Source organism: Peromyscus californicus, unplaced genomic scaffold (assembly GCF_007827085.1).
Source record: "Peromyscus californicus insignis strain IS unplaced genomic scaffold, ASM782708v3 Scaffold_19__1_contigs__length_69161282, whole genome shotgun sequence".
NCBI classification, from domain to species: Eukaryota; Metazoa; Chordata; class Mammalia; order Rodentia; family Cricetidae; genus Peromyscus; species Peromyscus californicus.
In genome coordinates this window covers 39266602-39338690 of record NW_026294491.1, presented here as the reverse complement: position 1 = coordinate 39338690, position 72089 = coordinate 39266602, and positions in this window count along the sequence as shown.

The window sequence follows — 72089 nt, the reverse complement described above, 5'->3', positions numbered from 1 at the left end:
GTAACAATATTCTCCAAGACAAAGCATTCCATCTTAGAGAGAAGCTTGTTAAGACACAGTAGCAAGAGGATACAGAACATTGCATCATTCAGGAAAGCTCATTAAATCAGGAAGTAAACAACTCAGTGTCTTCAGAAAGGCTCTGAAGCTGAACAGATTCACAAGGACCCTCCTTCTCAAGCTTACATAAGCAGTAAAGACTTCGGAGAGACAGTCTCAGACCGGCTGAGCTGCCTGCAGGCTGTGCAGTGTGCTCCAGGTTTTCAAGTTCCCTGAGCTGTCACCCGTGCTGGGGTGGGCTTTGCTGATGCAGCTGTGTTGGAGTCATTTCTGCTGCTATCAGTGTCACCTGACCCACATTCCTTTAAGCAACTCCAATCCACTCATTGGCTCACCACGGTATACTTTGGTCTGTGTTGGTTCTCTATCTGGGGTGAATGGAAATCTGTTCGCCTCTCCCTAGGAACAGTGTCACACAATAAAGTGCAAAGTCCTGATGTGGTGCCTGGGTTCATAGGACAAGAGACAGGAAGCATGTGTGTGTGTGTGTGTGTGTGTGTGTGTGTGTGTGTGTGCTTATGTATGTACGTGTGTGTGTGTGTGTGTGTGTGTGTGTGTGTGTGTGTGTGTTTTGAGTTCTCTTCCACTTTTTGTAGAACAAACAGGACTCAACCATCAGGGCTCTCCCCTGATAACCTTACCTAAGTCTAACACTTAGATTCTTGCCTTTGAACATCACAGTTGGATGGATGAAATTTTGTACTCCTGGTACCTGAAATGGACCGTGAATTGCCACATGCGAAGGCAGGTGGGTAGAAGATGTCTTGTTCCCTTGTTCCCTGTTATTTTAAATACACAAGAGGAAAAGATGCGCAGTTGGCTTATGAAAGGAGATTGTAGTAATAATACTCTGGAATATGGTTTATTAGAAGGGCCTGTAGGCTGTGATCAAGGCTTGAAGTGGGAGAGCATTAGGAGAGGTCCAACAATGCGTTTAAATTTCAAATGCATTGTTTTAAAATTTCCAAGTATCAGGTGGGGTTTAAACCTGGAAAAGAGAGGCAGAGGAGCTTCATCCAGAGTAAGAGTTGAGAGAGGGAGAGGGAACAGTTATGAGAGAACTTGGGAGCCCTAGAGGAACCTTCAGAGAAATTCCTCAAACAAGGGGGAGTATACAAGTAAAAGTTTATATGTTTTTAGAGGTGGTGAGAAACTTTACACCATGTGATTTAGTTCTGTATCACCTACATCACAGGAAGAATGGAGGAGTCAGGTACTCGGTGGGACCTAACGTAGGAGTTATAGAAACCTCAGCACAGAACGGCTTCAGAACTCCCTGTCCCAGACTGAATCCTTTGGGGAGCATGGCCCAGTTGCTTCCTGCTGTGGGATCTGCCCTATTAAGAGTGATAGGCTTCCTAAAGGAGCAGGCCTGTGTTCTGACAGTTATAAATGATGCAGCCTTGAACATCTGTGTACAAGCTTTTATACAAACCTAAGGTTTTACTAGGCGGCCTCGGGAGGGAAATTTTGTGGAAATAAAAGAATCTGGATTTGACTGAGAAACAGTCACACTGCGGTCCAAGGGGCAATGCTACTTTGTATCTCTCCCAGCAAGGTGTGCATTTCCGTTTCTCCACTGCCGTTGGCTTCCCGTTTCATTGTAGCATCCTAGAAGGTGTGAAGCGGCCTTTCACTGTGGTTTAGATTTCTGTTTCCTTAAGGATTAGTTGTGAAAAATATCTTTTCACGTACATATTGTCCGCTTGTAAATATTCTGCCCAGAGAGCCTAATTAGATTCCTGTTTGTTTTAAACTGTGCTATTTATCTGGGCTATTGTCTGCTACTGAGTATAAGGGATGGCTCCTAGAAACTCACAAACTAGACCACTCTGTGTGCGGAGGAAAGATTTATTGGGATCAAACTGCCGAGGACATGGTGGCGCAGCAGAGAAAAGAGCAAAATGGCAGAAAAGCAAGCAGATGTGATAGACAGGCAGCAGGGTGGGGGATCTGAGCTGCTGCAGGTTTTCCAGATTGATCCTCAATTAGGTGCCCTTGTCAGAGGCAGTTGACCTCTGGGGGAAGGTTAAGGGAGGTTCCTGGTGGACAGAAAGCCCTTTAAGAGATCTGCTTTTCTAGTAAACAAGAACGTTTAGGCTTGTTTACTGACAATAATCCTCCTGTTTATGTAGCCAGAGTCCTTCAGTTTAAACAATATCTGCAGCACTGCCATTTGGGGCAGGGGATTCTTTGGATCTGACAAAGCTGGAAAAGTCATTTTAAATATATATTCTGACCATGAGGCCTCTGTAAGATACCCTAGCTGCAGCTCTCTCCTCTTTTCCGGTTTGTTATTTCATTTTCTTGATGTAAAAATGAAAAATTTCAAAAAATAAGGAGAATAAAATAGAACTAAAATTAACACAGTTTTCTGGATGGTAGGTTAAAAACGCAAAGACTTAATCCTTTGGAAGTATAAGTGATTGGATTTCCTTTTATTATTAATATTTACATTTTTATTGTGATAGTTGAGATTTGGGGGAACTGATGTCTAAATCAAGGCAGGTGCATTATCTCTTCAGAGTTTCATAGTGTAGATCTTATGTATATGTCTACGATGCTGAGTTGACTTTTGAGTGTGGTGTGAGGTAGGGTTACTGTTAGAATTCCTAGCCACTCCCCCAGGTACATGACCTATCATGCGCTGTCCAGTAGCCAGGCAAGATGCTTAGTCATCCAAGGGCGTTACATCCTACGTAATCCGTGCACTACGTGATCACATAATCTGTGCACAGCTTGGTCACGGAATCTATGCACATGAATGGCGTAGCTACGCAAACCCATATGTGCATGTGGGGGGGGGGGCACCTATAAAAGCGAGTTCTGCCTATTCCTTCCCTCTCTTCCTGCAAGATCGTTCCATAGGCCTATGCACACCCCTTCTGTTCCCTTCCCTTAATAAACTCTTATAATGGGTTTTGTTGTGCCTCGTGGCTTCTCTCACATGGTAAACAGGGCCGCTTAACAACTAACATTTACTGCCTCACTCATCTGCGTGTCGAGAGCTAGTTAGCCCAGCATCAGTTGCTGAAAACGCCATCTTCTTTTCCTTGGTTTGTCTTGGCAACTCTTACTCAAAATGAGTTGACTGTAAGTGTGAAGATTTATTTCTTGACTTCCAGCTTGATTCCATTAATCTATATTTATCTTCTGTCACACTGTCTTGCTGCAGCTTGCTAGTACATTTTGAAGTAAAACTTAGCGCTAATGACATGGTTATTTCTGTTCAACAAGTCTTGGGCTGTTCTGATCCCTTTGTGCTTCCATGTGAATTTTAGGATCAGCTTCTTCATATTTGTACAGCAAGTGGCTGAGATTTTAATAGGTTTAAAATCTGTTGCAACAGAGTATTACAGTGATCATATGAAGCCCTTGGTAGCAGAAGTTTGAATTTTCTTTCTTATAAAGGCATACAACAAACCCTGTTTCAGTTTCTGTAGTTTCAGTTACTCATAAGTCAACTGTAGTCTGAAAAAGTAAGATAAATAAAAATCATATTTGGAGAGAGGGAGGCACATCACAAACTTTTATTATTTTAACATATCCTTGTATGCTGTAATTCTTTTATTTCATTAAGAGATAACTATTTTCAACATCTTACTGTGCCTAATTTATAAACCCAACCATTGTCCTATGTGTGTTGTGGTTTGAATGTAACATACCTCCGTAGGCTCCTATGTTTGAACACTCAGTTTCTAGCTGGTGCTGTTTGGAAGCCTGTGGAATCCTTAGGAGGTGGAGCTTTGCTGTATGCGTAAGCCTCAGTGGGGCCAGGCTTTGGGAGTTTATAGTCTGGACCCACTTCCTATTCTCTTGGTGTGTTTCCTGTGTGTGAATGAAATGAGATCTGCTTCCTGACTGCCTGACCAGCCTCACACTCCTGCTATCATGCCTTCCTTGCCGTGATGGACTCTACCTGTCTGGACTACAAATCAAATTAAACTCCTCTTCCCTAACTTGCTTTCTATCAGAATATTTTTCTTATAACAGCAGAAAGGAAGCTAGAGCAGTGTGGGTACATATGAGAAATGTGGGACATACAGGGCTTGGAATGGTGTTTGGAGGAGTCTACCACCCCCATAGGAAGATAGCTCTCTATCTTGATTTCTTTAAATAGTTTCTGCGTTAGTGCTCTTTCGCTTCCTTTGCAGTTTCTTCTTATGTATCCATGCTCTGCACGGCTGTTGGGAATGGAGTTTTGCTTTGATTTAATTTGTGGCATGTTTTTGAGTTTTTTTTTTTTTTTTTGGTTTTTCAAGACAGGGTTTCTCTGTGTAGCTTTGCGCCTTTCCTGGAACTCACTTGGTAGCCCAGGCTGGCCTCGAACTCACAGAGATCCGCCGGCCTCTGCCTCCCGAGTGCTGGGATTAAAGGCGTGCGCCACCACTGCCCGGCATGTTTTTGAGTTTTATAAGTCAGTCTTTAAGCTTACAATTGACCTCATTTATTAGTTTACTATTTCTCTTACAGGGATTTGTAAATATTGCATACACGGCATCCCATCCTCTATAAACTGAACAGTTTTACATCTTCCTTTCCAACCTTGGTCTCTTTTTCTTAAACTATTGTATTGACCAAAGACACCCCCTCCCAGTGTGATTTTTGAACAGAAGCCAAAGCAGGTGTCTTTGGGGTTTCTCTGACAATAAATTTTTTTGTTTTGTTTCGAGACAGGGTTTCTCTGTGTAGTTTTGTGCCTTTCCTGGAACTCACTTTGTAGACCAGGCTGGCCTCGAACTCACAGAGATCCACCTGCCTCTGCCTCCCGAGTGCTGGGATTAAAGGCGTGTGCCACCACGTGTGCTCGGCTTTTTAATTTTTTTTAAAAAATTAATTGGTGCATCTTGGTACTGTGGATTGAATCCAAGGCCTTGTGCATGCTAGGCAAACACTCTTCCACTGAGCTACATTCCCCAGCAGTCCCACCTCCACCCCTCAAAGTATGATACTGGCTATGGGCTCTTCTTATTAGAATAAGGATACTTCTTTGAATTTCTAGATTAGCTTTATCATGAAAGACTATAAGATGTTGTCACTGGACTTTTCCAAATCCATTGAGATAGTCATGCATTTTGTGTGTATGTATGTGTTATATTTGTTAACTAATTAGTAATTCATCATGACATTCCTAGGAAAGTTCCACTTGATGAGAGTAACAAAAATATGACTATGTTCCCTAGATGCTAGAATCTTTACAAAGAATTTTGTATTTACATTCTTAAAAGAAGCTGGTCTATTTGGTTAATTTTTTCTTTGCAAATTTATGGTATAATATCACAACCATGATATTTACCTTTATATAATCCACTTACCTTACAATACATGGGTGCATGAGTGTGTGTGTGTGTGTGTGTGTGTGTGTGTGTGTGTGTGTGTGCCATGTGTTTGAACTTACTAGTTTAAAGATATGTGTGCTGATTCTAGTTTTCAGCTATTAAAATAAGGCTGATAGGAATGCTTATGTACAGATTTTGGTGGAAACGTCAGATTCCCTTTTTCTAGGACAAACATTTGCTAGTTCAATGGTCTGATTATATGGTTACCTGTTAAGGCTCTTGCTTTGTTTTTAAGGCTATCATGCTACATTTTAAGAGGCAGATCAAGCCCTTAGTTATAACATTTGTCATCATTGTCTCTAGATCTGTAGCTTGCTTTGCCCTCTTTCTCTATATGGGCATTCCCATAGCAAAAAGAATGAATATTTAAGAAGTTCAAATTATCTACTATGTTCATATTTGTGTGTGTGTGTGTGTGTTTTTATGTGTGCGCATGCAGGTGTGTACATGTTATGGCATATGTGTGGAGGTCAACAACAATCTCTAGAGTCAGCCCTTGTCTTCCCTCTGTTTGAGATGAGGCCTCTTGTTCACTGCAGTGTACATCAGGCGAGCTGACTTCAGAGCTTTCAGGAATTCTCCTGTCTTGAGGTAGGTGCACTGGGATTGCAGATACATGGTATCTGTCTTTACTTGGGTTAGGGGATTTGAACTTAGGTCCTCCGTGTTCAGAAAGCATTTTGTATAAGACATTTTCATTTTGGCGTCAATTCTTGGAAATATTTTTCTCAGCTCATAAACATTCTATCCTTTACTCCCCTGAAAGGTTTCTTTTTGTTTGTGTTGTTGTTGTTGTTTTATGTTTACATTACATCTGTGGTCCTGTCTGAAACACTTTTTCTACTGATGTGAAGTTTATTTTGAATCTTTTTTTTTTCTGCCTTCCTGCCATGGATATCCAATCACCAACTTCTGTATTCTACTTGATGAAAGACTTACATTCCCCATTGAACTGGCTAAGTTGTCAAAGATAAGCTGAGTTCTTAGTGGGGCTGGTTGTTCTCTGGATAGTCTGTTCCGCCAGTGTGTGGGCTTATTTCCAGCAGGATTACACATTGCTGCTCACTGGGAACATATGGAGAGCCTTGATAGTGGTAGAATAACTCCCATCACTCATTCTTTTTGTCGAGCTTGGTTGGGAATTGGATGTTTGTAACACGTATCTTAGAAGGTCTTATTAATAAAAACAAACCTGGAGCCAGGTATTGGGGTGAATGCTGAAAGATCAGAGAAGCAGAACAAGCCACAGCTATCTCACTTTGCCAATTCCTCAGCTGAACTCGTTTCCTCAAACTGGAAGCCTCTGTGTCCTCATCTGAATGGGTCTCAGCTGAACTGCTGCTCAAAAGCCTAAAAGCTTAACCAGGCTCTAGTTCCTGGTCCTCACACCTTAAATATCTTTCTGCTTTCTGCCATCACTTCCTGGGATTAAAGGTATGAGTCACCATGCCTGGCTGTTTCCAGTGTGGCTTTGAACTCACAGAGATCCAGATGGATCTCTGCCCCTGGAATGCTAGGATTAAAGGTGTGTGCTACCACTGCCTAACCTCTATGTTTAATATTATGGCAGTTCTGTTCTCTGACCCCCAGATAAATTTATTGGGGTGCACAATATATCAACCACAGATATTCCTTTTCACTTAAAATTTGGATAAGGGCTGGAGAGATGGCTCAGCACTGAAGAGTATTGGCTGAGCAAGCTTGAGGACCGAAGTTCAGATCCCAGAATCCCCAAACACGCTGGGCATGGCTGGTGTACACATGTAACTCAAACACAGAAACCAGAGACAGGCAGGTCACTGGCCTCTGTTGGCTGCCACCCTAAGCCAAAGGAGTGTGAGTTTCAAGTTTAGCAAGAGATCCTGCCTCATAGGAATAAGATGGGTAATGATAGAGGAGGACTACCCATGTCAGCCTCTGGGCTCTGGGATTTCACACTTGTGTGCACTTGCAAACACATACACACACATGAATACATCATATGTACATATATCTCACATTCACACACTCACACATGCACTCAGCTATGCATACAAATAAAATAAAATAAATAAATCCAAACATTTGTATTAGCTCACCTGCTAAAATGCTATATGAATTGTTAGACTCTGTTGATCTTTCCCAGCTTCGGGAGAATTGATGTTCTTGCTATTTTGAGTAAGGATACAGGATCCACATCTGTGTAGACCTGCTTTAAGCCCTTTAACCAGGGTTTTGTAATTTCCAGTATATGCATACTGTACCTGTTGCTAGGCACGCACACAGGTAATTTTCATGCACTTCACCTCTTCGGATGGGGTTTACATGCTATTTTTCATGCTTCCCTTTCCTGTCTACAAATGCTAAGAAATGTAACTGATGATGCCTTGTGTGTATGTGCCGATCTTGGATCTTGTCATTTTGCTGAAATCACTTTCATCAATTTGTTGAGATTTTGACGTGAGCAGTCATGCCTTTGCAAGTAAAAAGCAGTTTTGTATCTTCCTTTCTGTAGTGTTTTTCTATTACTATTGTAGCTGTTTTGCCTTGCTGTGTGGCTAGAGCTCCAAGTACTACGTCGAATATTAAAAAAAAAAAAATGCTCAGAGTTAAAATTCTTGCTTTGTTTATCATCTTGGGGAACCAAGTCTTTCTCCATTAAGTGTGATGTTAGGCTTTTCTGTGTGCACAGAGGTGTGGTACACAGCGGGGGAGGGGCATGAGTGTGGGCGCACTCCTCTAGGTGGATGTCAGAGGTTAACTTGCACCTTGAGTTTTGAGACAAGCTCTTTCACAGACCCGAGGGCTTACCAATTAGGAGAGGCTGGCTGGGCAGCAGGCCTTAGGGATCTGCTGTTTCTGACTACTTAGCACTGGGATTACAAGTGTCTATTACCATACCTGGCTTTTCACATTAGTCCCGGGGATTGAACACAAGCCTTTGCTCTGGCATGGCAAGCACTTTGCCCCCTGAGTTATCTCCCTGGTACATAGCTGAATGTATTTTTCAGCTGCTGCTTATTGATGTGAGGGAAGTCCACATCATCCTGAGCTGGCCGAGAAGTTTCCTCATAACCCCATGAACATGTGTTCTCAGAATGCTGATATTATACTGTAGGCATATTGATTTCTTTCTCAAATATTGAGTCAGGCTAAGTTAATTAAGTCATTGTTGGTTTAAAAACAGCCATGACATACAAATTTTCATATGCAGCACAGGGCTTAGTTTGTTTTATTTTGTTAACAGCTTTCGAACCCAATATCTTGAAAGATGTTTGTCTGTAGTTTCTTGTGCTGAGTTGATGAGCTTTTACCAGGGCAATGCTGGGCTTCTGATCTGAGATGACATCCTATCTCTTATTCCTTAGAAGATATTGAGTAAAGCTGACGCCAAAACTTGAGATGTGTGGTAGAGTCTTCCCAGTAGAGCAATTTGAGCCTGGAAATTGTTTTGGGGGGAGTTTTTAAATGGTAATTTGAATTTCTCTGATGCTTGATTGCTATTTTGATCGCCTAATCCATCTTGATTGAATTGTAATCATTAGTGGCTCCTTGGCAACCAGCCCACTTTTTCTGAATTGTTGAATTTATGGGGGTTGGACTTACTCTTTCTTAACAGCCGTAATATTTGGTGTGAGACCCTCTCCTCCAACCTTTATGCGGGAGATTTTATCCTCTTTTTACAAGGTTTACATCAATTTTTCATCTTACAAATTTGTGTGTGTGCGCGCGCCTGCATGCAGGTTCACCTGTACACTAACTCCATCCATCCACCCCCTTAGAGATAGGGTCTCTTAGTGGAGTGGAAGCCACCAGTTAGGTTAGAAGTTTGGAAAGAAAACCTACGCTACACTTTTAGCAGTACCAATTGACTTATTAATTAGAAATTCAGTGATGATAGGAGAGGTTGGGATGTTGCAGGTCCAGAGTTTAATTATAATTATAGCCAATTTATTGGGCTATTTTTAGCCTTCATCACAGCCTTTTTTTTTTCCCCACTTCTGTGTCTGACTCAACATCCTGTGGCTCTCAGGCCAACAGCTTCCACCAACCCAAAGGCTATCATTAGCATCGTAATTTTCTTTGTTTTGGTACTATAAAATGTCATTGAACCACTGCCACATTGGAACATAGAATTTAGGGAAAGCCGAGTCTGTGTTCCCAGGCTATGGATGCTCATAACTGGCTCCAGGAGCAGAGAAGTCGAGGCAGCAGGAGCTGGAAGCAGCTGGTCAGCTCTGTCAGCAGTCAGAAGAGAGTGGCCAACGCAGGCATTCCAGTGCCCAGCTTCATTTCTCCACTTTGTTCAGCCCAGGATCTCATGCCTGGGGAATGGCTGCTTCCTTAACTTTTCCTGGGGAGAGGCAAACAAAAGCATATTCATCCCAGGTGGGCACCAGTGAGAGACCAAAGCGTGAGTTCACCAAAGTCCAAGTTTGTGAAGCCAGTGACTTGCTTCCGACTACAGGCAAGGTGTTATTTAAAGGAGTGTGGGGTGGCCCCCAAACAGCTATAACACCACACAGTTCCACTCCGTCATAGATGGGGATGACATGGAACCTGTGTCATGTGTGATGGTTAACATTACATTTAAGGTTTTAATTTCTACGCTTAGATATATAAAATAAAAATGCCTCTAGCCTCTAACCTGGAAGCCTCTAGGCTGTGGAAGCTGTACCCTTGAGAATGAGACCCCCGTCACTTGCCCAAGAGCAGGTGACTTCCCAGAATGCTGGGGGATAGTCTTGTAATTTTCTAGTCTTGTATAAACTTCAGGTGAAACTGTCATTCATGCAAGATAACTAGTCAAAATGCTAACTGTGTGTTTCCGCCTCTGTAAACAAGCTTGTGTGCCCCCGATTCCACATAGGCAGGAAATACATAACCTCATTATTATACACAGGCAGGAAGTATGTAGACTCATAGTTTTTGCCTTTATAAATCCCTGACTAACGTGGCTCAGGGATACATGTTGTGGAATATCACTATAAATTAGCTTTGCTAATTTTACTGGGAAGGTAGCAGTGGGAGGGGCCACGGGGTGGACCCACCTGGAGGTTAGCATGGGAACTTACATCTGTCATGGGCTGTTTGTTGTAATCAGGAACCAGATGACCCTGACGAGGTAGTTGACCATTGGGGGAAATGGTGGTTTTCCTGATAAACAGAAACCACCTTACAAGATTGCTGGGGAATGTTGAATTTCGGTTTCTGTTTACCAGAGAGCGATCCTTCCATTTACCAGGTCAGAGTCCTGCCTGGGTTAAGCCCAGGACAATGTCAGCAGCACTATCATTTTGGGGATCTGCTTTGGACCTAAGTCTTCACCAGCTCCATCTGGTACTCCCAGTACTCAGTGAGAATTGAGGGTGGGGAATGGGCATCACCCACTGATAGGTGCCATGTGGTCATTGCAGATGTTCTGCACGTAGGGCTGTACAGTACAAGATGTTTTGATAGTCACTGGCTTTCAAAGAGAGAGAAGCAGTAGGAACTGGTACCTGGGCGCCAGGACACTCTATCAACTTAGCTGGGAGTTAGTGGGTACAGTTTTTAAGGTAGATACCACAGCCTCCCATTTCTTTGGATTTCTATGGATTTTGTCAATTAAATACCACATAATTAGGGATCCTGCTCTACCATTCTCTACCATATTCCCTTGGGTTAGTCTTTCACTAACTCTGGAGCCAGGATGGTGGCCAGCAAGCCACAGAGAACCTCTTGTTCCCCCTATCCACAGAACAGGAATTACAGGCAGAGTCAGTCATCACACCTGGGATGTTATATCCATGCTGAAGATAAATGCTCAAATCCTCTCACTTACCCAGCAAGCGATCTTCCTCTCTGAACTGTCTCCCCATCCAGCCAAAGGGTTCTGAGTACCGTCTAACCTTCTAGCTTTAGAGAAAACCATACTTTAGGTCTGTACAGTGTCCCTGTGACCCTTGAATTTCTTTTTCCGGAGTCAATCTTTCTTCCCTCTGAAGCACCATTTATTTCCAGCACCAATTTTTCTTTGATAATAATTATTGTGGACAAGCAGAAATGGTGATTTCAGGTGACTTTGATCTTGGGCAATGCTGTAATTGGTCTACATGATACAATCAATAGACTGAATCATCATTTTATATGATTAACTGATTCATTTTGTAGTCTCTTTAGTTTAATCACCATAAAGCTTTTGATGGAAAACACATTAACATTCTGGGAATGATAACATAAAAAGTCCTACTTGTCAGAAAAGCTGTTTTTTTTTTTTTAAAGAACAAAAGAAAGAAATGTATAATGGAAGCATGACAGATATATCAGGATGGCCGGTTGAAGACCCACTGAGATGCAAGGACTTACCTTTTCTCTCAGCCGGGTCTAGCCTTGTCTGAGATCCAGATAAAGTGCATTGCTGGGTAAAACTGAATTAGCCAAGAAAAACCTCGGCCTGCAACATAAATGAATATGTTCTAAAGAGACACCTTAGCTGTCAGAATATTAAAACATTAGACCCTAAGAAACTATAATTTTCCCTGGAGTCTATTGCTGGGAGAAGAGCTTGGGCCAGCCAGAAAGGAAATTTTTCTCTTTCAGGAAAGAAACTTACAACTTTAGAGAGACAATGATAGATCAGTGGTGGGTGGGACCACACCTTGACCTCTATTGCTCATATGTGCATATTCTTGTGCATATCATATATATATATAATTTATATATATAAATATATAGACCATATACATATACACACATATGTATATATGCGTATATATATGCACACATACATATATGTGGTCTCTCTATATAGACCATACACATATATAGATAGATAGACCATACACATCTCACACACACACACACACACACACACACACACACACACACACACACACACACATATACGTATATGTGTGTGTGTGTGTGTGTGTGTGTGTGTGTGTGTGTGTATGGTCTATATATATAGACCATAGCTTCAGGACAGCCAAGGCTACATACACAAAGAAACACTGTCTAGAAAAAACAAAATGACTCACCCAGTAGGCTAGAGTGTTGGCCACTGAACCCCAGAGATCTGGAATTACAGGGATGAACCACCATGTCTGGCTTTTTAGATTGGGCTCTAGGCATCAAACTCAGATTCTTGTGCTTGTCTGGCAAGTGTTTGTCTGGCAAGTATTGTACCCAATGAGCTACCTCCTCAACCCCATCCATCCCTCAGCTGTGACTGGCTCATCTTAAGGGAGTCACCTCCTGAACAAGCCCTATATGAGATTTTTCAGACCCTATCATAGTCTATACGTGGGGTGTTTTATACTAATCTAGGGGAACTGGACAGAGCATTTTTCAGCAGTCATATAGGCCATATTCCACACACGACGCCTTTGTTTCTCATATACATCCACTTGTACCTGGGAAGCATGGAGTGTGTTAAGAAGTGAAGGTACAGGAGTGCTTGGAATCGAGTTCCATGTCTGAAACCCCAGACGAAGTTACCTGTCATCTGCTCTTGCCAGTGCTGGAGTGAAGCCAGAGGAACAAGAACTCATCAAAGTCCAACCTCTCTACTTCTACCTGTGACCTGAGGGACCTTCTCTTTGTCTTTTGCTGTATATGATCTTCAGTGGGATCTGCTATAGCTGGGGGTACTGCCACAAAGCAAGTGGACAGGCAAGCATACTGATCAGCCAGCTGGATGGAGGTAGAGAGGCTTCGAAGTCTACAGCTAACGGACTGCAAGACAGGGCAAAATTACCTGGTGAGTAGCATTATCTGAACAAAAGACTGGCCCATGAATCATGTCACCCAGCTACAGCAGGCATCCTCAGGGTCATAATAAGAACAGAACACATCACCTAGAGGGCGGCAGACATCAGCTGAAGCCCAGAAAGAAACTGTGGCTCAGACCCCTTCCACACATTGCCGTAAAGCTGCAGAAACTCTCGCACCTCATAAGCTTGGACACCTTCTGGTGGAGTGGTGATCTCGGAGGAGAGGGGAAGCCCCAGGAACTCAACTTTGTATTGAAAGAAAACTTGAGCAGTCAGAGGTGTCTCACCAATGAATCCATTTGCACTCAGTTTTAAGTGATGATCTAGAAAGGAGTGCTTTCAGCATGAGGTAGAGGTTGGTAGCTTGAGCAGAGGAGGAAATGTTCACCTTCAGGGTAGCCATTCCAGTTCTTGTAAGAGCAATAATGTAAACTGGTCTCTTGAAACTTAACAAGCCTTGGTTAGACATGTGTAAGATAGAAAAGACCCTTGCAATGGGGCCATCTGTTTCTACATCAAGAAACTACCCAGACAGAGACCACAGACACAGTTTACTGCATGCAGTCAGCCTTTCTGCGTGGAAATGCTGATGACTGATCTCCCAAGAAAGAATGGCCCCGTGTACTGCCTTCTTCCCACCCAGTGGCATTTCTAGTTTATAGAAGGCATGGGAAGCAGAATTCAAACCTGAGATGAACTCATCTCTCTTAGGTACTATTCAATTGCTGTGAAGAGACACCATGGCCAAGGGGACGTATAACAGAAAAGCACTTACTTGGGGGCTTACTTACAGTTTCAGAGGGTGAGTTCATGACTATCATGGGAGGGAGCCTGGCTGCAGGCCGGTAGACTTGGAGCTGGAGCAGTAGCTGGGAGATTAAATTCTGATCCACAGGCAGGAGGCAGAGAGAAAGCCTGGGCCTTTGGAAACCTTAAACCCCATTTGAAACCCCAGTGACACACCTCCTCCAAGAAGGCCACACCTGCTGATCCTTCCTAAACAACCCACCAACTGGGAACAAAGCATTGAAATATGTGAGCCTATGGGGTCCAATCTCATCCCAACCACCACACCATCAGATAATGCTGTGTAGCAATTTTCTCCAAGATAAAACCATCCAACCTGGAGGATGTTCTAGGGAGAGGTGAAACATTCCACTCCATAGGGATACCATTAAGCTCAGGAAGTGAACAATAAAAAGGCATCAGGAAGTCCTCCAAACAGACCAGGTTCACTAGGCCATTTCCTCCCCAAGCTTATATAAGCAGTGAAGCAGCTGGGAGACACTCTCACAAAAAGGACACACCCTCTGATCTGTTGGGCTTCATGAAGGTTGTGAAGGGAGCTATAGCTTTCCAGCCCAGATCATCCATGCTGGAGTGGATTTTGATCACTCATGCTAGGGTTTTGGTTACCCATGCTGGGGTGGGTTTTGGTCACCCATGCTGGGGTGGGTTTTGGTCACCCATGCTGGCATGAGTTTTGGTCACCCATGCTGGCATGAGTTTTGATGATACAGCTCTCTTTGAGTCATTTCTGCTGCTGTAAGAGCTCCCAGACATACTTATATAAGTCACCCCAGTAAAACTCATGAGTCCTCCAAGTAGAACTTTGGAGGTATCCTTATTTTGGTCTGTTGCTGGTTCCCCATCTGGGGTGAACATGTCCCTAGGAAAACAGATTTGTTCGCATCTCCCTAGGAAGGATGTTGTACCATAGGCGAAATTGAGAGGTTCTAAAACACGAAGATCACGACATATCAATGACAATGTGGCTTTAGACATAGCAATCTAGCAAATAATGTTACCACAGTTAGGGTCACAGCCTGTGCCCTGGCAACTCTAAGCTAGGCTCTGTTACCTGTCCCCGTAAGCCAATTAAAAGGAACCAAATTAATAATTTTAAAAAAATGGGGATTCTTCAACATGATCACATTAGGACAAAGAGACCCGGTGACATTCCCACTGCCACCCAAGAACATCATCCAGGTCTTGGCATGAAGTCCAGGTTTAAGTAGAGAGGGCAAGAGGGTATGTACGGTTGAAAAGTTGAAAAGTTTCTGTACCCTGGATATTGGGCTTCTCCACTGATGCAGTAAATCAGATCAGGCCACATGAATAAATCCAGGTTTAATCTGAGCAAAGCATTTCCAGGTGATCTCAGGGGAGGAGAGGAAACCACAAGGCAGGTCTATGGGTTGGGTCTTAAGTACCCTGTAGGCGTGGTCTTTAGCAGCTCCAGGGGAGGAGCCGCGGTTTGGCAGGCTTTCTTTGGGCGGGTTCTGGAGAGGGCAGCTCCAGGGGAGGGGCTGCCGCTTGGTGGGCTTTCTTTGGGCGGGGTTTGGAATTGGGCCTCCGAGCTGGAGATCCCCAACAAAAGTGTGGAGCCATGTATCATTGTCTGGGCTCCACTCTCTCTTGCCAAGTGGTCCGACAAGCTGTCAAAACTCTATGAAATCTCTTTCTTGGTGACAGTGGGAAACTGGTTCCCCCTCCAGCTAGCACCAGGCTTTAACTTTTTCTTCCCCAGCATGAGAACCCTAGAGGAAGTTTTAATCTCTTGGGGGTGCCTTGTTTGGTGTTTTGATATAGTAGATGGGGTGCAAATGTCTTTGGAATATATTTTTATTGCTGATCGACAGGCAGGTACAGTAAGGCTTTCCCTTTCCTTCCTGTTCTGGTTCTCACAGAGGTCTTCATCTCGACTTCATTCATCACCAGTGGAACAGGCAGCTGGCCTTGGTCTCCTGTGCACAGGAGGTGACACTAAAGATTCCTAGTCAGGAGTGTGGCTTCACAGCTCTGGTGGGCCACCAGCATTAACACCTTCAGCCTCAGCTGCAAGGCCATCATTTCTCACTGCTCCAGGGAACATTGACTGAAATGTCACATCGGCCTGAAATAGTTTTAGGATTAGCAGTGAAGAGATGCAGATAACAACCCCACATGGTGTTAGATTTGAGCTAGGGGGTCATCAGACTGCATCCCCTGCGGTCTCATGGATAGCAGGAAGCACTCTTTGGATAACAAGTCTGAATCTGTAATGGGCTACCTGGGACTCTAGGAAAGAAATGTGAAAAGACCAGATTGTACTGCAGTCCTTTATATACCTGGCATCGTCAGGAGTTGATTCTAGGATCCCTGCTGCTACAGAAAGGCACACAGCCTATCTATGAATCTGTAAATACATTTATCAGGTGTCCTCATTCCAGAATGACACGGTCCAGGGAACTTAGAGTCCTCTTGCCTCAAAGGACGAAGGCATATCCCCAACAGGCAGATTGAATATACCTTCGATAAACCTGCCGCTGTCCACACCTCCTCTTCTAAATCACATGCTTGCGAGGTTTTTGGGTTTTGTTTTTCTTCATTTTGTTTTATTTTGTTTCTGCACTGTGCAAGAAGCTGGGATGTTAATTCTCTACCCAGGTCAGGAAACCCATTCTCTTGACCAAAATAAGTTTTCCCTTCATGGCCCTTCACTGCTCCTCTAACAAAATGAGACCGTCAGGTGGTTCCTAATCCAATATGATCCGTGTGCCTTAAGAAGGGAAATTTGGGGGTTTGCAGAAATGGCCTTCGTGGGTAAAATCACTTTCTGCTCAAGCATGAGGATTGGATTCCCAGAGCTCGTGCAAAAGCCAGATGCCCCTACTGGGGAGTGGAAATGGGTGACAAGAGACTCTCAGAAGGAAGCTAACTGGCCAGCTAGCCAGGCAGACACAGTGGGGAAGAGACCCTGTGCCAAACATAGCTGAAAGCAAGGACCGATGCCTGAAGGTGTCCTCTCACGTCCACGGGAATGCCATGTCACACAAGTACCTGTTGACAGTCACACACAAGTGCATGTGTGCAAGTATTGACCACACGTACACAAGAGGGGAAAAGCAGAAAAAAGGAGAGGGAATTTGGAAACTGTGACTCCAACAGAGAACTTGGGGGTCAACCATAGATCATCTACCAGCCCAGGGAGAGACCAGTGACCCCCATCTTCCCCTGTAGCCTGTAGACTCAGCCAGCTGTTCCCATCTTGGTTTTGAACTTTTAGCCTCAGGAATTACGACCGTTTCTTAAGCTTCTAGTCTGTGGTATTTCATCACAACATTCTAGCCAATTTAATAGACAAGAAAGTTAAAACAGTGAGAAATTTGATATAGATATAGAGCAATTGGGCGATGATTACATGTGGGATATCCATCGAATATCATTTGAGGCAAAGATTAAAGTGTTATTAGATGGCACAAAGGGATGCCATCTAATAACAGGGAAAAATAACCTAAATGAAAAATTGGACTTAAAGAGCAACAAAACAATCATAAATACAAAGCAGAGGAAAAAACTTGTGCTGAGTAGAGAGGCCTTGGGGAGAGAGCTCAGTTACACTTGTGGCCAAGTAATGAATTTCGTTTGTTTGTTTGGTTTTTTATTTTTTTTAAGGTTTTTTTGTTGTTGTTCGTTTGTTTTTGTTTTGTTTTGTTTTGTTTGAGACAGAGTTTCTCTGTGTAGCTTTGGAGCCTGTCCTGAAACTCACTTTGTAGACCAGGCTGCCCTTGAACTCACAGAGATTCACCTGCCCCTGCCTTCCGAGTGCTGGGATTAAAGGTGTGAGCCACCACCAAATGAATTTGAACCCACACCAGAATTCAGCTTTTTCCAACCAAGCTGCATGCTTCTGTAATTGAGGTTCTTAGTTCTCACGCAGCTCAGCCAGGTGGGTTTCTCAGATGCTGCTGGGAGAATGATAATCGGTAGAACTTTCCTAGAAAACGGCTTGGTTAAAAATGGCCAATATATCAGTTTCTAAGAATTTCAAAAAGAATATAATCCTGGTTTCATAGTAAGTACAAGGCAGGGTTCCTAGGAGGGAAACAAACAAGCAGCATCATGCTCATGGTGGGCTGGGGAGGTGGGCCAGACAGGAAGTGTCTGCTGCTCAGGACCAGACTCCCTGTAAAGGTCAGGCAGAAGGGGTACCTCTGAAGTACAGGTGCGGGGGAGGGGAAGTCAGCCAGCCCCCTGGGGCTCAGTATTCAGGCAGCATAGCCTTACCAAGTCAGTAAGACCTGACTGAGGCTGACCTCTGGCCTCCACACAAATGTGCAGGCACACCATGATGATTACCCCCTCCGAAAATAATGCTCCATGAGACAATCAAGTGATCTTGTATGAGTGTGCAGCATGTATATATGTGTGTGTGTTTATGCACACGTGTGTGGAAGCCAGAGGCGGATGGTAGGCGCGTTGATCTATGGTTCTCTGTCACATTAAACCTGTACTGAGGTTGGCAGGCAGTGTGTCCCAGCAAGCCTCCTGTCTCCATCCCCAACAGACCTGGGGTTCCCGGAGTGGCTTTGGCATCAAAGCCTTTAGGGTGGCTGCTGGAGATTTGAACTCAGATCCTTGTGCGTATGCAGCAAGCATTCTTACTCACTGAAAACCATTGATCGCCCCAGCTCCTCAAAGTGTTTTTGAAAGATGGTTTTTGGTTGTTTTTTTTTTTTTTTTACTGTGAGGATGTTCTGCCTGATCATAAAATTAAAACCATTAAATATAATTTTAACAATATAGACCCAGGCTTCATCCAAGCTATCTTTGGTTGTATGAATGTTTATGGATTTAAAAATTAATATTTTGCTTTACCACAAATAATTTAAAATTAAGATGCACATTACTTACACAAAATAAATAATTTAGTACTATTTTTAAAATAAGAACTGAAGAGAATTATCAAAGAGATGTAGCAGCGTGTGCATGTAGGGGGTAAACCGACTGCATGTCCAGAGACAGGGTCACCGAACTAGGTGATGTGGTGTTTTAATTTTTGAGGAAAGTCCACCAGGTGGTCCTTACTGTGTGCACTCTTTACATTCCCATACCATTACACAGAGATTCCGCCTTCTCCACCTCTTCCACAACACTCATTATCTTTTGTCTTTTTGATAGCAGTCACTGGAATGAGTATGAGGGAGTATTTCCCCCGTGGCTTTGACTTGAATTTCTCTCATTAGTAGTCAAATATTTTTCATAGGTCTGTTGGACATTTATGTCTTTTTAACTATTAAAATATTTTTACATTCATTCATTCTTTCGTTTGTTGACTTGGTATATGTACACATATGCCACCGTGTGTGTGTGGAAGTCAGAGGGTAGCTTGTCAGAGTTGGTTCCATCTTCTACCATGCTCTGGGGATTAAACTCAAGTTGTCCGACTTGATGGCACCCACCTTTACCCAGTGAACTATCTTGTCAGTCCCTTTAAGTTGTGGTTGGTTTTTTGAGAAACATCTGTTCAAGTTATTTTGCACATGTTCTGACTGGGTTGCATGTTTACCTTTTTTCTACATATGTTTTCTTGTTTGCCTTATTGTTATGTGTGCATGTTTGTGTAAACATATCCGTAAGTATCCTGTTATAGGCAGAACTTCTTAATGTAACGCCATGCAAACTTCAAACTTTGATACATGCAGCAACTCATCTTTAAGACATTCATACAGGTTTACCTTCGTACAATAAATTATTTCATTTATACAAAATGGTATTTCTACCATTAACAAACATTGATTTCAGTTTTCTTGCCAAAATACTGTATCAATGTTGTTTTTAATTTTTATCTTTTTGCTCAAAAATCAAGTGTCCTTCTGGCTCCAATTTTTATTTTTTAAAAGTTATTGATAAAGCTATGTTCTTTATAAGTGTATATTTGACATTTCTGGGCTTCGTGTTACTTCTGATACCTCTATTGACACCTCTTTCTTGTTTATGCAATCTTCCTTATACCATATCAACTCTGTTTTTCACTTGTATTGCTGACATTTCCTCTTTGGTTATATATAAATCACTTACATGGCATCTTTTATAATACTGATGATTTTCATATTTCCTAAAGCACAGTGTACTTAAATGACCAGCTTTATCTGTTTATTATTAATATTTTAACAGGTGTTTTTATTTTTGTTATTATTCAGGTTCTTGAGACAGAATCTCACTGTAGCCATGGCTGGCCTTGAACGCCTTATTCTCCTACCTCTGCCATCCAAATGTTGGGATTACCGGTGTTTATGAAGTCAAATAGAGCACAATTTTTATTTTGTGACTTCTGTCTTAAATCAGGCATGCTTCAAAATTTGAAATTATGAATACTTTCCATTTTATTTTAAATACATCTGTCTTAGTTAGGTTTCTATTGCTGTGATGAAACACTATGATCATAAGCAACTTGAGGAGGAAAGGGTTTATTTCTTCTTGTGGTCCATCATCCAAGGGAAGTCAGGGCAGGAACCCAGAGGCAGAACTCAAGAAGAGGCCATGGAGAAACCCTGCTTACTGACTTATTCCTCACGGTTTGCTCAACCTTTCTTATAGCACCCAGGACCGCCTGCCACCACCCACAGTGAACTGAGTCCTCCTACATCAATCAAGAAAATTTACCACAGGCCTCCCCACAGGCCAGTCTGATGGGGCATTTTCTCTATTGAGTTTCCCTCTTCCCAAATGACTCTAGCTTGTGTCAAGCTGATGTAAAACTAGCCAGCACAGCACTTTTTCCTTTTCTACTATAAGTGCCAGTAGTATTTTATAGACAGGAAAAATGCACATTCTAAACATCTGTATCCCTGGTCAGATGAACCAGAACTCAAGTCTCCACAGAGCATGAGGCTCATTCTCCTTTGGTTGGAGCTACTGGCTCAGCATCCCTTGGCTTGAAGGCTTTGTGATTCTATCCATAGTTCCAGTTAATGTTCTTGTTGATTATTGCCAAACAGAAAGATCTGTGTCACTATCACCATGTGGTAAATGACAAACTAGTCTCTAAGTTCTGTTTCAGCTCTGTGCCTACCTTCCTTCCAGTGGCATGGTCCGAGGCTCACTCTCAGGTCAAGGTTGTTAATCTTCAGCGATGGATGCTAACACCTGCGACCTTTTCCTCCATCTCATATGTGGCTCTGCAGGAGGATGGGGGTGAAGGGAAGCAAAAGCATTCTACTTAAACCTCTCTAAGGTGCCTTGTATCCAAGTTTACAGAGCCTACAAGCCAGAACCAGCCCAGAAAACTGAGTGAGCAGGGCACTGAGGCACACATCTAGGCACATTACTTCAGAATCCATGCTGTGATTTGAATATATCCACCCAAAGTGTGTATTGAAGCTTAATGTCCAGTGTAACAGTGGGGTTGCTAATGGAGTTAGGGCCAGATTCTGGGCTCCAAAAGCCAGCAACCCCCACAGTTCATCTTCAGTCCTGATAGGAGGTTTAAGCTTAAAACATTAATTTTTACTTTATTATTTCTTAGGTCTGTTGCAGGTTCAGAAATGTGATATTATGGATAATTTAGTGTATTTTATGTATATGAATGCTTTTCTGGCATGCATGTATGTAGGCACATTTCATGTATGCCTGGTGCCCTGAGGAGATCAGAAGAGGGCATTAGATCCCCTGGAACTGGAGCTAAAGGTGGCTGTGAGGCACCATGTGGGTGCTGGGAATCAAACCTGGGTTCTCTGCAAGGAGCAGCTTGTGCTCTTAACCTCTGAGCCAATATCCCAGATCTGAGGTTTGAGTTTAAATGGAAGGCAACAAGCCTTCTGTTAACTAAGCAGCCTTGATTATGGTGTGGTCCAAACTCTCTTACAAGGGGATTCGACAAGTTGTTAAAACTGTGTGAAATCTCTTCCTATGTGACAAGTTCCCTTTCTGGCTGGCACCAGGCTTTTCAATATGTGACTGCTGGAGAGATTCCAGTTTCTTGGGTTCTTTATTTCAATAATCAGATAGCCAGTGGGAGGGACACAGGTGTATCTTTAGAATACCTTCATTCCTACTGGGGAAAAGGAAATTATTTTCTCCAGTGTGTAACCACTGATAAATTTCCTATGCTTCCTTAAATACCTTCCCACCATGGTGATGGAAACAATCTAATTAAGCTCAGTAGTACATACAGACGCACACACACACACACACACACACACACATACAAACACTCTCACACACAAAGGGGAATTTTTGAGAAGACAAAGGAATCCAACATCAGTGGGGAGGGGATAAAAGGAGGTAATGGGGTGTATATGATCAAAAGTCACTGTATACACATGTAAAATTGTCAAAGAGTAAATCAACAAATAAAATGTTTTAAAGAATGTCTTTATTTCTGCCAACATTATTACAAGGTGGGACCTGATGGGGGTATCGAGTCATGAGGTTTTCATCTACTCTTCTGAACCCACAGATGTCAGTCATAAGAAGACTCAAGGCTATCAGTTTGGTCTTTTCTGCCACAGGCAGACATGCTCATTCTAAATTCCCCAGCACTCTGGTAAGCAGCACAAAAATGGTCTGAGGCACACAGTCAGTACGTTTTCCTATCAAAACGATCCAATCTTAAAACCAGGCATAGTGGTATGCACTTCCAACCCTAGCACTCTGGAGGCAGAGACAGGAGAATCCCTAGCGCATGTGCGACAGTGGGTCTAACTGAATCAGTGAGCTCTAGGTTCAGTAAAAGACCTTGACTCAGAAAATGAAGTGGAAAGTGATTGAGGCAGATGCCTAGCATCAGCCTCTGGTCCCCACATGCATGTGTACATACATGTACCTGCACTTGTGCTTGGACGGACAGACAGACAGACAAACACACACACACACACACACAAACACACACACACACAAAACTTCCTGATGCACTGCCCCTGCCTTCAGTGAAGCTATGCTGTATATTCCACTTTGTCTGGCCTTTGCAAACCATTTCTGCATGTCCAATTATGGATCATAAACTCTCCAGTTACAAGAGCTCGATGCCCCTCATAAGTTAGATCTCATTACGGAGCCTGCTTGTAAATGAGTCATCAGAAAAACACCCACTGAAAACATCATCCTCATTCCTCTAAATGGAGAGTCTATTCTCAGAGGGCCTCCTGCATCAAGGAGACACTCAGAAAGACAATGAGATTGGCGACAAAGGCGAGTAATTTACTTCCAGGAGCTTCTCATAGATGGTGGTGGTGGCATTAGAGCTTTGTTTACCCAAGCTATTTCTTTCAGCCTGAGGGGCAGGGATTTTATCATTTACCTAGTGAATGAGGCTGCCAGTGGTGGAACCAGAGGAAAATATGCAACCAGAAGTCGGTCAGATCATAAGCTCAACCTTGAATTTCCACTGCCAGTGTGGTGGGAACATAAGATCAGTCAACAGGACAGGGCGTGTTTCCAGAAATGTTGAAGTCTGGTCAATTGTGTTCAGCTCTCACCGCCTGGCTGTTTTTCATTGTTTCACACTGTTTTTGCAGTGATTTCAGGCTTCTGGAACAGTTACGAAGGGAAGCAGAATTCTCTCTTCCTCCACTGCCTTCCATTTCATTAGCATCTCCTTAACTATAGTTCACTGGCCAATACTAATAAATTAACTTTAGCGTGGCATTGTGTGCTAAACTACAGATGCTATCAGATTTTGCCATTGTGTGCTCTAGTGTTTATTCTTCTGGGTTTTTTGTTTGTTTAGTGTGTGTGTGTGTGTGTGTGTGTGTGTGTGTGTGTGTGTGTGTGTGCGCGCGTGTGCGTGCATGCCCACAGGTGCATTCACCCATGCAGAAGAACATGGAGAGCAGAGGTTGACATCAAGGCTTCTTCTATTTCTCTTCACTTTATTTTTTGAGACAGTCTCTCACTGAACACAGGCTTCTCAGTTTCAGCTAGAGTTACTGGCCAACGAGTTCCCAGGATCATTCTGATTTTGGACCCCCAGCCCCAGAGCTGGGGTTTAGAGGTGTGTACTGCCATGCCTAGCTTTTACGTGGCTGATGGTCAGAACACCACCTCATGTTTGCCAACTGACAAAGTCCTCTCCTGTCTCCCAAACGTCTGTTCTGTAATAGGAACCAATCCATGCCATGCTGCATTTAAACCTGGCTTTCTCTCCTCTCCCCAGCAGCTGTATCTGCCTCTGTTGGAAGCATGCTGGTCAGATATGTGTAGAGAATGTAGCTGGGCGTGGCCTGCCTGGGGCTTTCTCCTGATGGGGCTTTCTCATAGAATCCTGTTGGGTATCAACATGGCTTACTGCTGGGGATGTGAGTGCTAACGTGGTTTCACTGTGATTTCCTACTGTAAAGTTACCCTATTTATCTTTCCATGCTATTCCAATAGATCTCAACTGTTGATACAAAACAAAAACAAAAAAACAAAAACAAAACAAAACACGGTTCTAAACACAAAGAGAACTAACTTATTCTTCTGCAAAATATGAGTTACAGTGTCCTGGGACCGTGGGTTCATTTCCCCAAAAGACAAGCTCTACTATAGGAATGTTTATGTGAGGTTTCATTAGTTACAGAACAAAGAAAGTCATAGATTATTTATCAAATACATTGGTAGGGACTATACTGAAGGTGAGCTACAGCAAAGCAGACTGACAGACAGACAGACACACACACACACACACACACACACACACACACACACACACACCTTGCTATAGCTATCAGATACTATCTGACCCTGCTAGTGGTTTATTAAGAATGTGTTTTAAAGGTATGGTTTTAAAAGACTACAAACAGCTCAGGATAATTTGGCTGTGGTCTGTAACATTTGACTCTCCAGAATGATGTTTCCATCATTTGGCCTTACAGCATCTTAAAGTTATGGCTTCTCTTTTTTTTTGGAAACATCAGTTTACTCAACCAAGGGCAATTGTGTTTCCCAATTGTAAGTGCTGTGCAGGCTCCCACTCCTGCATTTAGTAGGGAGAACTCTGGAGCCAATGCATACATTTCACCACAGTCCGATCAGAAGACTTCTGCACCCAACATGGTAATTAATCACTTCTCAGGAGATAATTTCAGCCTGTGTAAATTCCTTGTGTCCCCAAAGAGTTCCACCCATTAATTTCAGCATCCTTCGATTGCCTCGAGCAATCACACCAGTGGTGTGTTAATGGTGATTTTCTAACTCATTCATTTCTTTTCATTTATTAAGTCTGTCTTACATTTTAAATTAGCTTTTCATGGAGCCCTAATTTGAACATAAGGAAGTGGATTTATTTTCTGTGTCAGTAGTAGAACTGGCCTGAAAAAATACATCATTCTGTCTGATTCATTTACACTCTCACTCATTCGTCCACTCATCTGTTTAGGCAGCAAATACTTGTGGATTTGCTTAATGAGTATACATTGTAGCTCTGGGCCCCAGATTCACAGTAGAGAACAAAACAAGCATGTTCTGTGGGCTACCGAGGGCATCTCTGGATTGGGAGAAGATAGACAATGAAAAAGGCAAGGGGCCAGGGCATGTTTTAGGTGAGATGATGACACCCCACTGATGAGAGAGGAAGTGAAACAGGAACCACACAGCTTCTTTCTACTCCAGTGATGGCTTCAGTTGTGGATAGTGAACTTGTTTGTAAGTCACATTAGGCAAACTACTATCAGGAAATAAAACACCAGAAGGCTGGCGAAGTGACTCAGCAGGTAAAGGTCTTGCTACTCAGCCTGATGATTTGGGTTCAATCCTTGGAACTTACACAATAGAAGGAAAGACCGAACTCCTACAAGATGTTCTCTGGTCTCCACTTGTGTATTTTCACACACACACACACACACACACACACACACACACACACGAGAGAGAGAGAGAGAGAGAGAGAGAGAGAGAGAGAGAGAATAAATAAGTTAACATAATTTAAAAATTTTAAATATGTGAACCACTAGAGGCTGTCAAGGACATGCAGTAGATAGGCGTGCTCGTTCTGTAAGCCTGAGATGGGAAGCTGCTGCATGTGCCTGTAACCCTAGCCTTGGCCACTGGAGATACCAGATCTTGGGATTTCCCTGGACAACCGGCCTCATCCAAATGACAAGCTTCTGGTTTAGTGAGAGACCCTGTAGCAAGGCAGTAAGACAGAGTGATAGAGGAGGGTCTTTCTCCAATCTTGGCAGATATACACATCATACACACACACACACACACACACACACACACACACACACACACACACACACACGCATGCTTGCACTCATGAATGCACACATACACACATGAAACAAATGAAATGTCATGTAATTATAGAAAGAAGTGGGGGACATGTGGGTTTGGGAGAGAAGTGAGTTGCTCTCTAAATGGGTTTATGTAGACCTAGGTGTGTGGCTGTCTTAGTGTTTTTATTGCTGTGAAGAGACACCATTACCACAGCAACTCTTATAAAGGAAAACATTTAATTGGGACTGGCTTACAGTTTCAGAGATTCAGTCCATTGTTGTCATGGTGAGAAGCATGGCAGCATGCAGGCAGACATGGTGCTGGAGAAGGAGCCTAGAGTTCTACCTTGATCTTCAGGCAATAGAAGGAAATTGTCACACTGGCTGTGGCTTGAGCATATGTGAAACCTCAAAGTCTACCTCCTCAGTGATATACATCCTCCAACAAGGCCACACCTACTAATAGTGATACTCCCTATGGGCCAATCATTCAAACACGTGAGTCTATAGAGGCCATACCTAGTCAAACCACCACAGTGGCTAAGTGGACTGCTTAAAGGCCTGGGACTATCCAGGTCTCCTAAGAAACATCAGCTATTCCATAGCCTTGTGTCACATGAGACTATCACATGCGTGTGTGTTCACACAAACATGATGTCAGACCTAGAGGATTGTGATCATAATCGATGTGGAAGTCTAGGTGGCTGAGACCTGAGAGCCAGATGGATGTCAGGAGGGTCAGCCTTATATCAAATAGAGCCCTGCTAGAAACATAATCCAACACAGAGGGTCCAAATGCTAAGTGTGTGATGAAGGGAATCTACAGGGTATGGGCAGTTTATAGGAAAGAGGAAGGGATGAGGTTCTCATAAAGCAGTGCAATAGACAGAAGCCATCACCTCCTTCTGGATGAAGCAAGTAGAAGAAAGGATGTTTTCACACTAGTGAGATGTGAACACAAGGGAGAATTTTGCCTGTGAAATCATCAAGAGAAATGAGTCACTGCTCAACTACTGTGACATTTTGTCTGGGGAGATGTAAACCAATGTCATATCCATCCCACATAGGGTACTCACAACAGACCTAAGAAGCAATTAGTGAACCAGTGAGTTTATTTGGGTAACCATTAGGAGAATGGGTGAGGGCCTACATACAGGAGCATGGATGATTCAAAGGCAACTGTATCTCTGAAATCCCACTGAAGTGTGAAAGCTGCATCCCTGGAGCTCCCTGTATGATTACCAACAGCTTGGGTGGTCAGAGACTGTTTTCTCTAACAATAGTTACTGCTTATATAATATTGGGGAGGGTCCTCAAGATGCTGTAAGTTTCAGGAACTTCCTGAGACTTGTGCTTTATTTTAAACTTCCTAAGTCAAACAAGCCTCCACTCTAGGATAAAATATTTCAATTTAGAGAAACCAGATACAGAATATGGAAACAATGTATCCAAGTAGGGAGTGCGCAGGAAGGACACCAGGAACTTATTCCTTTCACTGCTCCAGTCTCCTACTGAGCTGCTCCTGGTAGAACCAAATGTCAGCCAGTGGATAGGAACCCAGATCTTTCCACCTATGCACCAGCATCCAAAGATGCAGAGCAGGCAGAGGGGTACAGATGAATCAAAGAATCAGGATAAAGGGACACTAGCTCTAGCAGTCACTCATGGGTGAAGGACAGAGAGTCCTCCAACAGCACAACTATAGAACTCTTTGGGAGTTAGACCATAGTCTCTTCATAAACCAGATCTACTGAGCTACACAGGTCCCGCCCAACCCATCAAACAGTCCTGCATAGGAGAGTGAGGATTGAGGAAAAACAGAGACATAAAAGACAGAGACATAGGATAGATTCAAAAGGGCTCTCAGTCAGTACCGCAGCAGCCCCGAGTTTATTTCTCATCGCCTTTTTATACAGAAGCAAGGAGCCAAAAAGACCTCCCTCTCTCAAGGACACCATGGTTCAAGGAACAAACAAGCGGAAACACCTCCTTAATTCTCAAGACATATGGTGACCACGCCTTTGGCTAAACATCCTGTTATCCAGTTTTAAGGAGCAAAGACAAGCTTGAACTCTCTGACCTTGAGTCAAGATGGAATCAAGCTACAAACTGGAGTTGCTGTGAGCTCCCACACCTATGCAGGAGTTACTGCTTAATATCAGAGGTGGGGCTAGATATTTCTGAAACCTCGCTCTCTCTCAAGAGGATATAAGATTCCTTTTCCTGATGGCTGGCTTGGCAAAGGGGCCTCTATACTCTTGTGCTTCAGGGTGCCACTGTGGGTTACTCTCTTAGGAAAGCTTGTACAGATACTAAGCAGTCTGATTTCCTGGGAATGGCATTACTTCCACTTTCCTTAGAAAAACGCCTCTGTGTGTACCAGCCATGTCTTCTACACAACACAGCCAAGCAGAGTGGGAAGGTTCAGACCTATAATCCCAGTACTTGGGAGGGAGGTTCAGGCTCGAAATCAGCTTGGGATGAATAGTAAAACCCCTTCATCCCAGAATCTGATTGAAGCTCCTCACCAGCTGAGAAGAAAGAACTCCAGCACAGTCGACAACATTTGCTATAAAAGCTGCTGAAATGTTAATATCCCATCCACATGCAGGTAGATTATGTTCAAATAACACAGAGCCAGGCTTAAAGCCTAAATGTATCTGAAAATGGGTCTTGCCTCATTTTTCCCCCTAGACAGTTCCTGGGAATTTCAAACAAGACTGTTAGCTTTGTTTACAAAGTAGGATAAAGCTATCCTACTTTCCCACAGCCTGGTGGGCTAAAGTTTCCTTTTTCCCACTGTAATCCTGTTATATATAGCTCAGGATCTCATTTGTCCTGAGATCACCCCATGATCTCATTTAGGTTTCTAACAATACTTTAAAGATAGTATTCATCCCCAACCAAAATCCTATCTATGACTGTTCTAAACACAATGAGCCAAAGTTCTTCTTTGAGAAGCCCACACCCATGCTCTTGAGGGTGTCGTCCTTCAGAGTGGCTTGCTTTCTCTTAGACCCTGTGTCTCAGCATTTACTTATTAACTCTTAACTCTGCTTTGCAAACTGGCTAGTTCTGATATACGTATGGAATTTATTAACATGACTTACAGGCTGCAGTCCAGCTAACCCAACAATGGCTGGCTGTGAATGGAAAGTCCAAGAATCCAGTAGTCGTTCAGTCCACAAGGCTGGATGTCTCAGCTGGTCTTCTGTATACACTGGAACTAGCTCTAATACTAGTGAAGGAATAGACTTGCTGGCAAGGTGATAGCAAGCAGGCAAAGAGCAAAAGTTTCCTTCTTCCACTTCCTTATAATGGCTTCCAGCAGAAGATTAAAGGCATGGCTTCCTAACTCAAAATTAGAAGTGGATTTTTCAACTTCAAATTTAATAAAAATTCCCTCACAGGTATGCCCTTCATTTTGGGGTTTTAGTTCCAGATGTAGTCTGTAGCTGGCATTTTCTTTGGGCTGCCAACCAGCTCCCAAATAAAGACAAGGAGACATTATTAATTATGAATACTTGGCCTTAGCTCAGGCTTGTCCCACTAACTCCTTTACTTAATTTAACCTGTTTCTAGTCATCTATGTTTTGCCTCAGAGCTTTTTACCTTTCTTTCATTCTGAATGTCCTACTTTCCTGCTTCCACCATGTCTGTCTGTCTGGCCCCTGGTGTCTCCCTATCATCTCCTTTTCTCATTTTTTTGAGCTAAATTCCTCCTCCTACTTATTCTCCCTGCCTGGAAGTGCTGCCTATACCTCCCCCCTTGCTATTGGCTGTTCAGTTTTTTATTAGACCAATCAGGTGGCTAGGCAGGCAAGGTAAAACAGCAACACCTCTTTACATAATTAACAAATTGAACAAATGCAGCACATCTTTACATAGTTAAACAAATATTCTGCAACAGTAGTCAGGTTGACAGTCAAGAATAGTCATTGCACATAAAAACCTTCTTCCTAGAAAATTCTCTCTAGTTGGTAGTCAAGCCTCCAACTTCACTACAGTCCACCATTCTTCGAACTTCTATGCTCATGGATTCATCAATGAAAGAGATAATAGTTCACATAAGACTTAAATGAAAGGAGTCAACATGCACGTGATATTGTGTCTGGCTTATTTAAATCAGGTGCCCTGCACTGCATGGCTCCAGGAATTGAGCTAACTGGGGAAGTAGGAGGATGAAAAGACAGACATACGAACAACTGAAAAACTGGAATTGGGTGGTCTTGGCTCTTGTTGGAGAAGCCATAACACCCTGGAAGCTCAGCATGTTTATTATATACAGGGGAACAGGGAGGTGGGGTTACTGCACACAGTTGAACAGGAGGTAGGTTTAGCTAATCTTGGTAGAGCAGTCTCTGTAGGGGAGCAGTCTTAAGGCTGTAAACAACCAAGGGGAGAAAGTTATGGTGGATGTTTTTTCTGCAGACACTGTCAACATTTGCACTGAGAACAGAGGAAGCCTTTGCTCTCCACCTGAGGTCAAACCCCACCCCTGCTGTGCAAAGCCTTTGCCATGCCCATGGAGCTGAGGCATTGGTCCTTGGCATGGCCAGTTCATGTTAACAATTGGGGTGGTTTGAATGAGAATGGCTCCCATTTGAATGCTTGGTCCCTAGTTGGTGGACCTGTTTGGGAAGAATTAGGAGGCGTGGCCTTGTTGGAGATAGACTTTGAGTCCAGGAGCCCAGTCTTTCTCTTCCTGACCCATCTTTCCCCTTTCCTCCCCACCCTGCCTCTCTCTCTCTCTCTCTTCTTCCTACTTGTAGATAAGGATGTAAGTTCTAAGCTCTTACTCCAGCACCATGCCTGTATGCCTGCCCTGCTCTCCACCATGATGGTCATGAACTCTACTTACCATCTAAAAATGTAAAGTAAGCCCCCAATTAAGTGCTTTCTTTTATAAGTTGCCTTGGTGATGGTTTCTCTTCATAGCAATAAATAAGTAATTAAGATGACAATGTACATTCTGTGATGACTTCATTTGCTCCCTGCAATGACGATCTGAGAGTCACCCACAGGGGTTGAGTGTAATAATCTTTTCATCTGATTTGAATCATTGCCTGGTGCTATAGCATACAAAACACAGCGTATAACTGAGCCTTTGACTTCTCTGTTTTGTCACTGGTTTATTTTCAACTTTAACTCTTTTCAACTAAATAGTCATGAACGTTCTTGTTTGTGGCCTTTGGGGGACAGATGTGCTCAGTAATGTTGTGTATTGTCACAGCTTCAATTTTGTTTTATTCAAACTTTTGTCTTGATGTCTCCTTCTATCCCCACTCACACACATGTGCATTGTTACTTGCTTATAAGTTATATTTCCTTGGTTGTCATCTTCAGGTTTATATTTGAGAAGGTGCTTATTGATGGTGTCTGTCCACTGGACACTCCAATTTGGAGTCCTAGACAGCCTCCTGAGTAGAAGACAAGGTAGTCTCTCAGCCACATCCTCAGAGAAACCTGATTCTTTCTTTGAGGACGTGGTCCCTGAGAGACTACCTGTCTTAGTTACTGTTCTATTACTCTGAAGAGACACCATGACCAAGGCAACTTACAGAAGAAAGCATTTAATTGGGGGCTTGCTTATAGCTTGAGAGAGTTAGTTCCATTATCATCGTGATGAGAAGCAGACAGACATGCTGCTGGAGAAGTAGCTGAGAGCTACATACAGATCTGCAAGCAGCAGGCACACACACACACGCACACACACACACACACACACACACACAGAGAGAGAGAGAGAGAGAGAGAGAGAGAGAGAGAGAGAGAGAGAGAGAGAGAGAGAGAGAGAATAGGACTGGCATGGGCTTTTGAAGCCTCAAAGCCCATTCCAGTGACATACCTACTCAAGTTGAATTTTGGTGGTATTGTTATTTTTGTCTGTAGTTAGTTCTCTATCTGAGGTGAATATACATTTAGTCTTATCTCCACAGGAATAATGTCACACAATTTCTGATGAATGAAACATTGTAAAAATGACCCTCAACCTCTGATTCCCCTTCTACCACCTTCTAAGTGATGGGATTACAGGCAGGAGCCATCACATCTGGTTTATGTTATACTGGGGATGGAGCCCAGGACTTTATGTATACCAACTGAGTCACATCCCCAGCTTTCTTCTAGTTCTTTTCATCACCGTGTCCTGAATGTTCATCATTACCTTAATTGACATCTCTTAAATGCATAGTAATGGGAAGTTGAACATCTCTACGACTTACTAGTCCTTTAACACTCCCTTTGGTCAAATATCTCTACATATCACACCCCTTTTCTATTTGACTGGTTTCTTTAAGGTCAAGATTCTGTCTTAGTCTGGATCTCAGCCCTCTACCAGATCACTTGGTTTGTATATATCTTCATTTAGCCTATAAGTGGTTCCTTCATCTTCTCAAATATATTTACTTATTTTGATTTATTTCATCAGCAATTATACTTTTCAGGAAGTCCTGCATGGTCTTTGATGGATATCTACTTATACATCGCTTTTTAAAGGAGCAGTTATAGAGCTGAGGGGATAGCTCAGTCAGTAAATTCTTGCCCAGGAAGCACGAAGAACTAACTGTGTTTGATCCTCAAAACCTATGTTTTTAAAAAAGAGAAAAACTGGAAAACTGTGGCACATACATGTAATCCCAGCACAGGGGAGATGGAGACAAGTGGATCTCTGGGACCCTCTAGCCATCCAGCCTACCCTACTTGGTAAGTTCCAAGCTAGGGGTAGACCTTGGCTCAAAAACAAACAAAAAACAAAACAAAACTGAACAGCTTCTGAGGAGCAACACAGAAACTGCCTTCTGACCTTCACATGCATGTGTGCATGTACCCCTTCTCTCTCTCTCTCTCTCTCTCTCTCTCTCTCTCTCTCTCTCTCTCTCTCTCTCACACACACACACACACACACACACACACACACACACACACACACACACAAATACTGTAAATTATATTTACTTTTTTTCACTGTTAACATTTTAACATATTTCTATCTAGTTCTTTTACAGGACTGAAAATGAAAGATGCTTTCATATGCGAAATTTTTGAGCTGAGATGGTAAAATATACACAGTTTTGTATCCTACTTCCTAAACAGGACGCTGGCAGCAATTTCCACACCCTTGGAAAGTCATAAAGATGTTTCGGTTCAGAACAGATATACCATTTACTTTTACTGCTAAATCAATGCTGAGAGTTAAGAAGATATTTTTATAAGTTTACATTGAACTGCACCACTTTTATGAACTTTAAGATCTGCTTTAGTACTGTGTTATTAAGTTTCAACCCAGTTGCCACAAGTACATAAAATGCAATTGATTTTCATACGTGCATCTGTGTCCTATGATTTTTTTTAAGTTTTCAGTTTCAGTTTTGAGAATTGATAGAATTGTCTTTGCAAGCTATTATGTTACCAGCAACAGCTTCTTCCCCCTTCCCAATCTAGAAAGTTCTGTTGTATTTTCCTGCCATATTGGACTGGCCAGAATGTCCCACACTATGTGGAGGAATGGCAATGAGCAGAGAGGTCCTAGTCTTACCAACACTGAGAAGTGCATTTCGTCTCTCAATAGAAAAGATGGCCAGCGGTGGTGGCACACGCCTTTAATCCCAGCACTCGGGAGGCAGAGCCAGGCGGATCTCTGTGAGTTCGAGGCCAGCCGGGTCTACAGAGTGAGATCCAGGACAGGCACCAAAACTGCACAGAGAAACCCTGTCTTGAAAAAAAAAAGAAAAAGAAAAAAAGAAAAGATGGTGTGAGTTGTAGGGCTTTGGCAGGCTGTCCTCATTATCGCTGGAAACAATTGCCTCTATTTCTAGTTGCTGAGAGTATTCAAACACAATACACACTAAACTTTGTAAAATAACCTTGTGCATCAGCCCTTTAATACTATTTCTGCCCATGTTATAGTACACCATCCTCTAAACAACACAGTCTCCACCTTCATCTGGCCAGCTGTGCCTACCTTCAATAGAGCATTGTCGTTGATCTATGAATACAGCCTATAGACTATTGACGTTGCCTCATAGAAGATGGAAATCACTTAAGTTCCAGCTGTTTTTACCAAGGTACTTGAATGGAATTCTGCCCTAATTGCATATGGCCTCTGGGTCTCAGGTAGGCATGGGAAAGTTAACTGGAGTAGAGAGCCACCAATGCAGCTATGCTGAAGCTGTAATTCATTTTGAATGAAGACTTTCTAGAGCTTTGGAGCTCTTTGAGGATTATCTGTGCTTTTTAATCAATAAACTCATTGGTTCCCTGTGGTGGATTCTGCTGAATTCTGACTTTAGTTTGTTACTGGGATCTTATGAGGAAGGAGTAGAGATGTTTATGTCTCCCTTGGGAAGGGATTCTCAAAATACCGAATTAGCCCAGGGGTACAGAGGACTGGGCTGTTAGATTTCTAAATGTTGAAGCAACCTTGTATCCCTAGAAGACCCTACTCAGTTACAACTTGTTGTGTATTTGAACTTTATTGCATTAGGGCTTTTAAGGTCTAGTGCAGGGTGCTTATATATGAATTTGAAAGCAATCTTGCTTTCATGCTTTTATTTTTCCCCTCCACCATGCTGGAAATTCAATCTGGGGCCTCATGTATGCTGGTCATAGCTCTACCCCTGAGCTGGATTCCCAGCCCAATCCATCTTTTCCTTTACTATCTTTGAACTTCATACCCTTATACTGCTAGCTCCACACAATAAGTTTAGGAAATGATAGCTCTTTCCTATTCTGAAGAGACTAGCATGGATTTGGTATTCTGCCAGGATCTTTGCAATCACCAAGTCCAACAGAGTATTGATCCACGTGAGGTAAGAGGGCAGTTCCCTTCAACATACTCAGTAGCGAGTATTGGTTCACAGATCATGAGTTCTATACCAAGTAGTTTATTTTAGCCATATTTAAGCATAGCAGAATTTGGAAAAAAAAGTTTCCTGGTAATAATTATTCAATCACAACAAAGCTTAAGGAGTGATTACAGAGAATCTCTTAAAAAGTACACGTGACATCTTCCATAAAGATGGGTCCTATAGATTGTCTGAGGAAGCAGGCTCAATGTAAAAAAAACTCATGCTAAGGCTCTGGGGGAGCCAGTTGTGGCTGGCCATACGGACAGTGCAGAAGTTACCAGACTATTAACTACATCTATTCACAGCCTTCTGGGCAGAAAAGAGGTTATCCATCTCTCCCTTTGAAGAGACAATCCTGTATGTTTAACATTCCTGGTTTCCTTAGTTCTTTATCTGAGCACAAGGACCTACATGCCTCCTACAGTATTTCTTGTCTCAGCTTTTGTACATTTATGAAACTCCCTGGTCTTTAGAATTATATTTTAAAATTTTTTTCAATATTTGCATTCAGTTAGTCTAACATTCCATTTTCTTGGTAGCGCTAGAACTGCTCAAATTTATTTTACCGGGATGTATGGGATGGTGAGGTAGGCTTTCGGGCGCTGGCCAACTTTGTACAAATTGCTAAGGGTCTGTAGCTTGGTTCATAGTGTCGCATTATTGTCATCCTGAAGTCTGTGGGGCCTGGAGAGGGGTCACCAGTGCTTTTAATTTGTGTCATTTTTCTTTGCTGATGCAAGACTAGAGGACTGTCAACTGTATTGATATTTTCAGAGAACCAACTGTAGCTCATTGACTTCTATTCTACATTTCCTTGCAATACGTACTTTATTATTTGAAAATTTCACACACATACGATTTATTTTGACCATATTTACACCTATAGTAGTTCCCCTAATTCCTAACCCCTCACCCCCTCTGAACATTTTTTTTTAATAAGTCATCAAATTGAATTTATGCTGCCCATCTACTGAGTGTGGATGACCTGACAGGGGTTACAGCCTTACAGAAAACTGACTCTTCCTCCCCTAGAACCCATCAACTATCAACAGCTCCCGAGCTAGGGGTGGGGGCTCATGAGCCCCTCTCCCATCATGCTGGAATGTTGACTGGCTGGTCTTGTGCAGGTCTTGTGCCGGCAACCACAGCAGCTATGATTTCACAAGGGCAGTGGTCCTCAGATGTCCAGAAGACACTGTTTTGCTCTGGTCCTCCCTGACTTGTGGCTCTTACACCCTTTTCTCCCACTCTCCAGTGATGGTGTCTGAGCTTTTTGGAATGGTGTATGATATAGATGTCCCATTTGCAGCTGAGCACTCCACAGACACCTTTTGGCCAGCTCTGAGTTTCTGCATTCACCACTGTCTTTTGCACAAAGAAATTTCTCTAATGAGGTCTGGCAGCTGCATTAATTTATGGAAATAGAGATAGGAATTTAGAGGACACACAGCTTTTACTATTACGCTCCTGTATTTGCTGTCTCCTCCTTCATTGTTTGGGTTGTACCAGTGCTCTTTCTTCCTAGTGTATGAGGAGGCCAGATCTTCATTCCTAATCTCTGTGTGACTTGTGTGCTGGAGATTAAACCCAGGTGCACATGCATCCTAAGTACCTGTTATTACTCCAGTCTCTGTCTCCATCCATCTGTATGTGAGTCTGCAAACACTGACCCCTGGCAGGAAGTTGTAAAGTCTTTACCTGCTCTCCAGACACCAGATTTAGCACACAGCCAGTGGCCAGTGCCTTACACTCCTAAAGGGACCTACACAGGGCTCCATCTTGGTCAGCCAGGCTCTTGCATGTATCTGCCTTCATAGGACTCCCTCTACCCCACAGACCTCCTTGTCTGGAGCCGTGTGTGTGTGTGTGTACATGGGCTCTTGAGCATGCAGTAGCAGCATTACACTGTTACTTTTTATTAAGGTTTACTGTCTCAATTGGCTGCTCTACTTCCCAGAAGCTTAACTCTCTACAGAGCACTGAAGCTTCCAGTTAAATGTTCTGCAAGGCTAATTGACTAATTAGAACTTCTGTTCTTATGGAGAGTTAGAATGTTGCAGGTTCAGAGCCAAATTATCTTCGGCTACTCTTTGCCCACCTCTGCATCTTTAACATACTTTAACTACCAGACAAAACCTTTAGAATTCAATAACAGTTTACACAAACTCCCAAACTAAGCATGTCATCAATAACATGTAAAAATGTGCACCAGATTTCTGCTTTGCTGTAACTGTCAACTTGATACTCTCACCAATGTATTCAGAAAATGCCTTGATTTATGACTTTCCTTTGATGTTCTAAGTATAAAGCTATTTAACTGCTTCCAGGCTGGAACTTTATTTGTGGCAATCTGAATCTGTGTTCTTGTGCCACGGTCATTCATATTTGGCTCAAAATAAACTTTCTCAAATACCCATTGCCGGGAGAGCTGTGTTTTACATAGACAGTTTTTGGCACCCAGTTCTCGCAGACTCAGCTGAGTCCCTGACAAACTGGAACAGCAAGCAGGGGAGTCAGTTTAACATTATTCCTTTCTGGAAGAGCCAAAAGCCTGGAGATGCCATGAGGCATTTTGGAGAGCTGTTCTGAGAGAACATGGGCTTTCTAGAAAACTTCTGGCCATTTGTAAGAGTCTGGCACCCTGTAGGGCACTTTGCCAATGGCTTTTGGAAGATTGCAGGGGACTCCATGGGAAACTTGGTGAGCCTATCTGTGGATCTGGAGACAGCTGGTGGAAACCACAGATCATGGAGGGTGCAAGTGGGCTATTTTAGGCTCACATGCTTTTCAGCTCTAAATTGGATTTAGGGCTCTTCTCCTTAACCCCCAGCTCCTTGCTAACTCCCAGAGAATCATGTTAGAAATCCAAAAATGGGCTTTAGGGAATGTATCTTCTTAGCTGTTGCTTATGTACCTGATGACCAGGGACTAGTGGAAGATGAGTAAATTGGGTAAATCTGTGGTAGTTGTTGACCCCAGTACACAGTCTCCATACCATGCAAATTGAAGCCTTCTGTCTTGTCGAGAGGAAACCAGGCCCAGGAAGCTCAAACCTTACAAGATTCACAAAGAGCAGTAGGGGTTGGGTTGGGGGATCTTGGGTAGAGCTGCCTTGAAGTTAGGGTGGGATCTCCATGGTTGAGGCTTTTATGAGTTGTTCATGCTACAGTGAGCCACTTGGTGTTGCGGCTGCATGAGCGTCGTCCATGCTCCTGTAAGTGTGACTATTACATGTGGATAAAAACAACATGGCCTTCCCAAATTACACAAGACTAAGTTCGGATTAAAATGACATCCTTTGGACCGAAGGAGGTTGCAGGTCTCTGCAAGGATAGAAGTCAGTGGAGAGTTTTTGTTATGGCAGTTTGGGGGCCCCTTAGATACTTCAGCTTAGATGATCAGAGTCTCCATCTTGTCACCAAAATGAAAGAAAACAATTCTGAAGCCACCGACGCAACAGCTCATGGCTGGACTTTGGGAAGGCACCACCCGGTCCCTTCAAACTGTATTAATTGCCACAACTCCTACTACTGGGCGGAGTACTGGACCGATTCATTGCCTGCTGGCTTCATTCACAAGCTCTAACGGAAATGGCTGCATTGTGGCCATTTCAATGTTGTGTGTATATGACTGGCCACCAGCCTGACACGTGAGCTACAGGTACTGGCCAATCATTTGATCAGGCAAAGCATTGGTGTGTAGGACACGAGCATATTTAGCTCTGTGGATTTCTCTTGGCATGGTATCAGCTGTGAGACTACGCTTTTATGGTTTTTCTTTTCCTTTTCAGTCAGATCCATGTAATTTGCATATTTGCCTTGGTTTTTCCCCATTGATACATGAGTTATTTAAAGGTGTCTACTGTAAAATTTGTAGTTATTCGGAGAGCTTTCTGTTGCCCTACTGTTGATGTCTATGCAGGTCATCAAGAAACTCTGGAGAATTTATCTTTTTGTTGTGACGAGCTTTGTTTTGCAGCCTAGAAGATGTCTCATATTTGATTTATAGTCAGCAAATTATTGAAAAGGAAGCATTCTGCTTTTATAAAAGTGTTGATTGATTCTTTTGGTTCATGGAGTTATTGAGTTCTTTTATATACGTGCTGACTTTGTCAGTTTGCTCTATCTGTTGCCAAAGGGTGTTCTAATCTCCAGCTAATTACGGACTGGCCCATTTCCCACTTGTTTCTCAGTTTCACTCACACAGCTTTAACTTTGTGGTCTGATGCATGCACTCAGTGTTGTTGCGTCTTTGGAGAGGGATGCTCTTCATCATCAGGCAATATCGCCCTTATGTGTGTCTCAGAGTTTGGTTACGGTGTATTGCTATGGCTTTTATTTTATCTGTTTGAAGTATGCTTAGCTCTTTGAATCTGTAGGTTATTTATTTATAGACAAATTTAGAAAAGATTTGGCCCCCATCTACACATTTTCTTCAGGCTCATTTTCTTTCTTCTTTTACTCAGGAAATGACACAAATATTTTATTTTTGGTTATAGCCCCAGAATTTTATTTATTTTAATTAGTGTGTGTGTGTGTATGTGTGTGTGCGCGCACGCGCGTGCACACGCGCACACACATGGGCATTAAAGGTGGGTACCTGTGGGGGACAAAGGACAACTTTGGGATTCCCATTCTCTCCTTCTACCACAGGGTCCAGGGATCAAACTAGATCCTCAGGTCCGTGGGACATTGTCCAGGGTGTTCGTGCCTGATCATTCGGTTCTGTGATTTTATTGCCATCTCCAAGTCTTTGCTCGTCTCTTTGTTCTGCCCCTGTGCCTGTCCATCAAGAGTTTATTTTAATTATTTACATTTTAGTTCTAAAACTGTGATTTGATTCTGCCTCCTTTATATCACCTACTGCTTTGCAGAGACTTTATTCTGAGTATTTGTATTTTCTTAATCTGTGCAAAGTCTGTTTTCTGTTGTGGGTTAAGGCCACTTTTATAAGCACTGCTTTACATTTCTGTCAGCTGGTTCTGGTTCTTGCACTGTTCCATTATTGATGTTGACTGTCTTTTCAAGAACACCCTGCTTCCCTGCCTCTCTGTATGCTGAGTAGCTTTCTGTGGGAACCTGGACCATTAGGGTATTAAGTTGTATGATTGTGTATCATATTTAAACCTGTGTTATAACAAGACTGCTATACCATAGATCCTTTGGGAAACGGATCTGTTTTCTTGTTCCTGGCACATGGGAAGGGGTCCAGATCGCCATTCAGCCTCTGCTGACTCCAACTGGTTGCTCTATAGATATTGAAGTCTCTCCCGAGATGTCCTTCTCACTACCTGTCAGAGCATTCTGACATTTGTTTCATCCAGACTCTAGGATTCCTAGTTGCATTTAGTTGAAGGAATAAGTATAAGTACATATACTCTGGCTTTACAGAAATCACACTCTACAATAGTTTGTGATTTAAGTGTTGTGACTTTTATTGATAGTGTCTTAGTCACTCTTCTGTTGTTGTGAGGAGACACTATGGTGACTACTCTTGGTTGACCAGACTTGATCACAACTGGAGTGAACTACAATCTAGAAATGGAGGGCACACCTGTGAGAGATTTGTTGATTGGTTTGAAGTGGGTGGATCCACTTCTAGTCCTGACCTTTGAGGTAAGAAGACACAGGCATTTGATCCAGATCTTGGGGTGGGAGGGCATACCTTTATTCTGGGCCACACCTTCTGCTGGAAGCCTATATAAGGACATGGAAGAAGAAAGCTCTTCATCTTTGCCTGCTTGCTCTCGCCTTTTCAGCAAATCCATTCCTTCACTAGCATTAGAGCCTACTTTGGGATTCCAGTGTCTACGGAAGACCAGCTGAGACATCCAGCCTTGTGGACTGAGCAACGTCTTGGACTTGGACTCTCCAGTCACAACCCGCCATTGTTAGATTAGTTGGACCACACTTGGACCACAGGCTGTAAGTGATTCTAATAAATCCTTATATATTAATCCTATGAGTTCTGCTACCATAGAGAACCCTAACAATACAGACACCACGACCAAGGCAACTTATACAAAAGAAAGCATTTAACTGGAGGCTTGCTTACATGTTCAGAAGTTTAGTCCATTGTTGTCATGGCAGGGAGCATGGCAGCATGTATGATGCTGGAGCAATGGCTGAGAGCTACATCCTGATCTTCGGGCTGAGGCGGGGGAGAGAGAGAGAAAGAATAAGAGAGACAGACAGACAGAGAGACACAGAGAGAGGCAGAGACAAAGACAAAGAGAGACTGGATCTCGCATGGGCTTTTAAAACTTCAAGGCCCACCCCCCAGTGACACACTTTCTCCACCAAAGCCACACCTCTTAATCCTATTCCTATCAAAGAATTCTATTTCTTCCTGACTAACCATTCAAATATGTGAGCCTATGCAGGGGGGCAGATGTTATTCTTGGTCAAATCATCACAGCTAGATAATAAACTGATTAATTGCTCGTGATTTTTGGTGGCCCTTGCCCTGAACAGATTGTTTGATTGAAAACCTGCTGTTTGGGTGAGGCAATGCCTCAGAAGGGTAAAGAGTGTGGCACACAAGCATTCATATCCTCAGACCCTGCATAAAACCCGGGTACAATGTTAGCACTTGTCTGTGATTCCAGCACTATACTGCGATGAGAGGAGGCAGAGTCAAGAGAACCCCGGAAACCCGAGGGTCAGGTCGGCAGGCATACGTGGTGGCAGGCAGTGACAAGACCTGGTCTCTAAAAGGCGGAAGGTGAGGACCAGCACCCGAGGTTGTCCTCTGATAACAGATGCACAGTGGCACGTGTGCCTAGACATACTCAGGCACATATGCACACAGGGATGCATGCACACACACACATACACACACAATGCATGCTTGCACACATAATAAGAGAGAGAGAGGGAGGGACGGAGGGATGGAGGGAGGGAGGGAAGAAGGAAGAAAGGAAGAAAGAGGGTCTTTTTCTGTTTGTTCTTGTTGATCATTCTTTGCCACTTTCGTTTGTTTGTGTGTAGTGAGACTATCTCTAAAAACTATGTATCTAGTATCTCACTTTGTCGCCCAGGCTAGCCTCAAACTCTGTCTTTTTGCTTCCGTCTCCTGAGCTCTGGAAGTACAGCTGCGTGCTACCATGACAGGCTCTCATACCAAGTTTTCCCCATTTTTCTGCCGTGTTGTGAGCTCACGGAATTTGGTTTTGTTTGTTTTGTAACTCAGCCCAACTTCCTGTGTCTTCATAAAGGCAGTTCAGCCAACCGATGACACTCTATAATTGATAATTAGATGGATTGCCTCCATCTCTTTTATAGCTGTAATTTGCAATGTTTCAAGTTTTACCCCCCGCCCCATCTTTCCTCACTTTTGTTAAATTGACCTTGAAAAACTATTGACTACCATTTTGTGATTTGGTGCCTTCCCGTGCCGGTTTATTATAGTAGTCGTCACCTTATGGTTTCGTTTTAAACTTTATTGTGTTGATGAAAGTTGCAGCGACATTTAAGAGTGAAAAGACTCATCTAAAGCTTCAGCGAAAGCATCAGCACCCAGCATCAGCTTCAGCGCGTGTTTGCAAAATATCCCTCCAGTTATCACTCAGAGAGAAAATTGGATGAATATGCAGCAAAATGAGTTCACATGAGCATGTCATTTTGAATTTGAACAGCATTAAATCAAAAATTAGAGGGGAGGAACAATTAACAATTGCTTAATTATTTCTCCACCACGGAAGATAAGAATGTGTAATTATTCTTCTGAAGTTAAGGGCAGGAAAACCTGGGGAAGACAGCGTGTTTCTACGCGGCGGTGTTATTTAGAAAGTGTTGGTTTTTAGACCAGTCTTCTTGCCCAACAGTGGGTGAAGACTAACAAACCCTGACCCTCTATTGGAAGTCTGGAGGTTCCCTGTCCCCTTCCCCTCTGGATCACACCAATCTTCTGCAGAAAGCACGGTCCTTACACCATTCTCAAGTACACGAGGGAAAGAAACCCATAGGGTTGGCCTCTGCTTTAGGAGTGAGGCCCCCATGCGGAAGGGTTGGAGACACGGATATTTGGGAGTGCCCTTAGAGAATGCAGCTGAGACCAACAACAGGAAAGCCCCAGCATACAGACATCTGCTCACATGTGCTCCTTCCAATGTATAATAGTTCATTTAAAATGTTTTAAAGTTACGTTTATTGATCTATTTTCGGGGGAAAGCAAGTGGGGTGCATGTGCCACCTGGTTCTCTCCCTCTGCAGTGTGGGTTTTGGCTTCTCGTATCTGTGATCTCTACATGTGTACGCGACTTAGAACAAGTCCTTCTCGGCACTTGTAAACGCGCAGCGTCGATGATGAAGACAACCACGCTTCCGAGTTCTCTCTTCCTCTAGCCTTCTACTTTTCCCCGGGAGCCTCCAGCTTTCCCTTTACCTGAGGCCTCTGTAATCAGCACTTTGACTCTACTCAATAAACTTTTTTCTCTTCAATTTTTAATCATACAATAAAAGACTTTCAACTTTGGCCCTGTTCTTTTCTGTCTCCAGCTCTCGGCTCCCGGGTCCCTCCTCCTCCGGACCTTCGGCCCACAGTTTCCGTTAGCCTGATTTTTTTCCAAGAGAGAAATCCCTTTGTGTTTCACCCCGATAATGATAGTGTGAGGCCTCTCCAGGGCTTTTGAGCACAAGCGCAGTCATCCTCTCGAAGATCACTGGCGAAGCTGAGGCTTTCATCTGGAGAATAAGAACACAGAGGCCACGAGCATACCTCACTTGCTGAAGGTCACATCCTGACTCAAGGGCAGAAGTGGAGAGATAAAAGCAAGCCTGCTGGGCTTTGTGTGTCTGGGAATAGAGCGGTGTTGCTGAAGAAATCTGCTGCTACTCAAAGAAACTGTAGGCGTTTGCAGGCTGCTCCTCGGACCCTCACTTGGGTCTGTTTTAGGAGCCATGCTAAGAAATTCCCAGCCAGGCTCCTGGTTCCCCACGGCCACACCATGTAACCAGTGTAGCCATGTACAAGGATATCTGTCTGGTCCTAAGTTATTTGCCTCTTTATCCCTGTCCCACAGATAACAATATCGTCACTGCCGCAGCCTTTACCACGCAAAAACAACTACATCAACAACAAGGAAAATATTGTTACCGTAGCCAGTCCCACCACCAAGCAGCCACGGCTCTGCACTGTTAGCATGCTGGTGGAGGAGCCACGACCTCGACTACCTCATGTGGCAAAATTATGTCATCCTCACAGGATGTGCTAAAAACAGTTAACGATAACAAACGGTTAAAACAATTCATACAATATCTCCGAGGATAAGAGAGAACAGATTTCTCGCATTTTCAGACCTCTTTTCTTAATTCCTGAGCTTGACAGGCCTCAGGAAAGTTGTCCCAGGTTCACCTTTTAGTCATGGCCAGCGAATGGTGTGTGGGCTGACGGTGTACACTGGTGTGGTCAGCTTTATGCCGGAAAACTCCTTTTCTTATAAGAAGCCATGCTGGCCAGAGACTAGGCACACGGTGGCAGGATGCTGTCTCTTATCTGATACAGACGTTAGATAGAAGTTACTACCACCCTTGTAGTAACTACGTTGTCTGTGAGTTTCCATGGTAACCACTCCTCTTAAAATCCAACCTTTCTCCCTGTCAACCAGGTGCAGTGCTAAGGACCCTGCAAGATGTAGTTCAGACAGGTTCCTTCTCCCAGGCATCCCTGACGCTGGCAAGCTGAGCAGTTCTTCCCTGAGGGCTTTGTATCATACTCCTGCAACTGTGTACTGTGTACCTGTCTCCCTCCCTACAATGGCATGAGTAGCCTGAGTACATGAGTATGTACTCTCTACATTATAGATCATGGCTGGCAATAAGAAATGCTTGTAAACTGTTTACATGGACCCACATAATATGTACGTAGAAATACTATTTAAAATTTAATTACTAGACCAAATTTTAGCCTAATGACAGTATTTTTTACTAGAGTATATGTTGCAGTTTGGTGTCTGTTTAGGCAAAAAGTCAACTTCACAAAGATTTTTTTTATGTGTGTGTGTGTGTGTGTGTGTGTGTGTGTGTGTGTGTGTGTGTGTGTGTGTATGTGTGTGTGTATACAGAGAAGAGGCTTGAGTGTTCTTCCTCAGGGGCCACCCACTTTTATTCTGAAACAGCTTCTCTGACTGGTATGGAACCTGCTAGGTAGACTAGGTACAATACTGTGGACACCCTCACCCCATGGGTTCTGGAGATTGAACTCGGGTATATTAACCACTCTGGTGGTAAAGTCGGATGGCAGTTGCTGTCTTCATGATGTCATTACCCAAGGTGGTCACTATGCCACATGGACATTCTTACCTTGACGCAAACACCAGTCAAGATGGAGACAAAGCAACTTGGCTACTTTTTGCTTATGATGAGTTCAGTTCCACAACAAAATCAGCCCATTCCCCATTAGGACGCAAGTTCCTGTGAGGTCCGTGCATCTCACAGATTAAATTCGGACAGTTCCTCCCCTTTCTCTTCTTTTTCTTCTACTGTTCTTTTATTTAAAATGGATTTTTTTCCATACAACATGTTCTGATTACAGTTTGCCCTCCCCCAGCTCCTCCCAGTTCCTCCTAGCTCCTCCCAGTTCCTCCCAGCTCCTCCCAGCTCCTCCCAGCTCCTCCCAGCTCCTCCCAGTTCCTCCCAGCTCCTCCCAGCTCCTCCCAGTTCCTCCCAGCTCCTCCCAGCTCCTCCCAGTTCCTCCCAGCTCCTCCCAGCTCCTCCCAGCTCCTCCCAGCTCCTCCCAGTTCCTCCCAGCTCCTCCCCACCTCCGCTTCCATTTGCATCCGTACCCTTTCTGTCTCTCCTTAGAAAACCAACACCCAAAAAAAAAAAAAAAAAAAAAAAAAAAAAAAATTTAAAAAAAAATTTAAAAAAAAAAAAAAGAAAACCAACACCCATATAAACAATAAAACCACACAAAACAGAAACAAACCAGGAAGAGAACAAAACAGACAAACAGAAGAAAAAGAATCAAAGAAACACAGAGGCAGAGACACACGTGTTCACACATAGCAATCCCATAAAAATACAAAACCGGAAGCCGTCATATATACACAAAGGGTCTGTGAGATTGAAATAAAAAATGCTTGGACAGAACATTATGAGACAGAGAAGCATTGAGTTCATTTTGCGTTGGCCATCTACTGCTGGACATGGTGCCTGCCCTTAAGAGTGGTTTGTATCCCCAGTGAGACTCCACTGGAGAAAACTGATTTTTTTCATTTGCAAGTGCTTATTGATTGGGGGTAGCTTCTGTTATCCCCCTTTCTTTCTTAAAAAAAAAAAACAGCACAGCACTTTGTGAGGTTAGTATGGCTATATGAGAAGACAGTACAGGTGGTCTAGGCATGTGAGCAGCCCCTAAAGACAAAACAAAGGAACAGAGGAAGAAATTCCATGGTCTCAGGCCCAGAAAAGAGAGTCCACATGCATTACTGTAAGTTCTAACTGGGAATGCCAAGAGTTGTCACCTGGATCCCATTGGACCTCTCCTCAGCTCCTGGGTACAAGCTGTGGCTGGGAAAGGAATCTACGAAGGAAGCAGAAGGGGAGGTGTGCCCGATGTTTGAGAGTGGGCTGGGGTTCCAGACTGGAAAAGAAAAAGAGAGAAACTGAGCTGAGTGCCAGCGTTTATCTCTCTCTGCAAACGCCATGTGATGCCCTGCCTCAGCCCCCTGCTGCCGTGCCCGCCTTCCCCACCATCATGGACTGCACTACTGTGAGCCACAGGAAACTCTTGTTGACTTTCATCGGGAATTTCGTCACAGAAACTGGAAAAGTAACTAGTCCAGTTGGGAACCTGACAGGCGACATAGGGCTGGTAGAGGAGACACCACTGATATGTATGGTTCATAGCTTCTTTCCTGCAGAGAGGAATTGGAGAAGGTCTCTAAATGGCATGCATGTCAGGCCTGAGAACAGGAGATGCAATGGAAGACAAGGACAGTGCCCAGGGTCCCACCGTGGTAAGAGTGCACATGTCCAAGTGTGAATAGTGAGGGCCCTGGCATCCAGCGCAGATTGCCTACCAAGACCATGTTTGACATGGGGCTATCACTTGCTCCCCTCACTGATCCCAAGAAACTCAACCACTGCTTTGAAGTTGCAGCGGCCAGGCAGCCAGTATTTAAACAGAGTCCACAGGCTGGAGAAAGATTACAGCACCAAGAAGCTTCCATGGTTTGCTATTGGCTGAGAGAATCCTCATCCTGACAACCAGCGCTTACTGCTCTGCTTAGCTGAATTCAGGAAAAACAAAGAGAAAAGTTGATCCTGGCAACTTCTTCAGAAAATAATCCTATTTCTGCAGCCGGTGTTGATGGAAGTTCAGTGTTGATGGCCGCATTCCAATTTCAGATCACAGCCCGAGGTTAAGAAAACGTCCCAGTTATTCATGAGGCAATAGCATCTCCGGAAAAGTAATTTGCAATTTCATGCTTGTCTGACGAGGCCACCCCCTCGATCTGGACTCTGGATGCACTCATGCACATGCATGTGCACATGTTTAGGCACACTCACAGTCCTTCACGCAACTGTGGTGACATCTTTCCTGGAACACTGCAGTCCTGCTGGTTCCAGTTTCTTCCCCACAGAGGTACTCAGGCCTGACACAGCTCAGCCCAGGCATTTACCCACTTACATCCTCTCCAAGCTGGGTGGGACTCCCAACGAACCCTCCCAGGACGTGAGTGTGTTTTTCTCCTCTTGCCTACCCTTCTGGCCTCTTTCTCCATCCCCTCTCTTCTCCACTCTCCTAACCTCCCTCTTTCTCCTCCCTACTTCTCTGTCCCCTCTCCTCCCTCTCCCTCCCCATCTTCTCTTCCCTTCCTCCCCTTCTCTTCCCTTTTCTGTCTTTCCCCCCTTCTCCCCTCCCTCTCTATCTTCTCCCCCCACTTCTAATGCAGAAAGTCCACAGATAACTGATAAAGGAATTACTTATTAAGGAATTATGTTGAGGAGAACAACTCACTAACACAGGAGAAGGCAAATCGTCACAGAGTCCCACGCTGCTTTCCACAACTGCCTGAATCAGTCCCCACCATCCAAGAGCACAAGAGAGATAAGGGGTCCTGAATATATACTATTCAAGTCTTAAGCTATCTAAGAGGCCATGCCCTAGGGGCTGGTACCCCAAGGTCATAGGTAGAATAAATACCCACTATATCTCCCCTTTCTGTCTAAATAAGAAAGTTCTAAACCTAACACAAAACTATATATAATAGGAATGATCATTAAGTATTATCCAGGAGAAGGGAAAGGTAATAACATAAAGAAAAATAGAAATACAACCAACAAGTGCTGTGGGATGTTCTGTATGGCAAATGTGTTGCTGATTAGTCAATAAATAAAACACTGATTGGCCATTGGCTAGGCAGGAAGTGTAGGTGGGACAAGGAGGAGAATAAAGCTGGGAAGTGGAAGGCTGAGTCAGAGAGACACTGCCAGCCGCCATGATGAGAAACAGCATGTGAAGATGCTGGTAAGCCACGAGCCATGTGGCAAGGTATAGATTTATAGAAATGGATTAATTTAAGCTGTAAGAACAGTTAGCAAGAAGCCTACCATGGCCATACAGTTTGTAACCAATATAAGTCTCTGTGTTTATTTGGTGGGGTCTGAGTGGCTGTGGGACTGGCGGGTGTCAGAGATTTGTCCTGACTGTGGGCCAGTCAGGAAACAAACAAAAAACACATACTAAATGTCCAGAACATAGGTAAATGGCAAATTACAGAGATTATTCCAATAGCTGTCTTATCCTGAAGAATCCAACTCTAGTACCTAATATGTTCTTAGCTAAGATACAAGAGGATTGTAATTGTAACTATCTAGTCTTTAATCCCATCAAAGACCTGAGAAGGAAAATAATATTACCTGAATAAACAGGAAGTGCAATCAAGCAGCTTCTGAAAAATTGCAAGAATTGACAGAGACAGCTAGCAGCCTGGGCAGTCACCTAATGTTTCTCAGCATCCTTGGGGCATCCATTTTTGGCTACAGGCCTAGAATATCGGACAGACAATTTTCAGAAGCAGGAATTTTGAAAGACCATCTTGCCCTGTCTTGGCAAGGTTCAGCAGTCACTTTTCCTTTCGTCCTGCTAGTCCAGAAAGGTATGTACTGTCAGCCCAAGGCAAGGGCAGTTCTTTGCCCAGCAGGCCAATTTTTTTGCCAAGAAGAAGACAAACTTCCTTATGGAATGTCTTCTAAGCCCAACAGTCTCTCAGGAGTATACCAGTGCTGCCAGTAGCAATTGTGTCTCATGTCAACAGAATTCTAAGTTACAAAAATATTTAAATACCATATTCTCTAGGTCTATGAAGTGTTTGAAGATTACTATCCATCTGACATATATTTCTATATCCAGAAAATCTGACTACATGACTATGATTATTACAAGCATGAGTGACTATAAACCTGTAGTTCTTAACAACCTAAATAACTTAAGGACTAAGGCTTTACATTATAAAAGCAAACAATCTATAAATATATGTACAATATAAGGACAATGACCTCGAATTTGTGACAATATACAAAATATCTTAATCAGAGGTAGAAATGCATAGTGCAATATGATAATAATATCCTTAATATGTATCAATATACAAAATATCCTAAACAGAGGTAGAACATACATACAGTATGACAAATATAATTTTACATTTGTATACATATACAAAATATTTCAAACAGGAGTAGAAACATATGTACAATATGAAAAATATAGTTTTGTATTTGTATCAATATACAAATTATCTTAAACAAGAATAGAAAAATAATTTTACAATTTGTATCAATATACAAGAATCCATACCAATGCAAATTATCTAAAGCTAATAGTTACTGATTTAGTTTATAAGGAGATACAGTAATCTGCCTGTAACTGATGACAATTATCCATAACCCTGAGAAAACAAAACCTTTTGGGAGAGGGGGGTGTCGTTTTCTTAAAATTGCTTCCTGCTGTCTAGGGGGTGATGCTATCTATGTGGGATCCTGTAAGAAAGCTAAAACAATGGTTAAATCTTATGAGGACCAGCTGCAAAGTTTGTAGCCAGTCTCAGACTAATGGGTAAGGTTATCTGAAGTTCTGGCTAGAAGTGTAATGTGATGAACCATCTCATCTTGGAACTGTACTGAAGAGTTTGCAGCCCAAAGCTGATCATTGAGTGGTGTTTATTGGATCAATGGCATCATTATGGACCAGGTAAAGTTGTTGTGGGGCCCCGTCTTCCTTCTGGAGACTTCAGAGATCGATATTGGAAAGATTTATTTTTTTCACTGTGGAAAACTTGAACATTATTAATATCAAAACAGGAAGTTTAAATTTTAAGATGACATGATATATAAAGAAGGGGTCTAAGGAATCAATAACAAGCATGGAGAGAAGTAAAATCTTGACAACAATAGTCCCTAGAATTTTGTCCTTCTTCTGTCCCACACCAGTTGGCTTTTCTGATATAAGACAGAATCTCTTAATATTTTCTTTTATCAACATTCTTGGGTTTAGAGAAGGAGAGCGCCACATTCCAACTCTAAAGCCAGCCTGATTTATGATTGAGTCAGGAACCATAACTTTTCTGAAGAGTTATTGATGTTAGGCAGTGAGATATTACCCGGTAGAGTATATTGGAACCAATGAGTCTGATATTCTTTGCTTGTAAATTTTTCTATATAGACTTCCCTTCTGCTTTAGATGTCTAGACGTTCAAGACCTTTCAGCTTCTTGAAGATAGGTATTCCTATTATCCTGTAAAGAAAAAAACCAGAGCCCTGCCATGACCCTTGTTTGGTGAGTTTTCCTTACAACTTGTAGAATTGTCACATTGGTGGATGAGCTATCACTTCTCCTCATCAAGGGGTTTCTCCTGTTTGAATCGAATTTTTATTAATTTTGTTGGTATCCATAGCTTTTCTTCTCTTGTGGAAACAAAAGCAAAACCCCTTCCCCAGCGTAGCACATATTCTGGTTTCCATTCTGAGGTCAACCCATCCTTGAAGTATACAGGTTGATTTAGCTCAGGAGTTTTTTCTATTATCCAATGTCTCTCCATAGCTGTTGTTCCTTTCTCATCAGCATTAAGAAAATCCAAGGTCAGTAAAGCATTATGTAATCTATTTCTAGGGGTCATTATTACCCCTTTCTGTTTATTTAGCACATCCTTTAGAGTGTGATTAGATCTTTCTGTAACTGCCCAAGTAGGTATTTGTTCCACCTATGACCTTGGGGTACCAGCCCCTAGGGCGTGGCCTCTTGGCTAGCTTAAGACCTGAAGAACACATATTCGGGCCCCCTTCTCTCTCCTGTGTTCTTGAATGATGGAGACTGACTCAGGTGGCGGATAGTAGCGTGGGGCCGGCTCTCAGCCTTCCGGGACTCTGTGACGATTTGCCTTCCCCTGGGTTAGTGAGTTGTTCTACTCAACATAATTCCTTAATAAATAATTCTTTTTTCAGTTATCTGTGGACTTTCCCCCTTTTCTTCTCCGGACTTTCCCCTCTCTCCTTCCTCAGGTGATGGGATCCCCCTCTCACACTGCCCCCTGAGCAAGACTGAGAAGGTGGGTCTTACTCTGCACCCCCATGGGAACCTGTCCCTTGCTGATGCATGGGAACATTGACAGGGTTGTGATCATTTTATCTCTGGTAAGACCCAGGCATGGGGCCTTGGTCTTTCTGTTGTGGGGGACAAAATGGTGCTTTCTTCTTTCACACTGAGGGAAAGAGGCGGAACAGCCAATGGTATTCGTTAGCCTGGTGTCCTGGGTGCATCTGCCTGGCCCTTCAGGAAACCTTGAAGAGAGGAGCTCTGGGCAAGGTGTAAAGTGAGGGTTGAACCTGGATAGAATTGCAAGGTCAGGGGAGGAGGCCTATCTGCCAGCTGGAAGTGAAAAGCAAGCTCTCAAAATAAAATTTACTAACGTATACATGGAGCTGTTGGTGAGGGAGCTTTCAGTGGAGGGCTGGCTACCCCCAGGCTGGGGTGCTAATGCAAATGGATCTTCACTGTTCCCTCTGCAGGGCTTCTCACTGCAGAAGCCACTTGCCCAAAGCTCCAGGTGCACCTGCATCCCATAGGCCTCAAGCGGAGGCCTAACTGGGTGACGTACTGGAATGGGCAATGGTCATCCCTACTTCTGTCTGTAGACGGGCCTCTGTCTTCGTCCTTCCTACCTCCCCTCCTCCTTCTCCTCCTTGGAGGTTCTAACTTAACGTCAGGGTCACTGAATACACACTCTATCCCACCACCCCAACCCTAACTTCAGAGTCTGTTTTGTAAGGACTTCTGCCTACACCTGAGCTTTAAGGATGGGTACCTGGGACTGGGACTGGGAGACAGCTGGAGAATTTTCTGGAAGAGAAGGTCTTTCCATCGTGGCCAATGATGGAGCACTCAGGCTTACTCAGGTCTGACCAGGAGGAAGGCGATGGCAGAAGCAGCAGCCTGAGCTTTGGGTACCAGCACTGTAGGCAGCATCAGCCCCCAGTCCTGTGGGACTGCCCTCAGCATCTCTTGCCAGTAAACCCAATCTCCAAGTCAGCAGCTTTGCAGAACTCGGGTGTTAGAAAAGCTGACATCAGGCTCCGACATCATGTGTTCTGAACTTAACCTGTAAATCTTTTTTGTTTAAGTCACTGTCCTAGTTAGGGTTGTTACTATTGCTGTGATGAGAGGCAGCCTGGGGAGGAAAGGGTTGACTTGGCTTATGCTTCATCATCACTGTGCATCATCTGTGAACTCAGGACTGGAACTCAAATAGAGCAGGAACCTGGAGGCAGGAGCTGATGCAGAGGCCATGGAGGAATGCTGCTTACTGGCTTGCTCTTATGGCTTGCTTAGCCTGTTATCTTACAGCATCCAGGACCACCAGCCCAGGGTTCTGGGCCCTCCCCGATCAATCACCAATTAAGTAAAAACCCTACAGCCTTGCCTACAACCCCATCTCATGAAGGCATTTGCTCAATTGAGACTCCCTCCTCTCCAGTGACTCTAGCTTGTGTCAAGTTGACATAAAACTAGCCAGCACAAGCCCTTCCATTTGAATTCTGTTTTGATGGCTGGGCACAGTCCTCATTTATACACCCACATTTGACAAGTGGTCCTGCTGAACACAGGGTATCAGGAGTTAGAGTTTCACCGTCTTGTGAGGCTATAGAAATGGAAAGATGTTGAAATGGCTCTCTGGCTCCAGCCCTCTTTTCTTTCTCCCAACCTCATACACCTACCTGTTCCAGCAACACCAGGGGCATCTGGGATCCTATATGTTCTCTCCTCTTTAGTACATAACATAGCGTGGTCTGAGAAGCTTTCTGTACATTTGGAAAACACATCACCCTCCAGTTCTGGCTACTGCTGTCTCCCTCTGGTTACTTTTCTGTCTTCTGGAGAGACAGGGCTCCTTGCCTGCATAGGCTCCCTTAGCCACCCCATCCCCCAACTTTAACACTGTGGTTTTGAACTAGATCAACTCAGGCACATTACAATTACCTTTGCCCAAATGCCTTTCTGTGAGGCTCTGAGTAAGAGCTAGCTAGAAAAGAATTTTCGGGAGCTGTTGAATGCAAGTGAGCCTCCTGTCTCACTGGCTCCCCCTGCTGGTTCACGGCTCCTGCAGCAGTTACAGATTGCCTGCTTCAGAAGCTCCTGACCCCAGGGAGGGTGCATGAATCACTCTTTGGCAGTGCACCAGATGTCCTTAAGGTTGGCGGCGACAGTGAGGGATAGGTGTGCATTCCACCTTACCCTCATGGGATGGCAGATTGTCTTCACGGGTTGCAGTTATATTTATGGGTTCGCTTTGTCCTTCCCCATGTCACTTCTAGCCTTCCTTTCTGTCTGGTGGCCTGACTGCTCTGACGCGCAGAACTAATCCCAGGCATGGAGGCTTACGCATACTTAATTACCTTCTACAATTACAAATGGCCTCATCCTCTTAATAAGTCTTCATCCCGTGTGTCTCAAGCCGCTTCTCCCTCCGTGATTGAATACCAGCTGATAAACTCAGTAACAAATCCCTGATTATCCGGCTTGTCGGTGTGCTCCGTTAAAACACATTTCTTACCTGATATTGCACTCAGGCTAGCCAGGGATGGTGCAAAGGTTAGCATCCGATAAGCTCCTGGGAAGCGGGGGCGTCCTTGCTCCTTCCCTGCTTTCCTCTTTCTCCCTGGGATTCAGAAGTGAGCACAGCTCCAGCAGCCACCATGTGGCCTTGAGGAAAGAAGATAAGCCAGCATAGTAAGGCTGAAAGGAGGGATAACCGGGGCTCGTGGTGGCCTCTGGACAGCCAGCTCCAGATGTTTCCATGGAGCGGAGACAGCCATGACTTAAGGAAACCACCGGAGTTGAAAACATGTCAACAAGGATATTTTACTACCAATTCATCACAAACTGCCTATTTTCTTATGACTGTGGACACAATGAGAGCGTTGTACCTCATGGATATCTTTTGCATATGGATTGATTGTTTGATGGGATTAAGTCCATGTTGAAAATTACAATGTTTATGGTAAATTCTGAAAGAAAAAAAGATGTGCTCCCTCTGTCATTCATTGTGAAATTTAATCTGCCTTAGGAGATACTGAGGAGTGGGACAGGTGGGTCACTAAGAGGTGTTGAGGGATCCATCCTTAAGACTGAGTTCATCCTTTCGCCTGGTTAATACAATACACTTGTTGGTGAATGTGTTATCTGAGTGGTAGGTGTTGTATAAAATAAAAGCTGGCTAGGTTCCTAGTGTGGTACTTGTTTCTGATCATGTGATAACCTTGGGAGGATCCCATCAAGCTGGTCAGCAGATGTACTCTCTTGACATTGGACCAGAACTATGAACCCAAATAAACTTTTTTCCTTTATTATGTACCAGTCTGTGGTATTATGTTATTGCCAGTAGAAAATCAACCAAAACATCAAATAAATTATAATCATTCAACACAAAATTTATCTTTTGTTTTTTTTTTAATTTATTGGATTTTGGGGGTATTTGTGTGTGTGTGTGTGTGTGTGTGTGTGTGTGTGTGTGTGTGTGTGTGTGTGTATCACATTTGTGTGAGAGCCTGCAGAATTCAGAGAAGGCATTGGATCTCCCAGGACTGGAGTTACAGGCACTTATGAGTCACCATATGGATGCCTAAAATTAAACCCTGGTCTTCTGCAAGTACAGCAAGTGCCTTTAACCACTGAGCCACCTCTGCAGACCCTCGACACGTTAAAAAGACAAAATGCATATATAGAGGCTGGGGAGAAGTTCAGTTATTAAAGTGCTTCCTACAATCTTGAGGACCTGAATCGGATCCCCTCAATCCATGAATCAAAAGCTAAGCAGTGGTGGAGACAGGCAGATCCCTAGACCTTTCTGGATAGACCATCTAGTCCACTCTGTGAGTTTCAGGCCAACGAGAGCTCTTGTCTCAAGCACACACACAAACTAAACAAAACAGACAACAACCAACCAACCAAAATAAAACCATAGAAGCTGGAGAGATGGCTTGGTGGTTAAGAGTACCTACCACTCTTACAGGGGACCTGGGTTCAGTTCATAGAACCAACATCTGGTAGCTCACTGCCTGTGACTCCAGCTCCAGGGTATCTGGCACCCTCTTCTGGCCTCCACCTGCATTCACATGGCACACGCATATACACTAGGTCATATACATAGATGCATACAATAAATTGTAAAAATCTCTAAAGATTAACAAAGCAAGCATAGTGGTAGCTGAGGAACAAAGGTGAGGTTGTCCTCTGGCTTCCTCTTGCATGCACACCATAAATGTCAGGTCCAAAAGAAACTCCTGGCCGTCTGTGGTGCCTATTAGCAGACCAAAGTGCACACTGGCCTCCAGGCTCTCTCATTATTGCAACTACCTGTGGCTCTTCTCCCCACCAACACCTGTGTTAAATCAGGATCAATCAGCATGATGTGGGAAGAGACAGACCTGTGCAGAAGGAGGTTGTCATTTAATTGTGCCCAGCACAATGAAGGGCAGCAGCCTTTCTTGGGGAGTGGAGACTGCCCAGGGACTGCAGGCTTGAGGGTTTTTTTTTTTTTTTTTTTTTTTTTTTTTTTGGTTTTTCGAGACAGGGTTTCTCTGTGTAGCTTTGCGCCTTTCCTGGATCTCGCGCTGTAGACCAGGCTGGCCTCGAACTCACAGAGATCCGCCTGCCTCTGCCTCCCGAGTGCTGGGATTAAAGGCGTGCGCAACCACCGCCCGGCGGCTTGAGGTTTTATAGGGCAAAAAAAGGGGAACTTCTGTGATGGAAGAGTCCATCTGCAGATCTGTTCCCCTGTAGTCCCAAGGTTGTAAACACCAATGGAGGCTGGTGTAGACAGATTTTTTTTTCTGCTGCCAGCCCCAAATAATGACACAGAGACTTATTATTAATTATGAAAGCTCGGTCTATAGCTTAGGCTTGCCCCACTAGCTCTTATAACTTAAATTAACCCATTTCTGTTCATCTATGCGTTGCCACGGGAGTCATGGCTTTTACCTCTTTTCCTGCATGTCTTGTTTCCTCTGCATCCTGCTGGTGACCCCGCCTTTTTTCTTCCTCAAGACCTTCTGTCCCCAGAAGTCCCACCTAATCTCTTCCTGCCTAGCTATTGGCCATTTGGCTCTTTTTTTTTTTTTTTAAAGCCAATCACAGTGACACATCTTCACACAGTGTAAAGGAATATTCTGCAACAGGCTGGTAGGTTGATCTTCTCAGGAGTTTCCAGGACCCAAACTGCCCCAGCTGAAGATGTTATCTTCATGTCAACTTTCCAGTCAGAGTTCCTCAGATCACTAGAGGCTTTGGGATTACTAGCCCCTTGACAGGTACCTCTACATACATGAATATATGCACACATACGTAAAATCCATGTACACAGACACTTAAAGGGCCCCAGTGTACTTTCCGCTGTTCCAGGGGCTTTATGAATAGTTCTCTCAAAAGGCATCGTCTCTCATTTGACCAAATCAGAGGTTAACAACAGATACGGGATGCAGAGGGTGAATCTTTAGTGTAGCAATATGAACAATGGAAAGACCCTATCACATTTGTGTCAGGATCTCTAAATGGTACATCCTTCCCATGACCCTCACAATTTAAAGTGTGATTACATCTTCTTGAGAAAAAAAAAATGAAGAAGTAAGAAAAGGAAAAAAAAAAAAGGTGGGATTGGGAGAGCTGGAGACTGCATTTTTTCTGGAAGGCTTCTGCTAATTAAGATGTTGAAAGCAATTTTAACACCATTTCTCACCACAGTGACAATTCTGACAGATTTACAAATTAGCATTCCGGGACTCTCTAACTGGACATCCATGTTTTGTCAGGATGTGCTAGGGCCTGTGATGGGTTTGATAATCGCCACCCATGAAACAATATCTCCCCACCCGCATAAAGTACCTCACCAGGTAATTCTGATGAACTAGGCTTTTGGGAAAATATTTTGAGCAGAAGAAAATGCTGCCTGCCACTGTCCCCTGTGGAGAGAAGGGGACATTTATCACCATGGGAAAATAAATGTTGGTGATGTCTCAGGGACTCCAAAGTGGCATGTGCATCTTTAATGCCATCCTGTTTTGGGGACCGGACGGAGCAGAGAGCTTGGCCAGCCCCATACAGCCTGGCCACCACAACTCCCTCCCTTTCCCTGCAGATTTCTTCCAGTCACACATATTCATCTAACACTCAGGAACATAAGCCTTCGAAGGCCAACAACACCAAGCAGCACGGAGCTTGCATCTCTGTGCTGTGGGATGTCCTGTATGCTGTGAATATATGTTGCTATGATTGACTGAGAAATAAAATGCTGATTGGCCAGTAGCCAGGCAGGAAGGTTAGTGTAGGCGGGTCAAGGAGAGAAGGGTATGCTGGGTAGAAGAAGGCTGAGTCAGGAGATGCCAGCCTGCCATCCAGGGAGCAGCATGTAAAGGCAACAGGTAAAGCCACGAACACGTGGCAACATATAGATTAACAGAAATGGGCTGAGTCTAAGTGTAAGAGCTAGTCAGTGGTAGGCCTGAGCTAATGGCCAAGCAATTTAATTAATATAAGCTTCTGGGTGATTATTTTATAAACAGTTGCAGGGTCCATGGGGCTGGGCAGGACTGGAGAAAACTCCAACCATATCTCTGCTTCATTAGCTCTCCCTGAAACCCCTGTATCACAAAAATCTTGACAAGGGAGCTTAGCCTCTTCCCTGCAATATAGGCCAGATTATAATCATCCTTGTGGGAATGAAGACATACTAAAGAGACACTTGTGCCCCTCCCTTTGACTATTAGATCACTGAAACAATGAAGTCCAAGAAACTGGAGACTTCTCAGGGATCTCATGGTGGGAGAAGGAAGGCTGAGACCTGGAGGCAGCCTGAGGAAAAAAAATATTTACAATGTGTCAGACCACCTTGCAGGAGACAGTGGGGCTTAGACAATGACTGGGTGATTGATAGGCAAAACCACACCTCCAACCAGGACAGTACAGGGGTTCTCAACCTTCCTAATGCTGTGACCCTTTGACCCACTTCCTCATGTTGTGGTGACCCCCAACCATAAAATTATTTTCGTTGCTACTCCATAACTACCGTTATGAATCATAATGTAAATATCTGATATTCCTGATGGTCTTAAGCGACCCCTGTGAAAGGGTTATTTGACGCCCCCACAGGCTGAGAACTGCTGGCTTAGTAATACATAATCTCTCTGGTTATTTAAACCTGACCTTCATACCAGGACCCCCAAAATAGACTTAGGAGAGTAACTGGACCTTTTTGTTTCTATCATCAATGTGCATACAACTAAATAAATACAGTAAAAAAAAATTTAAAGAACTAAATGAAAATGAAAAGCAGAAAAAGGAGACGTATTCAATATGGCTACACGTTCAGTAGTTTATCTTGGGCCATCATTAGCCCACAAAATAGCCATTCTTTCATTTCAACCTCTGTGTCAGACCTAACATCCTCACAAGGAGATAGAAACCTGTCAAATGTACTAACTTAACAAAACCCGAGTTTCCACCAATCACAGGGCTAAGAATGCTGTCCGACAGCATCCACGGCCTATAGCAGAGCTCTCCCCTTCTTGCTATAACCCACCTCTCCAATGTGCCCACCAATGTATCTGAAAAATGCTTTGATTAATGGCTTTCTTTTGTTTTGTTACTATAAAAAAAGTTTATGAAATTGCTGCCTCATTGGAACATGGAATGTGGCAGACCTGAATCTCTGTCCCCAGGCTGTGGTCACTCTTTTGCCTCCAGGATTGGTGATGACTTTTATTCCTCTGAAGTGAGAACTACTTTATTTTTCCATTTTGTTCTGTTTTCATCAACTTGTGAGTGAAGGCCAAAGGACAATTTTTTTTTTTTTTTTTTTTTTTTTTTTGGTTTTCCGAGACAGGGCTTTTCTGTGTAGCTTTGGAGCTTGTCCTGGAACTTACTCTGTAGACCAGGCTGGCCTCGAACTCACAGATATCTGCCTGCCTCTGTCTCCCGAGTGCTGGGATTAAAGGCGTGCGCCACCACCGCCCGGGTCAAAGGACAACTTTTGAGAGTTGTTCTTACCTTCTGTCACGGAGGTCCCAGGGATCAATCTCGGGTCCAGGTTGTCAGGTTTGGAAGTAAGTGCTTTGACCCACTAATCCATCTTCCTGGTCCCAATTTAGCTATTTTAATTGGTTTATAGAGACAGGCGGCTGAGCTGGACTCATTAGGGCTACCGGGACGACGGGTCTGACTCTAATGCTGCTATCTAGACATTTCAATTCAAAAAGGTTACGTGCTTTGTTCTAACTCATGCACCCAGTCAGTGACGGACTGTGTCTCAGTAATGACGTCAAGATGGTGTCTCAGGCTTAAAGTAGAATTCCCCCTGCTTTGCCGTATCTACCTTCTAAATGGACCCACCAAATTCATTTGAAAAGTCCCCTTGATTTATAACTTAACTTTGCTCTATTACTATAAAAACTTCATCAAATTGTGACCACATTGGAATGTAGCATTTGGGGGTCTTCTAAATCTGTGTTCCTGGGCCATGTAAACTCATATCTGACTCTGCAACAGCAACAACAATCTCTTACTCCCTTAGAGGTGAGAGCTGTGTTTTCCGATGAGCAGCCCCTGTTGTCTGTATTCTGTGATGTCTCTTAAGGCCTGGTCATGTCTGTGTTATGCATCATCCATGGCTGAGCAGCGTACCTGCAGCAGATGCCCCTCTGGGGTTTATGGAAAAAAAATGGAGAAATGGCTGAATAAACAAAGGAGCCAGCAAAGCTGCCACACACGCTTTCGTTCAGCATTTCTGGAGCTCATCTCCTTCCCCATCCACTGGGCCACTCTGCCCAGAGACAGAGCCTGAGGCAGACATTCACAGGCCCTCCTTTCAACAAATCCAGCAAGGAGGAAAAGGCACACCATGAGTAGGGAAGTGAAGCAAAGTTGGGGGAGCCTGACCCTGAGGGAGTTCTGGGGTATGAATTGTCCTATGGAGTGCAATCAGGCCAGGGACCAAGCTTTCCTCAATCTCCAGTGAGCTGTGAGCTTCCTCAGGAGAGGTCCTAAGGCCCTCAAGCATGGCAGTTTCTATTAGCCAAGGGAGATTCTCCGGAGGATGGGGCAGCTATGAGCCATTAGCTGCTAACACTCAAATGAGCTGGGGGTTAAAAGGAGACTGCAGAAACCCAAGCATCACCCCAGGCAGACATTATTAGCATGCTATGACCACCTCCACAGCAGGTCCCAATTATGCACATTCAGTGCCTTCCAGCTCACTCCAGTCCTTCCTTGCCTTGGGCTCATCTTAGAACGTCATTTGCCTGGGCTTTCTGAGTTACATGGCACTCTTTTGTTCAGAAAGCCTTTAGCTCTTCTTGGGGCCCACGTTCATATATTAATCGTTGCCTTTGAATGCCTTCAGATTACTACCCAGGCATGCAACTGTTCCCTCATTAAGCCTAGAACTTTCCTTCGGCAGGGATTGTGACATCAAATGGAAATCTATTATCCTGTAACCTTCAGTCCTATGCTAGGGGCTTAGAGATGCAGCAGACACCTGGGTCCTGTGCAATTGTTGAGAGGAACAATAGCAACCAACAAGAACACACATTTTGAAGTACTTTCTATTTTCTGTTTACTCAGCACCCCTTACACTCTCCTTCACAATATTGTCAAGTAGGCCATTTGCGGCAAGCAAGTATAGAAATAACCTAGCAACCTTGTGGGAGCCCATTTTCAGGTTCCTAGTGGCTTTACCCAGCAGGTCTGCATAGAGAGGATAATTGGACCACAGGCCTGAGTGCAGGTGTCTGAGATGGTCTGCACTTGGCTGTGCTGGGGGGAGGTCTTTTGCGCCACCCCTTGGCATTTCTATAAATACCCTAGGGCAGAGACAGTCAGGGCCCGTTGGAATAAGTTCCAGGCCCTCTCAAGGCTATCCTATATTTTCTATCTGTTTATCTCCACACTCTAAATCCTTCTAATATTTCCTGCTACTCTCACTCAAGAAAACTCTGGGGAACTGTGGGGTTGGTGGGTAAACGCCCCACACAACATGACACTCTACTTGGATTGAGCGGCAAATGTATCCTTCTCCTAACAATGCGCCTAGAAACCTGTCAGCCCTCCTGTATCCAGCTGCACATACACCCAACTTCAGACAATGGAAATGTGTTACTCTCCTTAGACACCCCTTACTAATACCCATTTCTTTTCGGACATGCTTCATAATACATTCTAAGCCAAGGGGATGGGTTGATTTAGCCTAGTCAGTTTGGGGTACCTGTGCTGTAAGGCAAACTGTATCTGCTGAGTGTACTTTCAAGGAAAATACCCTATTTACCACTCTATCCCTGTGCAGAATCAGGCACCCTTATGATTAAAATCAGATGCATCATGGGAAAAGACAGGTAAAGTGAACAAAGTTTAAGTACCCCAAGCCTATTAATCAAAACTGAAGTTGACCACCTATACCCTACCCCTAGTAACTAGCTCCTCCTCCTGGACCCCATAAAAGGAAGCCCCAACTGGAATCGGGCCCTTGGGTGCTCACTCACTCAGCTCACTTGTGTCTCTTCTGCTAGCATAGCCAAATGGAGTACTTTTGTTTTGCTCTTGACAAAACTTTTGCTGCTTTACGTGTGTGTGTGTGTGTGTGTGTGTGTGTGTGTGTGTGTGTGTGTGTGTGTGTGAGCGGTGGTGGGTGTGAGTGTGTGTATATATGTGGGTGTAGGTGTGGGAGTGTAGGAGTGTGTGTGAATGTGTGTGTATGTGTATGTATGTGTGTGAGTGTGTGTATATGTGTGTGTGTGTGAATGTGGTATTTGCACATGCACCAGTGCATGTGTATTTTGCAGATTTTTTAACAAGATTCCAAGAACCTGGAAACAAGTAACAGAGAGAAGCAGGAGAAAGACAGCACAGCATCAAACTCGACACTTAACAACATCCGGGAGAAAAGACCGGAGTCATTCATTTGAGAGAGCGAACAAAATCACCACCATCAAACCCAGCACCTACAACATCCAACAGAAATAACAGGAGAAGCCCCGCTGACACGCTGGAGTTCCCAGTTGAGGGTTCTGGACAGAGCGTCCGCTCCATGGATGAGCGTCCAGCATCTCATGCCCACCACAGGCATTTTTGTATTGTGGGATAAACCGCAGTAATCTCCATTGGTGTAACTGACCTGGGAGAAATAAAGGTATCTAAACACCATGTCTCTCAATCTGACTATCAGACAGTTTAAAGAATGGACCCAAAGAAGCGGGAATTTCCCTAGGAATCTCGTGCTTGGAAAGGGAAAATTTGTCAACCAGCCGTGGGAACTTGTCTCCTAGAAAGATTTCTCATAGTGCTAAGGACTTTACAGACCACGTTGTGTCATAAGACTGAAGCCCAGGAAATGATGTCACAGTGGTGCGCGGGACCACACCTGCTTAGATGTAAGATCCTTGGCTTTCTGTTTAAACGTTGACCTCATTTCTGGATCCTGAAGTTGTTCACTAGCATGACATGTCCTGATAAAACAAGCAGCCCATCTGGGGAGCACACTCATGTTCTGGGAGCAAAGAGAAGAAAGGGAATTCGACGAAGTTATGTCGGCTGTGCTAGGATTTGGGGGAAGATGTCAGACACAGATCTTAAGAGCTGGTTTTGCGCCCCCTGCTGTCCGCCTGCCAGGCCCTGGCTTGTTTTATTATGTCCTAGAACTTATCTAGTATGTCTGGGTGTTACTGAAACTGCTAGGGTCAGAGCCTCCGTCCTTGGCAGCCCTAATAGCAAGCTAGATTTGGCCACCCATTTCCCACAGGCCAATTAAACAAATAATAGCAATAAGCGGAGAAAAGAGATTTATCCAGTGTGGCCACATTTGGGGAAAGGGATGAAGAGATCCACAAACCGTACCCCTATCCAAGTCCATCTTTGGGGTCCTGATGTGATTTATAAACATAAATATATTTATGTTTAAATATAAGTCAAGGAGCATGCATAGCTCAGTAGTCCTGATGAAGGTGTGATCCTGCCCATCATCCACTGTTCCAGTGTCTCCTGCAACGGGGTATGACAAGTGGTTAGAATGGTGTGAAATCACTTCCTTGGAGACAAATTCCTCCTCTGATTGGCACCAGGTTTCAGCCTTTTCTTTCTTTCAGCATGAGACTCCTTGGGGAAATTCCAGTTTCTTGGGATCTATTGTTTCAACAGTCTGATAGCTACAGGGAGGGGCACAAATGTCTCTTTAGGGTGTATTCATTCCTGTGGGGACAGTTACTTGGCAGATCCTTGGCAGGCACTTGGCCTTGCTTCTTTCCATCAATATTAGCCTATTTTTTGCTTGGATCACCTGTTAGTGGCAATCTGAACTCTAATTGCATGCGGCTACTACTGTATTATAAGTTCTTTAATGTGATGATGGAGCAACCTCAGATAGTATTGAGGTCCTAGAAGCAACATTGTGACCTCACTTTGCCCTGTGCATTGGAGCTCAGCTCTCCCATTTATTAGTTCTCTGCTGAGATGGCCTTTCACGGGTAATCAATAACTAACCGGATAAATGGGAAGGCTCCTCACAAAGCCATTGCTTGATTGCTGAGAGGCAATGTTTTATTCATTGACAGGTCTGATTTATCATTCAGTGGTGAGGACAGAGAGTTTGTCCCAGCTGTTCACATTTACTGTGAGGCAGTGGGGGCTGTCCAATTGTTTCCACAAAGCAGATCCAGTGTAGACTGTATTTAGCATCTTTGGCCATTAATTGTCTGTAAACAATCTGGATGTGTTATCCTTCTCATTGTTCATAATTAAAGTCCTCATCAGGGGAATTATAATGTAGACTCTTTGATCTTGTATCCAGTCTCAAAAAAAAAAAAAAAAAACCCTAAGTATTGTTTGAAAACTCCTACCAGGACTGTTAATGAAATAATTAATGACAACCACCTTTACTGAGAACCTACTGTGTGGATGTACATGATACTTGCATTGACTATGAAAACCTTTGTATGTGAGTGCATCCATGTTTTTATGTATATGCAGTGTATACAGGTTTGGGTGTATGCGTGTATAGAAGCAGGATGTCAACACTGGGTGTCTCCCTCAGTCTCTCTCCACCTTATTTTTTGGGGACAAGTTTTCTCAATGAAGTTAAAGCTCACCGATTCAGACAGAGTCTGATCAGCAAGTCACGGGGATACACCCATCTCATTCCTCCCAGCACCGAAGTATCTGTACTTCTGTACATCTGTACCGATGAACTGTATCTCCATCCCCAACTTTTTGCTAGGGTGCTGGGAATCTGAACTCAGGCCCTCATTCCTTTACAGCAAGCATTTCTGAGGCATTTCTCAACCATCTCACCTCCATGGGTGCTTGCTACTCAAGTCAAGAAACAGAAATATTGAGGTGCTATGGAAGAAGGAGCTTTACTTCAAGAGTTTGATCATGCCCCGTTGGGGAAGCTGTTTGAAGTGTCAAAGTGCACTGTCTGGTTCATGATGCATCTGTAGACAACCAAGTTCCAGCAGGCAACAGAAAAGGAAGGATGAAGAGAAGCAAGTGAGCAAGAACAAACAGAAGTCCACAGTGTCCAACTAGAACATGGGAAGATGAACTGGATCCTGGCTGACTTGTCGCCAACTCCATCCTCCATTTTGGGGAGAGAGGGACCACACTATCATTCAGAGATCTCTTGACAGATCTGGCTCAGGAAGCTGCGAGGCTGCATGAGAGAACTTGGTGGGGGGAAGGAGTTGTAAACCCAGTGTTAGCTCCAGGAATGGAAACAGAGGACAAAGGGCAGCTGATAGAAGCCGGAGGAGCTGTGCACTGCCTATAGCCTACTGCCAAGAAGGTGAGTTGGTGGATCAGCCGTGGCTCCCACAAGCTATGATCATGACTCTACAGAGAAGCCTCATCCTGGGCTTGTTTCTCCAGCTGTTTATCATGTGCCTATACGTAGCTATTCTTCTTCCCTGGGGTAAGAAATCCACCTGGCTCCTGATATCTAGGCTTTCCTGTGAGAGCTGCAGTCCCAGTCCAGCCTGCAGCACAGGGGACGGTCCTAGCATTGGTCTATAGGCATGACTGTGAGTGTCTCAAGAGTATCTGGACTCACTCACAGTTCTTGTGACCTACACGTTTGTTCACTCTCTGAACTCTGCTACATCCAGTAGGAAGGAAGTTGCGGATGACTGTCCTGGGCCTGTGTGTCTTCTCTGTGGGAAAGTTTCCAGCATGGCCTGACTGGCTTCTGGAACATGACATGGAGTAGATGTTCAACAGATGCAGTTCCTCCGATCTTCCCTGTGTTGTGGAACCCTGGCCTTGGGCTCTTAACTTGAGACTTCTCATCCTGCCCTTGCTGCCCATGGTAAAGATCCCTCCCCTTTTCACTGGTGCCCAGTGATTCAGAGTATATTCCTCTCCACCCACAGATTGGGACACCCCAGTCAGTGGGATCTGTAGCTAGAGTTTTCCTGCCTGGCCCACAGTCAGGACAAATCTCTCTCGCCTGCCAGTCCCACAGCCGCTCAGACCTGACCAAGTAAACACAGAGACTTATATTGCTTACAAACTGTATGGCTGTGGCAGGCTTCTTGCTAACTGTACTTACAGCTTAAATTAATCCATTTCTATAAATCTATACCTTGCCACGTGGCTTGTGGCTTACCGGCATCTTCACATGCTGTTTGTCATCATGGCGGCTGGCGGTGTCTCTCACTCAGCCTTCCACTTCCCAGCTTTATTCTCCTCCTTGTCCCGCCTATACTTCCTGCCTGGCCACTGGCCAATCAGTGATTTATTTATTGACCAATCAGCAACACACTTGACATACAGACCATCCTACAGCAGGGATCCTTCCTGGGAAGCTGCATTCTTGGAACTATGAACAGAAGTCCTTCCTCTGCTTCCATCAGTGATCCTTGTACCCATCCCAGGGCCCTGGTGACAACGGTAAGAAAAAACTATTTCTGTCCATTTTCAGTGTGAGATGTACTCAGAGCTCAGCGAAGAGTCTCAGAGAAGGAGGAGGTGCCCAGACCCTCTCGCCCCTGGCTGGTGGCTGGTGCTAGCTTGTTTCAGAATTCAGAGCATTGGAAAGTTGCAGGCAATCTGCTAAGTGGCTGAGCCCACAATCAGAAAAGGTGGGAGTCTCAAGCACCAGGATATCCATTTGATAAGGTCTTGAATCCTGAACCACTAGGATGGGGTGTTGGGGAAGAGGAACATGCTAGAAGAGCACAGATCATCATCCTGTGGAAGGCCAGACTATGAGGGAAAGAGGCAGAAATTTCTCAAAATCAGAGACTTTACAAACTGCCATTTTGTGCCAGATGAGCACAGCACGCATCTTTGCCCTTTCTCTTTGCTGGCTCCCTCTTCTGCAGAATCGAGTATTAAAAGCTGCGTCTATCCATCAGTCTCTTTAGTGTGTTGCAGAATAAGGATCTTGTTCCTCACAGCTCTGTCTGCTAGCCTTGCTCCCATGTCATCATGGGTCTCCAGAGGGCCTGACATCCACTTTGGACCTGCAGCTAGCTCTGAACTTACCACTAAGCCCATGTCAAGTGGGCCTGTTTCAGGGTTCAACATGTCCTACTTTGTGGCAGGGTGCCTGTAGCCAAGGACAAGTGTGGTCCAACACTTAAAGGTAACTTACCTAAGCCATTATGAGGATGTTTCTGTGATCTTTAAAAACTAAGTTGTGTGGTCCTGGAGTGTGAGCTTTGTAGATGGTAGAGTCATTTTGCAATGTCAACAGGTTGGACAGTCTGGGTTGACATCTTCACTCTTCTCTATGCTCCAAACTCCCCAGATGAAACCTATTGCATCCAAGTCCATAAAAAATGATCAGTTAAAATATAGGTCATCAGTTAACACTTGAAAACTTTCAGTTAATGATGTATTTTACTGCATAAAGTTAAAATGTGAAACTATATGATTGGAAACACTCATGAGCTGTTTAATAATTATCATAGCAAAGCTAAGAAATGGATCTATGACAACATAGTTACCTTGTGGTCATGGAAGTGATGGTGAGGACTCTTCAGATCTCCTCTGTTCATAGATTTCAATGCAGGGTGCAATACTGCTGTCTAGAGTGGTCTTGATGCACACTGGATCTCTAAGATATTCTCTTCTGTAGGTGAAACTTTGTGGCCCAGGACCTCTGTGTCTCCACATGCCCCAGCCCCAGTTGCTAGTACCCAGCTCTGCTTCTGTGAATTTGACAGTTTTATATGATTCACAGAATGAGGTCATACAGGGCTTATCTTGTTAAGTGTTTATTTCCTTTTGACATAATTGTCCTTCAGGATCATATTCCTCGTGGAACTGGCGGGATAGAATGTTTCTCTCTCTCTCTCTCTCTCTCTCTCTCTGACCATGCAATTTTGGAGGCCAGAGGACAACTTTCAGAAGTCTGTTCTCTCCTTCCACTGTGGGTTTCTTGAGATCCAACTTAAGTCACCAGGCCTGTGGAATAAGTGCTTTTACCCTAAACCATCTCACTGGCCATAAAACCCCAGTTTTAATCCTTTGGATACATATCTAGAAGTGGAGTTACTCAGTACTATTGTAGAACTATTTTCAAGTTTTTAAAAGAACCCTGCTACTGTTTTTACATAATAACCCATCAGCAGTGTAGCAGGGTTCCTTTCTGCACTATCACCAAAACTTACTAAATAAACAAACAGGTTGATAACTAGTTGATAGATATCTAAGCAAATACATGAACTTCATTATATCAGGTGCAGGCTTATATCTTATTGTGGTTTTGATTTCTACTTCCTTGATAATTAATGGTATTGAATGCTTTCTCATATATCTCTCAAATACCACTGTTCATATATCGTATTTAGAAAAAGATCACATTCAGACCTTTGGCGTCTTACAGTCAGGTTGTTTATTTTTTCTGGTGTGTGTAGATAGCCCCATGTATATAGTTATCAAGGCTTTGCCAGGCTCACGGGTGGCTTCTCTTGGTTCATTTTGTTGGTTGTTTTCCTTTCTAGACAGGAATGCTCCCTTATTTTCACAGTTGTTACCTGTGATTTTGTATCCTATCCAAAAACCATTCCCAAGATGAAGGTCAAAGTTCATTTTCTCTTATGTTTTCTTTTACAAGTTAAGGTTTCTGGCCTTACATTGGGTCTTTAAGCCATTCTGTGTTGATTTTGTGTATGGTGTAGGTTAAGATTCCCAATTTCTGTCTCCTTCCCTCCCCTCATATTCCTCTCTCTCTCTTCCTCTTTCTTTCTTTCTTCTCCTCTCTTTCTTGTTACATATGAAACTGAATAATTAAACACACGTTATTTTTTATTTTACATTAAAAATAGTTTTTGTACTTTAATTTTGTATCCTGTAACTCTATCTGGTCCATTGTGTGTATGTGTTTGGTGTATGCACGCATGTGTGTATGTTCATATACATGTGCAGAGGCCAGAGGATGGCTTCAAGTGACTTCCTCTGCCACTCTCTGCCTTATTGCCTTATTGCTTTGAGACATGGTCTCTCCTTGAAGCATGTCTTTCAGCTATTCTGGCAGTCACCAAGCCCCAGAAATTCTCCTGTCTCTCCTCCCACTCAGTGCTGGGATGAGAGGTGTACATAGGACCACAGGACCATGCCTGGCTTGTTATGTGGGGTACTGGGGTCCAAATTCAGTCTTCATGCTTGCATGGCAAATGCTGTTGCCCCTAGATAGGACCTTGTGGGATGAAAATGAGGATAATTTTGCAGATTTATTTCTGATTTAGAGGTTTTTTTTTTTAAAATTTCTTTCTCCCATCTATTTTTCCTAATACATTCAGTATTTCCATTTGTAATGGAAGGACAAGAGTGTCATTATTGGCCCTCTTCCTCAACTTCAAAGAAATCACGCTTGAGTAAGGTGACCGTTGTTGTCTTAGTTAGGGTTTCTATTTCTGTGAAGAGACACCATGACCGTGGCAACTCTTATAAAGAAAAAAGAAAACATTTCATGGGAATGACTTCCAAGTTTCAAAGGTTCAGTCCATCACTGTCATGGCGGGGAGCATTGGCTGCATGCAGGCAGACGTGGTGCTGGAGCTGAGAGTCCTACATCTGGACTCAGAGGCAACAGGAAGTCGACTGACTGTCACACTGAGTGAAGCTTGAGAAAAGAGACCTCAAAGCCCGTCCCCACAGAGACACACTTCCTCCTACAAGGCCACACCTCCCAATAGTGCCACTCCCTTTGGGGGCCGTTTTCTTTCCAACCACCACAGTTGTATACAGTCTTCACTGGGTTAAGAAACGTTCCTTCTATGTTTAACCTTTTGACAGTGCTGGTGAGAGTGTGTTATGTCATCCGTTGAGATGATCCTAGGCCTCCATGCTTCCTCCTGGTAAGATGATGTACCCCATCCCTTGTTTTGTATGCACTGGACCCTCATTTTATTTAGGGTAAACCTCAGTGCACTGTGCTGTAAGACTCTTTTAACCTGCTCTTCACAATGCTTTGCAAGTATTTAATTCACTAGGGAGATTGCCCTGTCCTCTTCTTTCCTTCTACGCTCCTGTCTGACTTTAATATATCAAGGTAATGCTATATTTATAAAAGGAAATTGAAAGTGTGGCCTCCCTTCAAGAGCTTAATAAATGTTGACAATAGTCAGTCATTAAATGTTTAGTAGCCTTCTGCTGAAGCAGCCCGATCTTGACCTAGCCATTGTTCACAGACTTCTGATTTCTGATTCAGCTTCCTCACTCATTATTGGCATTTCACTTGTTCCAATTTCACGTTTCCTTTTGGCTCCATATTGGCAGAGTGTATGTTTCTGGGAATCTACTGATTTCTGCTAGGACATCAGGTTTTATTTAATTCTATTGTAATCTCTATTATTTATTTCCTCGAGTTGTTTTGGGCTTAATGGAAAAATCCCTCACTTCTCTGTGTGCTGTTGTTATTGTTGTTGTTGTTGTTGGTGGTGGTGGTGGTGGTGGTGTGTGTGTGTGGTGTGTGTGTGTGTGTGTGTGTGTGTGTGTGTGTGTGTGAAGTTCTTTGAGGTACAAGCTATTTTCTTGAGATGTTACTTTTTCCTGAACGTAGATGTTTGTCCTGCTCACAATCTATTTGGAACTGGATGTGCTCTATCTCATGCGTTTTTGTTGTCTATTTCCAATTTTCTTTGTATCAAAGCAATTTTTCTACCTCCTCTTTGATGCATTCTCTAACTCACTGTTTATTTAGGACTGTATTAAATTTCTGTGGACTTGAGAGTTTTCTGATGTTGCCTCTGTTGTCGATTTCTAGTTTTGTATCTTGGTGATTAGAATATAATTGTCATCCTCCCAAGGTGTCTAAACTTTGTCTGTGGACAATAAATAATTCGTGTTCTGCTGGTCAGGTTACTCTGCTGTTCTGGAATGGAATGTTCTGTGCATGTTTGTTCAGTCAAGATGATTTAGAGTGTTGTTCCAACACACTGGTTCTTCATTTATTTTGTCTGGATCACCATTCGTGTTGAGTATGGAAGTTACCTGTTGTCTTTGTCTATTCACAAGTGTCTACCAGAATACTTCAGACTGGGTTATCTAGGAATGATAGAAATGTGTCTGTCACACTTTGGGGTGTTGAGAAGTCTAAGGACAAAGTGGTACAAGGTCCAATGTCTAGTGAAGTGTCATTCTCTGCTACATTGCTAGTACCTCTTCTTGAGTAAGGAAAGGGGACATTGTCCCCATTTAAAGGGCACTAATCCCATTTCTGAGGGCATAATGACTATAATTATCACCTCCAAATTTCGGTCCACTGATCAAGTTTATACACATTGACATTTTTCATTGAACAGTTGACTACTTAATTATGATATGATAACTGTATTTTGTGCATTCTATCTGATTTTAAGGATGACTGCATCTTCTGTTTATTATTCACATGGAATATCCTTTTCTTTTGCAATTTTTATAATTATTCATTTGTTCATTCGTGTGTGTGTGTGTGTGTGTGTGTGTGTGTGTGTGTGTGTGTGTGATCTGTAGGTGTGCATGTCATGGTGTGTCTGTGGAGATCAGAGGACAACTTAGAGGTATCTGTTATCTCCTTCTACCAGTTGTGTTCCAGGGATCAAACTCAGACCTTTAAGCATTACCTGCTGAACCATATGTCAGGTCTGGTGTATTTCTCTTCTCCCTCTATTTTCAGTCTATAGTTAGCTTTACAGCTGAAACATGTCGCTTACAAGTCAGGTTTAGTTGAATCATGTTTGCCTCTTTTAGCCATTCTCTATTCTTTGATTAGGGAATTAAATCTATTTACCCATTCAATAATTATTGAATATGATCTTACTTTTATTTGAGCTGAGTTGACTTTTACCACATAAAATAGCTAGCTGGACACACTCCCTTCTCCACCCACTTTTTGCTCTTGTGTCACTGTTTTGCATCTTTTCCTGATGTGCGTGTATTAATCAATCCTGCTCCCACAACTATCTTAACTCTTTGATCTTTTAAGTTTTACGCTGCTATTAAAATGATATACATACCAGAACTCCAGTCTTAGTACATCCTGACTTTAATAGTATGTTTAATTTAACAGTAACTTTTATAGTTCTGTGTTTTCTTGTTCTCATTTAATGTCCTTTTGTTTCAACTTAAAAGATTGCCTTCAGTGTTTCTTATAGGGCAGGTCTAGTAGTATCTTAGTTATGGTTT